The 70,502-nt window shown below is 42.9% G+C and overlaps 5 protein-coding genes across 6 annotated transcripts in view; 2 read left to right on the plus strand and 3 right to left on the minus strand.

Moving 5' to 3' along the window:
• The first annotated feature begins 9,251 nt into the window (after positions 1–9,251).
• otud4 (OTU deubiquitinase 4) lies at positions 9,252–21,744 on the plus strand. 2 transcript variants are annotated; one of them, XM_079184810.1, is made up of 21 exons: positions 9,252–9,597; positions 9,936–10,019; positions 11,664–11,714; positions 11,821–11,867; positions 12,207–12,279; positions 12,486–12,567; positions 12,676–12,838; positions 13,459–13,504; positions 13,585–13,687; positions 14,416–14,480; positions 14,564–14,661; positions 15,116–15,201; positions 15,284–15,449; positions 15,862–15,994; positions 16,255–16,323; positions 16,559–17,432; positions 17,639–18,430; positions 18,759–18,799; positions 19,275–19,935; positions 20,097–20,200; positions 20,576–21,744. In XM_079184810.1, the coding sequence occupies exons 1-21, from the start codon at positions 9,442–9,444 to the stop codon at positions 21,032–21,034; spliced, it is 4,353 nt and encodes a 1,450-aa protein (XP_079040936.1). In that variant the 5' UTR covers positions 9,252–9,441; the 3' UTR covers positions 21,035–21,744. The 2 variants fall into 2 exon arrangements, with proteins under 2 accessions (XP_079040936.1, XP_079040937.1); XM_079184811.1 differs by having other exon boundaries at positions 11,824–11,867.
• A 1,405-nt stretch (positions 21,745–23,149) lies between these two features.
• Positions 23,150–30,841, minus strand: abce1 (ATP-binding cassette, sub-family E (OABP), member 1). The gene is made up of 19 exons (XM_079184817.1): positions 30,714–30,841; positions 29,636–29,761; positions 29,437–29,522; positions 29,161–29,258; positions 28,630–28,747; positions 27,708–27,845; positions 27,468–27,537; positions 27,006–27,102; positions 26,843–26,932; positions 26,437–26,558; positions 25,809–25,933; positions 25,628–25,724; positions 25,015–25,074; positions 24,871–24,929; positions 24,471–24,581; positions 24,220–24,362; positions 23,985–24,107; positions 23,793–23,904; positions 23,150–23,577 (listed from the first exon to the last, which is right to left on the minus strand). Exons 2-19 carry the CDS (start codon positions 29,736–29,738, stop codon positions 23,530–23,532), a joined length of 1,800 nt encoding a protein of 599 aa, XP_079040943.1. The 5' UTR covers positions 29,739–29,761; positions 30,714–30,841; the 3' UTR covers positions 23,150–23,529.
• Positions 30,842–30,896: 55 nt separating this feature from the next.
• Positions 30,897–33,044, plus strand: anapc10 (anaphase promoting complex subunit 10). The gene is made up of 6 exons (XM_079184850.1): positions 30,897–31,036; positions 31,473–31,609; positions 31,689–31,779; positions 32,016–32,136; positions 32,266–32,319; positions 32,636–33,044. The coding sequence occupies exons 2-6, from the start codon at positions 31,495–31,497 to the stop codon at positions 32,813–32,815; spliced, it is 561 nt and encodes a 186-aa protein (XP_079040976.1). The 5' UTR covers positions 30,897–31,036; positions 31,473–31,494; the 3' UTR covers positions 32,816–33,044.
• Positions 33,045–36,941: 3,897 nt separating this feature from the next.
• Positions 36,942–51,258, minus strand: LOC306714707 (F-box/WD repeat-containing protein 7-like). The gene is made up of 13 exons (XM_079184818.1): positions 51,033–51,258; positions 48,760–48,842; positions 48,511–48,649; positions 47,484–47,618; positions 46,722–46,845; positions 44,596–44,732; positions 44,383–44,496; positions 41,098–41,279; positions 40,657–40,882; positions 39,732–39,798; positions 39,339–39,482; positions 38,694–38,843; positions 36,942–38,408 (listed from the first exon to the last, which is right to left on the minus strand). The coding sequence occupies exons 1-13, from the start codon at positions 51,069–51,071 to the stop codon at positions 38,269–38,271; spliced, it is 1,680 nt and encodes a 559-aa protein (XP_079040944.1). The 5' UTR covers positions 51,072–51,258; the 3' UTR covers positions 36,942–38,268.
• A 9,160-nt stretch (positions 51,259–60,418) lies between these two features.
• Positions 60,419–70,502, minus strand: part of LOC306714732 (uncharacterized protein) — a 15,962-nt gene continuing 5,878 nt past the window's right edge. Inside the window, exons 2-14 of the mRNA XM_079184852.1 lie at positions 68,603–69,033; positions 68,326–68,490; positions 68,142–68,203; positions 66,750–66,852; positions 66,524–66,609; positions 65,693–65,793; positions 64,994–65,064; positions 64,521–64,628; positions 64,319–64,389; positions 64,102–64,219; positions 63,837–64,001; positions 63,665–63,760; positions 60,419–63,590 (exon numbers count right to left, since the gene is read on the minus strand). Coding sequence (XP_079040978.1) covers positions 61,413–63,590; positions 63,665–63,760; positions 63,837–64,001; positions 64,102–64,219; positions 64,319–64,389; positions 64,521–64,628; positions 64,994–65,064; positions 65,693–65,793; positions 66,524–66,609; positions 66,750–66,852; positions 68,142–68,203; positions 68,326–68,490; positions 68,603–68,902 — 3,624 coding nt within the window. The 5' untranslated portion in view covers positions 68,903–69,033 and the 3' untranslated portion in view covers positions 60,419–61,412. The remainder of the gene's footprint in view (positions 63,591–63,664; positions 63,761–63,836; positions 64,002–64,101; positions 64,220–64,318; positions 64,390–64,520; positions 64,629–64,993; positions 65,065–65,692; positions 65,794–66,523; positions 66,610–66,749; positions 66,853–68,141; positions 68,204–68,325; positions 68,491–68,602; positions 69,034–70,502) is intronic.

Raw genomic sequence — 70,502 nt, forward strand, 5'->3', positions numbered from 1 at the left:
CCATCCAACCATCCTTCCTTTCATCCATCCAACTATCCTAACTTTCATCCATCCACCCATCCATCCAATCAGAGGAGGTTTATATACAACATGTTTAATGTCAGCTGAATAAGCGCACTGACAGATTTCCCGCCAATCACAGAGCGTCAGGAAGTGAGCAGCCATGTGGTGAGGGTCAAAGAAGAAGAAGAGCCAATGGAAGTCGACACAATGGTTGCCTCTGACCTCGTCCAGGATCGACCAATCCCAAAAGAGATACCCTCACCTTCCCTAAAGATGGCGAGCCACCACGTCCTCGGCATTAAAACAGAAGACCAGGGTCTCGGTGGAAAAAAGGTGGCGGAGCAGCTGCACCCTGGAGCCAAGATGGCGGACCAGCGTCTGCATGGCCTTAAGATAGAAGACACGTTTTACACCGGAGGCTGCCAGCCTGGATCAAAGACGGCACACGGCGTCGTCTCCGGAGCCAACACGTTACAGTTCAGGGTGAAAATGGAGGATCGTGGCGTCCCTGGAGCCAAGATGGAGGACCAGCTTCTCTTTAAAGCCAAAATTGCAGAGAGGCCTTTCTCCGCCGCCAAGATGAGCAACAAGTTCCTCTCTGGAGTCAAGATGGAAAACCAGTTTGCTTCAGGAGCCAAGATGGAGAACCAGCTTCTCTTCGGAACCAAGATGGAGAACCGGCTTCTTCCCGGGGCCGTGGTGGCGGACCGTGTTTTCTCAGGAGCGAAGGCGGAGGAGCAGCTCTTCTTCGGAGCCAAGATGGAGGACCAGTTCTCCCCCGGAGCCAAGATGGCCGACCAGTGCCTCAGAGCCGTGCTGTGGCAGGACATGTCGGTGAACCTGGCATCCACGCTGCTGCACCAGCTCTCAGGTAGAAACACGCAATACTACTGCTGTACCTGTACTCTAATGATGTACATTTACTACAGTACTGCACTACTACTGAGATTCAAACAGACACTAAATACTTCATATTTAAAATTGAAACCATGAATCTGAATTTATTTGATTCTCAATTCACCAATTTGAAATTAAAATGTGAAATTTCTTGATTTACAATTTCAAAAAGCTGAATTTCAATCTGCATAATGAGCGCTTCAGGTACCTTAAGAGTAATTTGATGCTGATTAAATACCAGAAAATTAATAAAATACACATTCATGTTACATATTTCATACATAAATAAACCAGCTGCATACAAACTTGTACTTACAAGCGTAAGATGTATAATTAAACGTTCTCCTTCCTGCAGAGAGAGTCAGTAAATCCAACAGTCGGCCGGACGAGAGGACGACTCCGCCCATCAGGAGCAGGTGACGCTTCACTTCCTGTCGTCCATCGGTGATGTCACGGGGACTCTTTGACCTCTGACCTGCTTTGTTCTGGCAAAGTGTTTATGTGTGTGTGTGATTCCCCTTTTCTACAGTCCTGTCCTGAAGGTGAATGTGGACACACTCCGCTCCTCGCCTCTCTTGAGCTCCCAAGAACCTCCTCATGGTAACACACACACACACACACACACACACACATACTCAGGGACTCAATACATCTCATGAGTGATAATAAACTTTATTGTTTTGTTCTCACAGAAACCAAAACCAGCCTCAGCAGAGATCAAACCACCGGTTGCTCTTATTTCTACAGGTGAGGAAACACACAGGTGTGTTCTGCTATACCTGTGAGGACCCTCAGTGACATACTGGACATGTCCTCACAGAGATAGAAGAACACTTTCAATACACAATATTCATATACACAATTATGTATTGTGAAATACCTTTTAAGTCTGGCTTTTATTTATTAACCTATTTAGCACATTTCAAGTGCTATACAAATAAGTTGTGATTGGTTGACTGACTGTTTCCAGTCTTTATGCTAAGCTAAGCTAACCGGCCCTACAGGTGTCACGTGTGTGGCTTCGAGATGGACGGCCGCGGCCTCTTCCAGAGTCACATGACGGACCACCGCCAATGGGAGCGCGGCTCCTTCTCGCTGCACTGCTGCCTGTGCGACCACTCGACCAATCAGGAGGCAGAGATGAGGGCTCACGCCAACACGCACATACGGGGGAGCACGGGAGCCGACGGAGAGATGAGGTGTGTGTGTGTGGGTGTGTGTGTGAGTGTGTGTGTGAGTGTGTGTGTGTGAGTGAGTGAGTGAGTGTGTGAGTGAGTGAGTGTGTGTGTGTGAGTGAGTGTGTGTGAGTGAGTGAGTGAGTGTGTGTGTGTGTGTGAGTGTGTGTGTGTGTGTGTGTGGGTGTGTGTGTGTGTGGGTGTGTGTGTGTGTGTGTGTGTGAGTGTGTGTGTGTGAGTGAGTGAGTGAGTGTGTGAGTGTGTGTGAGTGAGTGAGTGAGTGTAAGGCTGTGTGTGTGTGTGTGTGTGAGTGTGTGTGTGTGAGTGAGTGAGTGAGGCTGTGTGAGTGTGTGAGTGAGGCTGTGTGTGTGAGTGAGTGAGTGAGGGTGTGTGTGTGTGAGTGAGTGTGTGTGTGAGTGTGTGTGTGTGAGTGAGTGAGTGAGTGTGTGAGTGTGTGTGAGTGAGTGAGTGAGTGTAAGGCTGTGTGTGTGTGTGTGTGTGTGTGTGAGTGTGTGTGTGTGAGTGAGTGAGTGAGGCTGTGTGAGTGTGTGAGTGAGGCTGTGTGTGTGAGTGAGTGAGGGTGTGTGTGTGTGAGTGAGTGTGTGTGTGAGTGTGTGTGTGTGTGAGTGAGTGAGTGAGTGTGTGTGTGTGTGTGAGTGAGTGAGGCTGTGTGAGTGAGGCTGTGTGTGTGAGTGAGTGAGGGTGTGTGTGTGAGTGAGTGAGGGTGTGTGTGTGAGTGAGTGAGGCTGTGTGAGTGAGGCTGTGTGTGTGAGTGAGTGAGGGTGTGTGTGTGAGTGAGTGAGTGAGTGTGTAAGTGAGTGTGTGTGAGTGAGTGAGTGAGGGTGTGTGTGTGAGTGTAGGTGTGTGTGAGTGTAAGTATGTGTGTGTGTGAGTGAGTGAGTGAGTGTGAGTGAGTGAGGCTGTGTGTGTGTGTAGGTATGTGTGTGTGTAGGTATGTATGTGTGTGTGTGCGCATCATTGACCCCCCCCCCCCCGCCCCCCCCCCCCCCTCCCTCTCCTCCCAGGTGCCCCGTCACCTCTCCCTCCTCCTCCTCCAGCATCGCCTCCCCGTCAGTTGCCGTGGTAACCCACCAGGAGGGGGGGGGCTCCTCCTCCTCGGAGCACCGCTGCCGCATCTGCCAGAGGTCGTTTCCAGGGCAACAGGAGCTGCTGGTTCACTTCCAGGGTCATCGCCAGGGCAACCAGTACCGGTGCGACCGCTGCGGTCACCTGACCCGGACGGCCAATAAGCTGGTGGAGCACGTGCGCGTGCACACGGGAGAGCGCCCGTTCACCTGCGAGCTGTGTCCCTACAGCGCCAAGAGGAGGGACAGTCTGCGCCTCCACTGTAAGGTCAAGCACCCCGCAGACGTGCACACGCACACCTCGTACGTGCACGGAGACAATCAGCGCTCACACACACATGTCCAGAGGCTGCACACGCCCACCAACACACACACCGCTGCAGGCTCCGCCTCCTCCTCCTCCTCCTCACTTCCTCCTCTTCATCCCTCGCTCTCTGACCGGGCAGGATGGAGGGATTTGTCTCCTCTCCTCCCCATCACGACGCTCATCTCTCTGAAGCCTCGCTCTCCTTCCTCCTCCTCCTCTCCTTCCTCCTCCTCCTCTTCCTCCTCCTCCTCCTCCTCCTCGTCTTCCTCCACCAAACACTCCTTCCTCGGTTACCTTGGTCTGACATCTCCTTTGTAAATGCTTTTTTTCCTTTCTCTCATCTATTCCTCTCCTCTGCCTGTCTCTCTTCCTCCTTCTCCTCCTCTTCCCTTCTGTCCTCTCTCCACCTCTACTCTCCTTTCCTTATCTCCTCCTCCCCTACTTCCCCCTTCCCCTCTCCCTCCCTCTCCCTCCCTCTCCCCCCCTCTCTCCCCCCTCATCCTCTGGACTTCTAAAGCTATGGATGTAAAGCTCTCTACTGTATCAGACGTACTGTCCACTCCGCTCTCTACTCTCCTTTCCTTCTCTCTTCCTCCCCTCTCTTCTCCCCCCCCCCCCCCCCCCCCCTCATCCTCTGGACTTCTAAAGCTATGGATGTAAAGCTCTGTAATGTATCCTCTCCTCCTCTTTCCATCCTCTCTTCTTTTTTTACCATGTTTCTTCTTCTCTCCTCTTCAGCTCTCTTCCTCCCCTCTCTCCTTTCCTTATCTCCTCCCCCCTCATCCTCTGGACTTCTAAAGCTATGGATGTAAAGCTCTCTACTGTATGAGATTGTCAATCAGCACCGAACACTCAGATAAGGAACGTTTTGAACTAACTTTTTATCGTCCTGCTCGCTGCCTGCTGTCATAAAGTCACTGATCTATTTAACCCTGTGACATATTTACTGCCTGTCTCTCTCTCTCGTCCTCCAGAAACACTACAAACACACATTTTACTAAAAACACTCAGAGGGTCAGCGGGGATCATCCTCTGGGGAACATGAATGTCACAATTAAATCTTTAAATTGCTTTTTTTCTATATATATATATTCATTTGAATATCTTAGAAGAAAATAAGCAAATATTCACATTCGAGAAGCTGGAAACACTGAAGTTGTTGCTTATTCATTTTCTTCTTGTTGACTATTTGATAATAATCGTTTAAAGTCAGTTCCTTGTTGAATTATTTTAAATCAACACGTCATTATTAAGATGAATTAATCAATCGTTTGTCTCTCTGAGGTTTTACTTTGAAGGTTTCTGGAGGACGTGATGATATTTCTAATATTTGTGTTGTGTATTGATGTATTTGTGTTTACGCATAACAACATGGAGCTCACCAGAGTCTAGAAATGTCTTAATTTAAAGTTGCACTATAAGTAGTTTAGCTGAGTCGGAGAAAGAAAAGAAAAGAGTCATTTTAGAATATTTAAGTCTTTTTTTTCACCGGTTATTTTATCAAAAAAACGACCCTCTGATCGTCAACCGCTGTGTCAAAAATACACATTTTAATGAGTATTATTTATTATACTACACAGAATAATTAGTGTGCACAAGTCAGTAATTCATGCTCTGGATTTAATACATATTATACTTTTATTTGCGTTTTTGTTGAGGGCAGAAAACACATTGTTTGCACTTTCAATCTGCCACGAGACTAATTTAATTATTGTTTTATTAGTTTGTGTATTACTTTCTTCTAATGGCACGATACATCACCTAAAAACCTAAAAAGTGTTTTTTTTAAAGAGTTTTTGTGCTTTATTTTGAAGGGGCAGCTTTGCCTTCGACCTGTGGGATCTCGATAGTGTGAAATCTGGAGCACTAATTATTAAATTATGCACATTAATTAGATTATTTTTCATCTGTGGCATGTAAGGTGTCTTTTTTCCCAGCATTAAATGTGCATCGAACACCTCACAAGGCCGTTGCTGCCCTCTCTGGTTTTACCCCGCTTCTCTCACGGTGATGTCACAGCGTACAGGAGTACACTGTGACATCACTGCAGCCGGTTGAGGACGTTCAGCCACTAGAGGTCAGCAAAGAGGGCGTGACGTTGCTCTTTAAAAGTTTTTTTTTTTTTGTGTGTGCTTCTACCTCTGCTGCACATTCAGTAGTAGAAGAAGACAAACTGTCAATAATGGGAACATTTGCTCATTTAAATGTGATCTAATCAATATTGTATTTTTTACATTTCATTTACAGTTTTCAAAATGAAACAAAACAACACAGCGAAAATAAGTCAGATTTTTAAATATTTTTCTGTATTTATTACTCGTATTGCTTGATTTTAACTGTGATATATATATATACATATATATATATATGTATATATATAGTGATTTATTATTAGCAGCTTATTGTTAATTCTCCGCTAGCTTCCTTTGCTAGCTTCCTTGGCTAGCTTCCTTGGCTAGCTTCCTCACTAAAAAGGGTGAATTCAAACCGCCTTGTAAAACCAATTTGCACATGATAACAAATAAACGTTTGATAAAATCGTTCTTATCGTGGTCTGTTGAAGAGTTAGGGGGCGAAATCAAACGCCTTTCAAAGTAAAACTCCCACACACACAGAGAGCAGCCACCTTGTTTTATTTTGAAAATGTTTCTCTAATCAACGGTGCTGAGAGCTGATTTCTGCCTGCTCGTCATTTACATTTTTTAAAGTTTTATCTCCACACAAAGACGCATGAAATAAACAACAACAACTCCGTCATTGATCATCAGATCGTCTCACGTTCTACTTTTTACAATGTATCCTGTTACTGTTTGCTGCTGCGATGATCAATAAAGTTTGATTCAATCTGACTCACACGTCTCTACTCACATTGTGTGAGATCACGTTAAAGGTGCCAAAGAAAGACCTGACTTACTGTGAGAAGAATACTCGCAGTATTACTCACTTGTACTACCATTTAATACTATGACGTTGTACAATGATGTATAAAAACACAGAATCACAGCTTTAGATGGCGTTAGCTTCAGAAACAACCAGAGTGTCGTTTCAGAGGATGAATCCTGGATGAAGGTCAGCGAACGAGTGGGAGGATGAGTGTCAATCACCATGGGTACCACCACCCCCCCCCTCTGCTGGTTACCACGGTTACTTAGCATGTTGTAGGTCTCCATGGCGGCAAGCAGGAGGTCTGCACGTCAGCGAATCATCACGCAGCGTGAAAACACACATGCACGCCATTAAGGTCAGTATTAGATGTTTGTAAATGGTATTAGAGGAGGGAGAAGAGGAGGGAGGAGGGAAGAGGAGAGGGAGGGAGGAGGAGAGGTTTAGGTAAGAGAGAATCAGAGAGGAGGAAGTGAAAAGGAGATGAAGAGCAGGTGAAGAAGAGGAGACAATCACCTTCTTTCTTCTCCTGGTCAAAAGGTCGAGGCCTGAAGGACAACAGAGAGAAAAGACGTTCAGTTAAAGGGACAGTGAGCTGAATGTTCAATATGTTTATATATATTTATATAAACATAAATATATATATATTAGTGCTGGGCAACGATTAACATTTTTAATCCTTTTCATACAACTCGTGTGTTCTTGTGACGGTGCGTCTTGAGGCTCATTCGATCATAAGAACGTTCCTCAGACCGACATCTTCCACAACACTAAGCTGCAGTTTGTCTCCACGTCTCTGTAGCATCTGTTAGCTTGTCTCTGTAGCATCTGTTAGCTTGTCTCTGTAGCATCTGTTAGCTTGTCTCTGTAGCATCTGTTAGCTTGTCTCTGTAGCATCTGTTAGCTTGTCTTGCTTTTGTTTATCTAAACTTCTCCCACACGCTGCATCAACGTAGTCTGAAGACTTCCTCCACCGCTGCCAGTGAGCAACAGAGTAATGTTTTATAATTTTTTTAAAATGCGTTAGCGATAAAATAATTGCCCGGCACTAATATATATATATTTATATCTCCATACATGCTACGTACATGAACAAAAAAAATAATAAAATGATGAAGTTCAGATTAAATTAAAACCAATAAAACATACAGTAAACATATACGTAGACAATTTAACCTAAGCTAAACAAATACAAGGAGGAGGAAGTAAACACTTAAATGGTCATATGTTATATAGTTTGTGTACGGATTACACAAACCTTTAGAAACAGCCAGGTACCCTGCTTCTACTCCCTATGCTAAGCTAGGCTAACCAGCTGCTGGCTGTAGCATTTTAATTATCGAACAGATAGACAGCGATATATAAAACTCAACAAGATCAGCAAGAAAGCCAAAAAGTTTAGGTCTATTTCCCAAACTAGTCCTTCCAAAGATAGAGCGCTAATATGCTAATATAAGTACTGACATCAACAAGCTAACGGGCTCACAGTGACGATGCTAACATAAGTTATTTTTTCCCCAAGAGTGTTCCCCGTAGATGAAAAGTCAGAGGATCACCAAAGTCGGTAAGATTCATCCTCTGGGGAACACGAATGTCTGAACCAAATTTCATGGCAATCCATTGAATAGATATTTAATACTGGACCATCTAACAAAGCTCAGTCAGATATCTGGCGCCCCCTGCTGGTGGAGTTTTAGTTACATTAGTGTAAGCCAACACCCGATCTCTCTCTCTCTCTCTCTCTCTCTCTCTCTCTAGGACTGGAAATCAATAAGTGTTGTGTGACAGGAAGAGATGGAGGGAGGAAGGAGGGAGGAGAGTAGGAAGGAGAGGAGAGGAAGGATGGAGGAGGGAGGGAGAGGAGAGGAGAGGAAGGAGGATGGAAAGAAAAAAGGAAGCTCCAAAGAAGGATTGATGTAAGAGAAAGGAAACAAAGTAAATCTAAAAAGTGCTCGTTGCAGAAAAAAAAGAAGTTTATTTTTATATTTATGAATATTTATTTTCTTCTTCTAAAAAAGCTAAAGTTTGAGTCGGTCCAGGATGAATGATTATTTAAAATGTATTATTGGAAAACGTATTACGCATTTGATCTGATTGAATTAAATATCAAAGTATTTTTTTACAATCTCTCTTCTTCTTTTACGAGTTGCTATTTCCGGTTCCTCTAACCTCGCGCAGCTTGATGTGATGAAGCCCCTCAAGTGGGCGGAGTCCTGCGGTGTTTCCCACACTCCGATCCACCACGTGGAGTTCGGGATTTTCGCGGGATTTTTCTTTCCCTCGCACGTGATGACAGTCTGCAACCTCACCACACACACACACACACGCATACACGTATCAATCAATCGATATGAGTTCATTTTTTAAGTCTTTATTCTACTGTTCGTCTATGACGTGATACATGTTGGCAAGGCTTTTATTTTGATAGGAAAACGCCGGGGGTCTGGCGTGATTCTGACAGGGAGGGTTTTATTTTGAAAAACGTGACAGAAGAACACAAAGCTGTGTATTAAACGAAAAACGTAATTTATTTTCTTTATTATTTTAGTATTGACAGTCTTGAACAGTAATTGTATTCTATTTTGGAGGTGTTTTATTTTTACAATAAATTGTTGTATACTTAAGTACAATGTTGCTTAATAATAACTACTCTACTTTAAAATGTGTCCAGTGTTTATTCTGATGTTCATGAATCAACGTGAAAATAAAAGTTACCTGCAGCTTTTTTTATTTAAATTGTATTAAGACGTTTACTTTGTTGAACAACAGGAAGTGCTATGAAGCGCTCCGCCTAAACTTGACGCCGACGAAGAAGGAAGAGGCGTGTAGCTTGTTAGCTCGCGTGCTAACTGCGAGCTAAAGTTGACTGTCCTACTTTCACTTTCACACAGTCGGGAGCTCCTTCTTCAGGGCTTCTTCCTGGGAAACGAAACAAGACGCCGACATTTTTTCCTTCCACCCGCGTTAGACGAAGATGTCTAAATGTAATCGGCGCCGATATTAAAACTTGTAGCCGGTGACATCTAAAATATTTAGAGCTTTAAAAACAACCAGGTAGCGTCACTTCACCAGCTAACGCTAGCGGCTAGCAATGGACGGCGGCGGCGGTGGCGGCGGCGGAAGCGTGAAAAGTACCGAGGAAAAGGGGGCAGAGAGACTAATGGACGACTACCTGAAGTCGCTCGGTCTGCATCGGAAGAAGATCGCCAAAGACGGCTCGTGCTTGTTCAGAGCTGTCGCGGAGCAGGTGAAGTGTGAGAACTGGTAGAAAAACAGCTAGTTTACAACAAAACAAACGTGGGCTTGGTCCCGTTTGTTGTGCTCGTGTGAGCTAACAAGTGTGTTGTAATGTTAGCCGAATGCAAGCTAGCGTTGGTAGGAAGGCTGTCAGCTGAGCTCAAGAGATAAAAGTAAACATTTATAAACTTTAACACGCTTATTCTCTTAAATCAGCAGCTTTTTAATGGAGTTCTGAATGAAACGGTTAAAGTAGTAAAGGGACAAACTAATGATTTGAATGATACGTTTGAGGTGTTGTGTTTGGAGACTAACGGTTGATAACTGTTGGTGTGCGTTCTTGTCTAGGTGCTGCATTGCCAAAGTCTTCATACGAAAGTTAGAGCGAAGTGTGTGGAGTTCCTGAAGCAGAACCGAGAGAGTTATGAGGCTGTAAGTTCACTAAAACCTCCCCATATATCCATAAAGTATATAGAACTATATATAACTCTATATAACTATAGTTATATAGAGTTATATATGAGGCTGTACGTTCACCACTGACACCAGAACACCATGTTTAGACACTAAAACCTCCTCGTACATCAGTAAAGCAGCTTTATTTAGGATCAGAGAGGCTTGTGAGTGTTTATGTTCATGAAATAATAATAGTTTTTATTTAGTCTGGTACACGCAGTGTAACGTACCTATTCCCACATTTATAAACATACCTTCTAATAATATTTGGGTGTTTTTGTTTGGTTTTGTTTTTGCCTCACAGCCTCTGATGTGTTATGTGGCAGAGAACAAGTTAAACAAATGAAGTATTTTATGCTTTAAAAAGCTAAATGTTGATTAAATAATCAAAATAAAACGGTCCTGTAAAATATAAAACATTAAAGTAGTTTTAATTAATAGAAAATCTTTGAGTTTTACATGGTTTTAAATTTAAAGTAGTCACTCTTCAAGACCTTATTTGCACTTTTCTGACATTTTATCAAACAAATCAATAAACTGAGATGAATCTACAAAGACAATATTTAATATTTACAACCTTAAAGGTATTTTATGTACTTTTATTTCAACGTAACATCAATACTAAATGTTTTTTAAATGTCATTGTCTTGTGTTTAAACTCTTATCCACATGATTACAAACCAGATGAATGTTGAATGTTGCTCTGAGCTTTAACGGATCAGAGACGAATGTCAGAAGTTTAAATTAAGTTTAAGTGACGTGTAGCTGAGACAGTTTATCAGTTTATCTGCATTTGTTTCATAACTGAGGTTGAGAGTCAACTGAAAGTAAAAGTTTGAGTCTTTTAGTTTTATGACGGATATAAAAGCACAGAGCCTCACCTCGCCCTCCAGCAGGGCCCGACTACATCTCCCAGAATGCAGTTCAGCCAGTTTTAGAGCCGGTCTGTGAGCTTCAGTAAATCTGAGAGTGACTCACAGGCAACGAGGGTTTGTGATGTGCAATGCATTCTGGGCTTTTTACTTCCTCTCGTATTATATTAATTTCTCCTTCGTTCACTTTCACACCAAACATGGACGTTTCCGGCTAAACTTCAGAGAATTTAAATATTTTCTCTAATCATTTACATGAAAGTGTCAGCAGATAATTCTGATAAATCAGAGCAATCAATACATTAAGTAACTCAGCAGCAGGTTATTGATGGATTTTGTCTGTTACTTTATATTTTCTTACTGTTAACAAATCCCTTAAAAAGACCAAAACCTACAATGAGTTATTTCGTCTCTAAATACATTCTGACTCTTTAATTTTTGTTAAATTCTTTCCTACATTTTTTTAAACAAAAGTCATTAAAATAAGTCTAAAGAATTTCCTGAAACTGAAGTTTTTAGTAAGGATCAATTTAATCAAAACAAAACAAAAAAACATTCACAAATACAGAAATAAGTTGTATTCTGTCCAGTTCTCCATCGTTGATAAATGGAAAAGTGAAACGTGTATAAACTCTATTTTATTTGTATTTAATGTGTATTTATTTATCACTTTTTTCTTTATCGTTTGTTTGATTTAAAGTGACGTTACACATTGTTTTATTCATAATAACGTCTGTTGTGTGTTTAGTTTATTGAAGGAGACTTTGAGGATTATCTCTCCAAGCTTCAAGACCCTCAGGTAACAGAACCACAGACTTCCTCCATTAATAGACGAACTGTTTCATGAAGAACTCAGAACTCTGTTCTCGTTAACGTGACGTTAGCGCTGCGCTCTGTGTTCACAGCAGTGGGTGGGAGAGGTGGAGATCAACGCGCTGGCCGTCATGTACAAGTAAGACTCTTCTTCTTCTGTGGTGGTTTGACGTGTTTCCACGTGAAACAGGGAAGTCGACTGAACGTCGGATGTTTTACAGAATAAAGTTTAACTTCGTTCTTGGAAATGTTTTTGTTAAATGTTTCTGTACTCTGCAAACAAACAGAAGCCGGTTATTTGTAATAAAAACCTACGAGGACGTCAAAAAATGGGACGGCTGCTACTTTTAAGTGTCTAATGTTTATCTTTGTGAAGTAAAAGTGAATCTACATCGAGAGTTTGATGAAGTATCCGAGTCTTTATTCCTTCATATTTATTGAGTTTAAAGTGTTTATTTGTGTGTTTGTCGTTCTGTAGGAGAGACTTTCTGATCTTCCAGGAAGCCGGAAAACCGGCCGTCAACATCACAGACAACAACTTCAAAGACAAGGTGAGCAGCAGCAGAAGAAGAAGAAGACACACTTTAATGTTTTCTAATGTCTTATTTATACATAAGAGACGGTTTTTATTTCTTTATATTCTGTAGATAAATTAAGAGTTTGGACACTTATGGATCGACCATTTTTCATTTTTAATAAGGTGATTTAGTAAATGAACAGAAACTGAACTTTAAAGTCTTTGTTGTTTCTCTCTCAGGTGCGGTTGTGTTTCCTGAACGGGAATCACTACGACAGCGTTTATCCCGTCAGCCACATTAAAGGAGCCGCTCTCTGTCAGTGTGAGTGTTTCACTTCACGTCCACTTTCTAAAGCATCTAAAAACAAACCGTCCTTCTTCGTAAACTCCCGACATGAACCGTAAACTAACTGCGCTTCTCCTCCGTCAGCCATCTTGTACGAGCTTCTGTACGACGGCGTGTTCGGAGTGGACCGGTCCTCTCTGGGTCTGTGTCAGCGGAGCGGCCGACCGACCGACCTGCTGAGTGACGACAGCATGAACGTCTGCGTCAGCAGCGACGACTCGGACATGGACGCTGGAGAGCCGCTCTGGTAGGTTACGGATTAGTTACCAACAGGTAGTAGTGAGGATATACTTTGTGTACTTGGGTTTTTACTCCTGTTTTAGGTTTGGACCAAATTGTTGCTTTAAAAATCTTTACATTTCAATTGTAATTCATATTAATTTTGAAGGTTTCTTTCAACATTTATTATTTGAATTGATAACAATTCAGTAACTTTGTATCAATGTACTTGTTACATTTAAATGTAATTGATTTGTTACTTTGTTGCCACATGAAACTGATACAACGAACAAAATCTAAGGCATTGATATCAGATATTGGTGACAATATACTACATACATTATATACTATATACTGTTTGTTTTTTGACTATTTTATTGCTTCATTAAAAAGATGTGAGATGAAATTATAGTTCCTGTTAATTCTGAAGATGTTGTGCGACATTGTTGGTGAAAAATTTATTATTTTGATAGATAATAATTCAGTAATTTTATGTATTTATTGTTTACATTTAGTTTTACAATGATAGAAATGTTATAGATTAAGTCTACTTCTGAGGTTTTGAATGCACGACGTTTCTGTGAGTATTTCAGTGTAGTATTAGTACTTTTATCTGAATACTCATGATGTGTTTTTTTCATGGTTCAGGGTAGAAAATGGAACGAGCACGACGACTACAAGATACAACCAGAGGGTAAAACATTAAACCTAACCCTACACACACCTCTACTTCATCAACCGTATAGTGAATAACTGTCTCTCTGTCTCTCTCAGGGTCGTGGGCGTGGCCGTGTCCTGCCTGAGAGGGTGAGGCGTTCACTGAACCCCACTCTGTTCAGGAACGTTGAGTACGACGTCTGGCACAAGTCCAAGAGAGGTGACGATAACAAATTAATCGTCTTTATCGAAACTAAAAGTTTTGTTGAAATTAATTAATTAATAAGTCTATAAAATGTATCGATCCAAACTCATCTCCTCAAATATATTTAAAGACAGAGAAGATAAGAAAAACCTTTATTAACCTTTATTGATACAAAATAAATACAAAAAGAAAATAAATAAATCAAATTTAAAAGCAAGAGGGACATTCTGTGAACCATAATAATATTGACGTAATATAGTATGATATAGTTTTATATCTATGATTATTTATGTTATACTATTTAGTTAATTTATATTTGTTCATTTATTTATGTCATACTGTTTTATTACATTACTAAATTAAATATTTGTCTTATTTTACATATCTATATTTATTATGATATACTCATACTAATATTGTATAGTCTGTCATATTCCTGTACTTCACACTATATTAATAATATACTACATTTGACCTTGTATTGTATTTTTTTATATGTATATAACGTTTTTAACAATAACTGGATTGCGTTTTTAATAATAACTAGATTGCGTTTTTAACAATAACTAGATTGCGTTTTTAACAATAACTGGATTGTGTTTTTAACAATAACTGGATTGTGTTTTTAACAATAACTAGATTGCGTTTTTAACAATAACTAGATTGCGTTTTTAACAATAACTAGATTGCGTTTTTAACAATAACTAGATTGTGTTTTTAACAAGATTGCGTTTTACTTTCAGCACAACAGAAGATGGATTATTGCATCGCTGCTGGGATGCAGTTCACTGTAGGAGACCGCTGTCAGGTGAGTGGGACGAGTTCAGGGTCTCACTCTACTTGTGTACATAAATATATGTATATAAATATACATATGTGTATCACCTGTAGGTTCGTCTTGATGGGCGGAACTACAGCGCCACCATCAAGGAGGTTTCTCCCAACAACGGCCCAGTGACCGTTTATATAGAAGAACTGGGAACCAGGCAGTAAGTCACACTAACAACACATGTACTATACTGTAGTATTCAGACCCTTTACTGCAGTACAAGTACTAATACCACACTGTGGAAATACTCTGTTACAGTAAAAGTGTCAGTATAATCAGTAAAATGTAGTTAAAGTATAAACTGTGACTGTTGTACTATTATATATTCCATAATGAGATCATTTTTACTCGTGCATTAATGTAAAAGCAGGATTTTACGGTTGTAGTTTAGCTGGAGCTCATTCTGAAATATTAACTTGATTATTTTCATTATGATTAATCTGCTGATTATTTTCTCCATTAATCAATTGATTGTTTGGTTTGTAAAAATAATGAGAATACAGAAACGATGATTAACATTATGAACCAGCAAATGTCTTTACATGATAAATGACTGATTTGTAAAGTACAAGTACCTCAAATGTGTACTTAAATGCAGTACTTCCTGTCTGCAGACAGGTTCCTCTGTGGAGTCTCCGTCCTCACAACGATGAGAGCAGCTGGAGTACAGTGGTCAACAGAGACAAGAGGCTCAACGGAGGTGAGACAGGCACATATGAACTCTCTGTCTGTCTCTCACATAAACTCTTAAAGTAAACTGACTGAACTTCGTTCCCTCTCAGAGTGGGAGGAGAGGGGTAAAGGAAGAGGCAGAGGGAAGAACATCGCAGCAGCATCCTCCTCCGTTTCCCAGGCAACAGCCCCGGGCTCCAGTGGACGTATGCTAAAGCAGCACTCATGGCCCCCGCAGGCCACCGTAGAGGAGCAGGGGGGGTCCAAGGTCTCCAGGTCAGTGCGTGTGTGTGTGTGGAGAGGATTTAAGTACACCTACAGCTGGTCCAACGGAGTCTAAAGGAGGGTTCAGAACAGGAAGTGACCATATTTAGACTGAGGAGGACGTAGAGACGCCGTATACGTCTCTGGTAGAGACCTGTCAATCACCGTGTAGCCCCGCCCTAAAGCATCCCCTGCTTTATGGTCTGTTTGACTCTAAATGGACCATCATTTACTAAATGAACATCATGCTGTATTGAAGAAGACTTGAAACTAGAGATTGAGACCATAAACTCATGTTTACAATGTTTACTGAGGTAATAAATCAAGAGAGAAGTAGAGTCATTTTCTCATAGACTTCTATACAACCAGAGGAGTCGCCCCCCGGTGGACACTAGAGAGAATGCATGTGTTATTTATTTTTAAGGAAGTCTTTGAGCTCGATGGATCCTCCCTTCGGTCTGACGGACAAGCAGCGTTCGGCCAAAGTGGAGGAGGAGAGGAGCGTGGCGTTGGCGGAGATTCAGCTCAGAGACGAGAACAGCTTCCCCGCCCTCGGGGTGAGTCCACGTTTAATCCACCGTCACTCAACCTGAGGACCTACATGAAGACAGTCACCTGCTTACAACAACATATTGTGTCCTGCTGCTCTGTGGAAACAGCATCATGACTAGAAGTAGAGAGAATTAACCCTCTGAACTTTTGGGATTCAGTGGGTTAATTCCTTTATTTCTCTGTTTAACAAATGTTTGTTTTTGCAGTCTTTTGTTTTTGTCGTTTGTTCGTCTCACGTTTCTTTGTTTCGCTCCTCTTGACTCAGGGCGGGGTGCAGAGCGATGGAGGGAAGAGGAAGGGAGGAGACAAGAGACGATGCCAAGGAACCAAGGCGGTGAGTTTGTTTCCCGGTGATCAAAAGAAACTTAAATTAGATTATAATACATCATTAAAAGATTTATTTGAATCAAAGCAAGTTTTTATATAAACATGATTTAAACTGCATGTTTTCTGCAAATACCCACTAAAGATGACACTAATAAAAGTAAAAATACAACCTCTGTTATCTGTTTATTATATTATTATTATCATTTAATTCATGCAGATGAACACTAATCTGTCTTTTATAGAAAAGTCCAGTTGAAGACGTCGGAGCACCGTCTCCTTCTGCTGGAGAAAGACCCAACTCCTCCACCCCTCCTCCTGCATCCACTGCTGCTGCTACGAGTACTACTCCTAGTACTCCTAGTACTCCAAGTACTACTCTTAGTACTGCTCCTAGTACTGCTACACCTCCTAACCCCTCCCTCCCTGCAGCCAAACCTCCTGCTGCTCCGTCTGCAAACTCTGACTCTAATAATTCAGCTAAATCGAACACACAGTGTTATGCTTTAGCTCCTCCTCCTCATGCTGCTGCTTTAGCTCCTCCTCCTCCTCATGCTGCTGCTTTAGCTCCTCCTCCTCATGCTGCTGCTTTAGCTCCTCCTCTTCCTGCTGCTGTTTTAGCTCCTCCTCTTCCTGCTGCTGCTTTAGCTCCTCCTCTTCCTGCTGCTGCTTTAGCTCCTCCTCTCCCTCCTGCTGCTGCTGCTGCTTTAGCTCCTCCTCTCCCTCCTGCTGCTGCTGCTTTAGCTCCTCCTCTTCCTCCTGCTGGCCCCCCGAGCATCAAACCTCCGGTAGCGGGCGGTGCCGTGCCTCCCTCCAGCCCCTTCCTCCCCCCTGCTCTCGCTGCTGCTTCCTTCTCCTCCTCCCCTCCTCTCCTCTCGCTTCCTCCCAAGTCGTCCTCCTCCCCTCCTCCATCCTCGGCGCTGCCTCCTCCCACTTTCATCGCCCCCATCGCTCCCTCCCCCGCCGCCGCTCAGGGCTTCCTCCCTCCCTCCTCCTCCCTCCCCCGTTCCTCCCCTCCTGTCTCCTCTCTCCCCCACTCCCCCAGTCCACCCTCCTTCTCCTCATCTCTAATCCACCAGGCTGCTCAAGTCCGTGAGGCTCCGCCCCCTTCTGCACAAAGTAAGGAACCTTCTTTATTGGTGTTGAAATAGTTCATTTCAAGCATCTTTTTAAAGCAGATAGTAGAGACATGATGAAGACTAACCACCAGAGCACCTTCATGTCTCTCCTGGTCTTCATGTCTCTCCTGGTCTTCATGTCTCTCCTGGTCTTCATGTCTCTCCTGGTCTCTCCTGGTCTTCATGTCTCCTCTTCTCTCTCTTCAGATCCTCCAAACGTCGGAGCTCCTCTGACTACACCTCAGGCCTTCCAAAACCTCCCTCCGATGCCCCAAAGCCAGAACCAGATCTCAGTGACCCAGACCCGAACCCAGACCTCATCAACCCAAGCTCAGAACCAAACCGGCATCATCCAGATGCCCCAGATGCGGAGCGAAGCCCAGCAGCAGCAGCAGCACCGACCTCAGTCCCTCTCTGAAGTGGTCTCGCTGCCTCAGACCCTCTGGTCCTCCATCCCTCAGGTCCAGTACCTCCCGCAGTCCCAGTCTGAGGTGGCCCAGGTCCAGTCCTCCCATCCAGCTTCAGGATCTCCCTACCCCCCCCACACCCCTCAGGGTTCAGGTCCTTATCCTCACCTCCAGCCTCCTCACCCCTCCCAAGTCCCCCATCCTTCCCTCCCTCTCTCCACCGCTCACCCCAACACCCAGAACCAAATGGAGGGCTCGCCTCACCGCGAGTCCATGGTCTACCCCCCTCCTCCCCCCCAGCTACAGTCAGCTCCTCCCCCTCCTCCCTCCCAGCTACAGTCAGCTCCTCCCCCCCAGCTACAGTCAGCTCCTCCCCCTCCTCATCCGTCTCCTCATCCGTCTCCTCACCCGTCTCCTCACCCGTCTCCTCACCCCCCCTACCACCAGTCCGTCCCGGTAGCCGTCCCCCTGTCCCAGCTGTCCCAGCTCTACCAGGACCCCCTTTACCCCGGGTTCCCTCAGGGGGAGACGGGGGACATCGCTCCGACTCCCCTCTTCTCCTCCAGCCAATCGGGGGACGACCTGCCGCAAGGTGAGCTGGGAAAAATGACTCTTAAACTGATGATTGTTTTATTATCGACAAATCATTTTCAGTCTTCAAATGTAAAAGAATGAAAAATGAAACAATTGATGGAAATAGTTTTGGATATAAATGTAAATTAATATTTAAGATAAAGGTTCAATAATAACTGCAGATCAGACACTGAACATCACTCAAGTATCAGATCATATTTATATTCTATAAGTATAACACTGTATACTCTTCATCGCTCTCTCATCTTCTTTTGTAAAGTGAGTTTGTTAAAAAGCGCTTCCTCAATATAATGTATAATTATTATAATATTTGTTTTTCTCTGCAGATCTCAACATCCTGAAGTTTTTCTTCAACTTGGGCATCAAGGTAAGAACAGAAGTTCTCAATTGAAGTAGAAAGAATCTGATCAAATGTCAGACGTTTGTTTTTTAAAGGACATTTTACAGTTTTCCACCATGAATCATGAATAATATTAATGTTCGTGACGTATGTTGTAATGAAACATGCACTTCACCTCCATCAAGCTGCTTTTTGAGAGTTAGATTAGAAGATCGATACCTTCATGTCTGTATGAAGCCACGTAGCTTAGCTTAGCATAAAGGGGGGTCTCCTGGTCTTCATGTCTTCTCCTGGTCTTCTTGTCTTCTCCTGGTCTTCGTGTCTTCTCCTGGTCTTCGTGTCTTCTCCTGGTCTTCGTGTCTTCGTGTCTTCTCCTGGTCTTCATGTCTTCTCCTGGTCTTCGTGTCTTCTCCTGGTCTTCATGTCTTCTCCTGGTCTTCGTGTCTTCTCATGTTCTTCGTGTCCTCATGGTTTTTGACATCCTGCTCTCTCTTGTCTCCAGGCCTACTCCATGCCCATGTGCCTCCCGTACTTCTACCTGTACCCCCTCCAGCAGGCCCACACCATACAACCCAAGCTGCCCTCCCGCTCCCCCTCCCCTCCCCTCCCCCACTACCCCCCCACCAGGCACCAGGGGGCGTACCAGCCGCACCCCCCGTACCCGCCGGCTTCAGCGTCCATGTACGACCAACAACAAGCCCCGGTCTCTGAGCCCCCCCGTCCCAGTGACCCCCACTTCACCCAGGTCGGGTACCCCTTCACCCAGCCCCAACCCCCCCACAGGATTTCCTCCCCCTCGTTGTCCTGGCAGCAGCACCAGATGCCCCCCCACAGAAACGCAAGCTACCCGGTTGGGTATCCCAATGCTAGCTCGACGTATCGGGGTACCCCCCCACCCTTGTCTCAGGGCTACCACACGGGTCCAAGCCAGGGACACCCGGGGTACCCTCAGTACCCCCCCTCCTCGATGGGGTACGGGTCTGCATCGGCCCCCCCTGAAGAGCTCCAGGTGAGTCAGGCGTTGATGGAGCAGCGTCAGCCCACCAACGGGGACCCGATGCCCGGGCACGGGCCCGGCCGAGTCCCCGGTCCTCTGGAGAGTCCCGGTGCTGCTAACGTGGCTAATGCTAACAACAACCGAACAGTGGTGGTTCCTGGTTTTGGTACGTTGACAGATTTTATCATACGAGTCCTAATTAAAGTTCTCACAATAAATCAACTCACGTGTTTTTATATTTGCTGTAAATTATAAGCTGATTGCACAAAGGGCTTCTGGGTAATGAAGGCTTTACATTTCAAGCTGTTACCTTTTTGTTGCCACCAGGAGGAACCAACATGTCTTTCCCATCAGCCCTGAAGACGGAGCCGGGAGACGGTATGACCAGAGCAGTGCTGCTGGTGGACCCGCCATTCAACAACACACCCATCGTACGTATAACACACAGTTTAATGGTGTATTCATCACTGTAGTAGTGGTAGTAACATGTGTTGTAGTGGCAGTATAATAGTACCTGGTGATTCCTTTTGTAGTAGTCGTATAAAAGTACCAGTAACATATGTAGTAGTAATAGTAACCATTGTGGTAATAGTATCAGAGTACCTGTAGTAATGTGTTGTAGAAGTAACACCTGTTTTAGTAATAGTATTATTCATTGTAGTAGTAACACTTGTAGTAGTAGCATCTGTTGTAGTAGTAACATCTGTTGTAGTAGTAACACTTGTAGTAGTAACGTGTTTTAATAGTAATACTAGTGGTAGTAAAACTCTTGTGGTGTATTAATACATGAATAAATGTCCTTTCAGATCAAACTGGTTTCAAAACCTGACGTCAAAGACGTCTCCATGACGACCATGAATCCCAGAAGCTCTCCATCACCGTATGACGCCATCTCCAAGACAACCGTCTCCGCCGACAACAACAACCCCTCCCGTGGCTACCGGAGAGCACTACCGCCTAATTATCATCATCATCATCCCACCAACGCGTACGTCCAGCTGGGACCACCGGAGCCCAGCCAGGTGGGCTACCTGGAGTCCCTGTCTGTGGGCTGCAGCACGGAGGACGACTGGGACGAGGCGGCGGGATTCAAACCGACCACCTTGAACCACAGGGGGTCCAGGAAGAGCCCCCGCGGAGGGAGAGGAAGGGGAGTCTACGACCCAGTGAGGGGGGGCTACAGGAGGAGGCACGGAGGAGAGGACTCAAACTACATCCAGTTTAGCCCCTCCCACAGGGGGCGGGGCCGCGAGAGAGGATACTAGCTCTCTCAGCCAATGAGAGGAGAGGATACTGGAAGGTGATGTTTTTATTTTCTCACCGCTCTTATGCCCGGATGCTGTACATGACGCTACAGCTATTAGCCAATTAGCTTAGTTTAGCATAAAAACTCCGGTCCTTGTGCTAAGCTAAGCTAACCATCTTCTAGCGACAGCGTTACAAACACTGTGCGAACATGGAATCCCTCTTCTCATCTAACAATATTTTCCAATAAAAGTAGAACGTCTTTAATCGGACGTCAAATTTCAGATTCTCTAGCGTCCCTCGAACGCGTCGCATGTCGGTAAATCTTTAGATATTTAAACATATTTCAGCAAAAATACACTCCGAGCATTTCTGTTTGCACTGTGAGGACAGAACCGAGGTCTACGATTGTAAAATCTTAATTTGAGAACGGCGTTCTGAGGCGATAGGAGCCGTGTGGACTTTATATCTTCAGCGTTTGTTTTTTTAATGGTCTGTCTTGTTGCTGCTGGTTTCCTTTTTATGCATTTGTCTCGTTTTTTTTCTTCTTCACCGGGTTTATTTTTCGTTCTCTCGTCACGTTTAATCAACTCTAGAGATTCAGTGCCTTACGTTTGCAACCTTTTACCGTGATTGTTTTTTTTTGGGAAACACTGCTGTACAGAACTGAAGACTGTTGTCTGTGTTGAATTTTTCTATGCGATTGATTAAATAAAACTTTGGTTCAGATCGTCTGTCTTTTTGTATTTTTATCGCGTTTAAATCACAGAACTTAGCATCTTTTTGCGACACTATTAAGGATGTCGTTAGGATTTTATCAATACAAGTACTCTGATCAATTCGATTCAATTCCTTATCGGTTCTTTTTTATTTTCTGAGGAAACGAGACAATTAAGAAAAGAATCCACAAAACATTACTTTTTTAGTTACTTTTAAAAGTTACTTTTTTTAGTTACTTTTGAAGTTACTTTTTTTTAAAGTTACTTTTTCTTAAAGTTACTTTTTAAAAGCAAAAAAGTTTAAAAATTGAGTAACTTCAAGTTACTTTAAATATTAGGTTATATACGATTACTTTTTTTTACTTTTCTCGACATCCTATACTAAGATTTTTACTTCTTACGACATATATATATATATCGTAACTTTCTTATAGTTTTATGACTTGAAAGCTCGAATGCTGAGACAAAAATGGAAGACCAAGTTTAAAATACGTTGAACATAACGCCTAGATGTGTCTCATAAAGCTGACGACACAAATCCTGTAAGACAAAGAGCTACGACATGCTACACTATATATACAGTGTAGCATGAATTCACTGTCCAGCAACGTTAACGGAGGAATAGAGCTGAAACACGTGGTTTAAGAACCACAGAAAGTCCATTAATAGCACACTGATTAGTTCTTTTAGGTGACATCACTTCACACCTGAATAAACTGAATTTAAAGCTGCAGGACAATTGTTATTTATTTGACTTCATTTTGCACATTTTTTAAAAAGCTTTCAATTTTGTAATTTATTCTTTAATCCAGCTTATTTAATTAGAAACAAGAGAACATTTATTTATAATTCATCCAGTTCAATTTTAAATCTGACAATAAATAGATATTTAATTAAACTTTTATTTGATAATCAGTTGACTTCATAGACGTTATTACAACTGTTGGCTGCTTCATGTATATAAGGCACTAAATCAGAACAGGTTGTGATGTTCTGGACCTTTGTGTGAGGAAGTTCTCTCTAAATCGACCTCGTTGAACTTTAATTTACACTTTTAGAGGCAGTTCCTTAAAGTTATTAAAATAATATGAATGAAGCTTAGAAATATTTGGTACAGCCTACATCTTAAAATGTTTAAACCCGGCTGCCCGTCAGTGTATCCGACACACCGAACAGACAAAGTGGAGAAAACTGAACAGACAGTTTGTCTTTGTTTGATGTTTGTCATTAAAAAAAATGTCAAAGTCATGACACCGTGCATCAAATGAAGACTGAACTTACAATAATGTGTCACGAATAAGGAAATCATTGAGTCATGAGAGGTGTATTAGCAGTTAGTATCAGTGTAGTAGTATTCTCCATGGTTTGGTAGTACCTGTGGTACTGGGATCAGTTGTAAATGAAGAGACGCTGTGGTTGGATCAGGTAGCATCAGTTTATTATCATTGGTTGTAGATGTATGAGTGATAAAATACGCTGCTTAATGTTCTGCTGCCTTGTGAACGCAGCCCGGTAGCTTCAGGCTTCACCGACACACGATGCAAAGCACTTTGTTTCATTCAAAACGTTCCACAAACATGTTTATGGGCTATTGAATGCAGCCTGGTACATAGAAGGCTGATGGTTTCTTATCTTAAGATTCGTACGATGATGTATGTATATATATATATATATATATGTTATTTTTAAACGGATCTGCCTCGTGTTGTACTTGTTGGGTCGATGTCGCGGCCGTACTTTGAACGCAGCCCCTGAATGCGTCGCAGGAAGTCACAATCGCGCCGCGTGAAGACGTCTTAGTCGTCCAGGAAGAAGTAGTTTCCGCTCTTCTTCTGCTCCGTGTCCTGCAGACAGAGAGAGCAGCCTCTTCAAATACAACTTTATTCATAAACGGACACGTTGACAACAGCTACACTGAGGCACATTTAACGGCTGACTCTTTATTATTGTTGTAATACCGACAAACCACCAGCAGGAGTCAGTCATGAGCTCAAAGTATTAACCTCTGAACTCCGTCACATCAACGTGTATTATGTGTGTATTATGTGTGTATTAGTACCTTGATGGAATGGGACTTGTTGATGCGTGGTCTGAAGTTGTTCGGGTCTCTTCTGAACGTGATTTCCAGCAGCGCCAGGAATCTGTTCATGCCGGCTAACAGGCCCTGAGGACTGACGTAGAGACGGAGGATCACATTAATGAATCAGAATTAAAGTAGCGATTAAGAACGTCAGAGGGCGGCTGTTCTTACGTGTTCGCCGCGGTCGTCTTGGAGGGAATGCCGTCGAACACGATGACTCTGTCGGCCAGGTAGGTCGCCATGATGAAGTCGTGCTCCACCACGAACGCCGTCTTCTTGGCGTGGAGGATGTACCTGCACACAGAGAGAGAGAGGAGGAGTCAGACAGACAGACAGAGAGACAGAGAGAGAGAGAGGAGGAGGAGGAGGAGGAGGAGGAGGAGTTCAAAGATAAAGCGTCTCTGACCTCTTGATGACTCTGGCGGCCATCAGTCTCTGCTCAGAGTCCAGGTAGGCCGAGGGCTCGTCGATCAGATAAACATCAGCTGGTTTCCCCAAACACAGCGTGAGAGCGACTCTCTGCAGCTCTCCACCAGACAGGTTCTGGACCTGAGGGGGGAGGAAGGGGGGGGTGTTGGTCAGTGTGTCTCCACCAGAGACAGGAAGCGTTGTGAGAGTGTGTGTGTGTGTGTGTGTGTGTGTGTGTGTGTGTCTCACGTCCTGGTCGATGATGCTCTCTATCTGCATGGGCTTCATGACGTCGGTGATGAACTGAGGGTGAGTGTAGGCGTCTCTGATCTTCTCGTGCAGCAGAGCTCTGACGCTGCCCTGAACACACACAACACACACAAAACACACACAACACACACACACTTTACTCATCGGTCACTGTAAACACGTCCTGCTGACGGAGACGAGTGAATCATGAATTCAAAGCTTTTTGAAGGATGATTGTTTCAGAGGAAATTAAATAATGAATGAACATAAAAACAAGATATTTAACCCTTTATGTATGAAACACAAAGGAATTCACATTATTATTAATGATCCTTTGAGTGCAGAGAGAATAATAAAGCTGCTTAATAACTCATGTTAGTGAGGAGGAGACTGAACACACCTTAAACTTTGGGCTGATGGTCTGAGGCTTGTAGCTGACGCTCAGGAGAGGAACCTCACCTGAAGAGAGACGAGAGGGTGAGACAACAGGTGAGAGGGTGAGAGAGAGAGAGAGACAACAGGTGAGAGAGAGAGAGAGACTCACCTCCCCCGTCAGGTTTCAGTCCTCCAGCCAGCATCCTGATGAAGGTCGTCTTCCCCGTGCCTGCAGACGCACAAACACAAACATTCAACACAAAGAAATTCTTCCAACGTCGGTCGTTTCATCACTTCGGTCCAGAATCACACGAGAAGAGGACGAAGAGGATGAAGAGGACGAAGAGGACGAAGCCTGATAACACTCCACGGAGCTCCTCAGAGAAGACAACAAGTACTAAGCAGAAACAGAGTGTGTTATAAATAAGCTGCTGAGTTCACGGCTCCATTGAGAGAAGCCGCTCCTCCTCTTCTTTAAGGACTACAGGTCTGTAGTTCTTAGTGACTACAGGTCTGTAGTTCTTAGTGACTACAGGTCTGTAGTTCTTAGTGACTACAGGTCTGTAGTTCTTAGTGACTACAGGTCTGTAGTTCTTGGTGACTACAGGTCTGTAGTTCTTGGTGACTACAGGTCTGTAGTTCTTGGTGACTACAGGTCTGTAGTTCTTGGTGACTACAGGTCTGTAGTTCTTGGTGACTACAGGTCTGTAGTTCTTAGTGACTACAGGTCTGTAGTTCTTAGTGACTACAGGTCTGTAGTTCTTGGTGGTCGTGTGACTCACCGTTCTCTCCCAGCATCACCATGATCTCAGAGTCTGTGAACTCTCCCGCTTTGATGTCCAGGCTGAACTCGCCCATCGTCTTCGTCATCTCTGGATACTTGAGGAACAAACAGAGCGAAGGTCAGAGAGCAGCTTCACACACGTGTGTGTGTTCACGATGAAGAGGAGGAGGAGAACAGACCTGGTAGTGACGGAGCCTCTTCACCTCCTCGTCGTTGGCCGTCTCGGCCACCTTGAAGACCAGCGAGGTCTCGCGGAACCTGAGGTTCTCCGTGGGAACGTAACCGTCCAGGAAGATGTTGATACCTGAAGGAACCGAGGAGAACGTCATCAGGAGAACCGCATCGCTACAATCCAACGGGTTCTGTAGGCAACGGCGTCAGGATCTAAAGCTACCACTACACACTTCAGCTGTTCATTAGTGATCATCAGCACAAACTGATCAGTAGAATCAATATCACAATATCTAAAGAGAAGAAGATCCTTCACACACACACACACACACACACACACACACACACACACACACACACACACACACACACACACACACACACACACACACACACACACACACACACACACACACACACACACACACACACACACAGGTATATACACATGCATATCAATGTGTGTGTGAACAATATTCGTGTCAATATTTGAATAATTTCACCCTGAAGCACCTGCAGTGTGCTAGTAGTGTGTGTTATGTCTCGTTAGTGTGTTGTTGTCATGCGTTGTCGTTAGTGTGTGTTGTTTTGTTAGTGTGTGTTGTCGTTGGTGTGTGTTGTTGTGCGTTGTGTTACCCTCTCTAACACTGAAGGGCATGGTAACGACTCCGTAGGCGCTCGGGACTCCGTAGAGACAACAGATGAAGTCAGAGAGGTAGTCCAACACACTGAGGTCATGCTCCACCACGATGATGTACCTGAGACACACACACACACACACACACACACACACACACACACACACACACACACACACACACACACACACACACACACACACACACACACACACACACACACACACACACACACACACACACACACAAGTTTAGTCCAAACCTAAAAACTATTAGTATTAATACATTATTATTAACTTCATTGTGTATAAACTGTTGAGTTTAATCTACATATTCTATAGTATAAGTACAACAGCCTCACACGTGTCCTGATACCTCGCGGCGTACTCGGAGTGTCTCGTTACCTGTCGGGTGTGATGAGCGAGCGGATGGTCATGGCGGCCTTCAGCCTCTGCTTCACGTCCAGGTAACTCGACGGCTCGTCGAACATGAAACTGAAGCAGAAAGGAAACGTCGGTCCGAGCGCTCGAGTCAAAGTTAACAACGTACGAGCGTCCGTCTGCTCACATGTCGGCTCTCTGGATGCAGACGACTGCGCAGGCGAACCTCTGCAGCTCTCCTCCCGACAGATCCTCCACGTTCCGTTCTCGCAGGTGAGTCAGATCTGCCCGGCGACAACGCGGGAAAAACAGCCAATCGCAACACAGAAGGGTGAATATATATGTTAACGATCACGCTGGTCACATTGTTACAATATCTGAGAGGAACGCATCACGCTCCGTTACTTTGTGTCACATTCTAACATATGTAAATGAACGAATTATTAATCCTGATTTTACTTGTTTTGATATCAAATGTTTGAAAATAGAGAAAGTTTAAACAGTTTAAAGCCAAAATGTTCTAATATTGATTATTCTTGTTGTTACACGTTTTACACGTTCATTGATTTACTGTCACATGTTGCAACGTGTTGTTTATCTATTGGACGGTGTGTGTGTGTGTGTGTGTGTGTGTGTGTGTGTGTGTTACCTAGCTGTTTACAGACGATGGTCTGTGTTTCTGTGTCGTCCTTCCTGCTCAGGATGGACCCGACTGACCCCTGCAGGCAGACGAGAGGAATTCATTAATTATACAAACATACACATATATATGTATATATATATGCAGAAGAAGAACAAACACTCAGGTTTTGGTTATTATATAAACTAGAAAGAGTAAACTCTAAATGAGATCCAACATAGAAGTACCACGCGGTGGACTGTGGGGTACCTTGACGGTCTTGGGGATCTGGTCCACGTACTGAGGCTTCACGATGGCCCGCAGGTCGTCCTCCAGGATTTTGGTGAAGTAGTTCTGCAGCTCGGAGCCTCTGAAGTAGGTCAGGATCTCCTGCCAGTCCGGAGGGTTCTGGAGCAACAAACGGCTTATTAGCGACCAGAAAACCACATTCTGACCCCGAACCGACCAATAGAACCGACCGAGAGCACGAGCCAATCAGAGGCAGAGGGGGGCGGGACTTCCTGGAGGATTCGTTATTTAGTTTGTTCTGGTTATATTCTTTAGGAATCATTTTATTCATTTTGTAATAGACTATACATAAAATAAATAAATAATATATATATATATAAATAATTTATTATATATAATAAATAAAATATATATTATATTTAATATAAATGTATATATATATTTAAATATTATATATATATATATATAAAAATGTATATTAAATATAATATATAAATATTTTATATCATATAAAAACATTTAATTTAAATATAATTTTTAAAAATGTCACAATCCAATAAGAACATTTAAAAATTGTGATTTAATCCATAAAAAGGGAAATAAGCTTCTGTATAAATATAGAATTACATGTGATTCTCCTCTCTGAGAAGAGTTTTTAACAGGAACTGTGTGTGTGTGTGTGTGTGTGTGTGTGTGTGTGTGTGTGTGTGTGTGTGTGTGTGTGTGTGTCGTTGATCTCTCACGATGATCCAGACGATTCATTTGTGATCTCGTCTGTTTTTGTTTGTGTGTGTGTGATCACGGCTCCGTCTTTCACCGTCACAGGAGAAGAGAAGCGTTTATCACAGACGTGGCGTCTGGAGGCTTTGAACAGACCGGCCGTGAGCGGCGACACCCAAAAACCGTTATCTGGTGAGAGCAGCAGCTCCTCAGCAACACTCACATCGAACCGGCCCAGGTTGGGCTTCTGTTTCCCGGCCAGGATCTTCAGGGCCGTGGACTTGCCGATACCGTTGGTCCCGACAAGACCCAGAACCTCACCGGGCCGCGGGATCGGCAGTCTGCGCACACACATACACACACACACACACACTATATCAAACCACAGCAGCATTCGGGTCTCAGTGAGCTTCAGACTCAGATCTTTCACTTCTTTAAAAAGTACTATTATGACGATTTAAACACTCTGTAACAAGTACGAGTCCTGCATTTAAAATACTACTTCAACAGAAGTAAAAGTACTCGTTAATACTGATGTTTTATCTGCTTCATACACAGTTTAGCTCAAAGGGTCACCGGATAAATGAGAGAAGAAGAAGAAACTAAGTTGATTTGATTTATTATAATAATAATAATAATAATAATAATAATAATAATAATAATAATAATAATAATAACAGTTTAATCTTTTGTCTCTTCTGTGGAACTGAAGTCAGCGTGACATCACTGTGGGGGAAGAGTTAAAGCAGCGCACCGGTGCAGTTTGAAGGAGTTGGCGCAGTATCTGTGTGTGGTTTCCTTCTCCAGGTTGCTCGGCAGGTTGACGATCGACAAAGCGCCGAACGGACATTTCTACAACGACGAGAAGAAAAGAGTTCAAAACATTTACATTTACTGCGAGTTTCTATTCTTCTGATGAACAGACGCGGGCGACTCGTCCTCCGATCGCAGCGTGAAAACACTCGATCAAAGAGCAGCGGTCAGTTTCTGAACGTGATGAAGCGTGAAATGAGGCGCCGGGCGTCGTTACCTTGATGCAGATGCCGCAGCCGATACACAGAGACTCTGAGATCCAGGCGATCTTACTCTGTGGAGTCACCTCGATACACAGCTTACCTGCACACACACACACACACACACACACACACACACACACACACACAGACTGAGTCTACTTCAGGAAACAGGAGTCTGTCTGAATGAGGAGACCAGCTGGAGGAACCACTCACCCATGCGGACCACCGGGCAGCTCTTCTTGCACTCCTGACGACATTTCTTAGGTTTGCATTTGTCGTGGTTGACGATGGCGATCCTGGTGTTTTTATCCGCCATGACGGACGCTCGCACCCGAGGAGCTGGAGGAGGAGACGGAGGAGGAGACGGAGGAGGAGGAGACGGTGATTCATGTGAGCAGAGAGGGAGAGCTTCAACCACACACACATGTAGACACATGTCTACATGCAGGCGATCTGACCACAGAGGCTCGTGTTCAGGCTGCACAATCAGCAACACATTCAACCCTGAACAAAACCTGCAGAGCCTTCAACAATGGGGCTGCCACAGATCCACCACCTGGGCCCTGGACCAGGATCCACCTGATCCTGGTCCACCTACAGTTAGTGCTGCTCATCCTTAGAGCAGATCGTGGGCACCATGTTGTCAGGACGGTGAGTCACACCAGACATTTAAAAAAAGTATTTTTGTATTTATCGCCTCGCACGTGACGTACAAACCCTATTCAGTAGCGCGTGCATGACTACGACATGAGTGAGATGATTCTCTGAACGAAGCGGTCGCGAGCACCAACGTGTGGTTTGTCCTTAAATAACCTCATGATACGTCACTCATTCGTCAGCCCAATTCATAACCCGACCACAGCTTATAATAATAATAATTAAAATAAACACACTATCGTCAGCGTGCTCGAGTTTATTCATGTTTAAGAGCATTACAACGTTTAATTGGTGTATTATTGAACCTAATTTGGAGAAACCGTTATCGGTTCTCGTGGGGCCCTTCTGCTACAAACAGCTGCGCGTTTAACAAACACTTTAAATCTCTTAATCACCTATGACATACCTGTACACTCAGGTGTGTTCATTCGCGGTTAAAATGTGTAAACTAGAAGCTGTAACGCCCCGTTTAAGTACGAACATTAACCAAGCTAACAAGCTAACAAGCTAGCTGCTAGCTTAACTACGACGTTAGCAATGGAGGCCCCGCACTCTGACAGCTGCCCGTTTAAATGGCGATAAAAAAAAACGATAATAAAGGCCCATCGCCCGGGTGGATACATCAGGAACTCACCGCTCTTCTGCTCCCGTTGACCGGTCCGAGTGAAGAAACCCCGGGAAACAACGCGCAGACGCGAACAGTTGGGAGTTAAACTTCCACAAGCAACGTGTTCTCTCCTGGAAGCCGGCTGGGAGAAAAAAAAAAAGATGGCGGCAGTGACGGGATCAGAACGCGGGCGATGACGTCAGTTAAAAGCGACCCGGGACGGAGCCACCAAAGTGGTAGATTTCGAAGTGAATGCAGCAGAAAACAAAGCGGATTTTAAACTGTTTCCACTTTATCCGCCTGTAGACTAACATGTGATGCTTCAACACGACAGATCGGAGACACTTGCTGTAAGTTTGACTCATATTTATGTCGTCAGCTTTAGTTTGAGTTGCTTTAGTGGAGGAATAAGAGATACGAGGTGCTAACAGTTAGCCAGAGATCCACAACAAACTCCGTTAAAACGTGTTTTCTCTCATATTGACTTTGAATGCGTTTCAGGAAATAACGACGAATTATTCCGCTTATAAATTCAGTTTAATGAATCTATTGTTTGATGTTCACTGAGCTTCCTGTCTTCAAATACCTGCGATTACATCACCTGCTCATGTAAATAACGTTCATGATGATGTCATCGTTTCTAATATTTGAATATGCAGGTAAACGTCAACATGCTGGAAATGTAAAGAGAGTTCAGACAGACAGTTCCTTTATTAATCCTGCAGCAGTAATAATAATATGAACTAAACAGTGAACTCGTGTTGTTGGTCTCGTCTCCCCGGTCAGGGTTAAAGGTTAAAGGTTAAAGATGGCCACCCCGAGTAAGACCCCACCCGGCGCCGACCCGAAGCAGCTGGAGCGGACCGGGACGGTCCGGGAGATCGGGTCCCAGGCGGTGTGGTCCCTGTCCTCCTGTAAACCAGGTCAGCTCACCAACACCGGAGTTATCTGTGGATCTGAACTCTCTATGATATTTATATGTAACATATTCACTCTGCTCAGGGTTCGGAGTGGATCAGCTGAGAGACGACAACCTGGAGACCTACTGGCAGTCAGACGGGTCACAGCCTCACCTCGTCAACATCCAGTTCAGGTAACACTGGGACATCATGCACATCATGGACATCATGCACATCATGGACATCATGCACATCATGGACATCATGGACATCATGGACATCATGCACATCATGGACATCATGGACATCATGGACATCATGCACATCATGGACATCATGGACATCATGCACATCATGCACATCATGCACATCATGGACATCATGCACATTCTCTTAATAATCGTGTCTTCTCGTCTGCGTTGCTCCTCAGGAGGAGGACCACGGTGAAGATGTTGTGTATTTATGCAGATTATAAATCAGATGAGAGCTACACACCGAGTAAGATCTCAGTGAGAGTCGGAAACAACTTCCACAACCTGCAGGAGATCAGAGTAACTAACTGTTTATTATTATTAATATTATTACTGTTTATTATTATTAATATCACTGTTTACAGACCTAGAGTCATCTGCTTCATCTCACCGTCTTCCTCCTCCTCCTCTTCCTCTTCTTCTCTGCAGCAGTTGGAGATGGTGGAGCCCAGCGGATGGATTCACATTTCTCTGATGAATCAGGTACGAAACAAACGACTTTAATTATTTCTTTACTTTCTATCTCTGTCAGTATTTCTGTCCTGGTTTCCCGTCTGAAGGATCAAAAATCATCTTTTCTTATTAAATGTTTTCGTTTCACTTAAACAGTTAAAGATATAAAAGCTCGTTTTTAAAGTTGTTTGTTTGTTTAGAGAACTTTTTAATACTCAAAGTATAAAAAATGTTTCTAATCTGAACTGAACGCAGAATAAATAAAGATTAAATCTGTGTTTTTGTGACAGGAAGTAGTGGATGAAAGATATTTACCTGATTATTGTTGTTGTTGTTGTTTTCTTAGCGGACTAACGAGCCGATCAGCACCTTCATGATCCAGATCGCGGTTCTGGCGAATCACCAGAACGGCAGAGACACTCACATGAGGCAGATCAAAGTGTACACGCCCGTAGAGGAGAGCTCCATCGGCAAGTTCCCACGATGCACCACGGTGGACTTCATGATGTACCGGACCATCAGGTGATCCAGACCATCAGGTGAACCGGACCGGACCAGGACCTCCGCTGTGCTCCGGAGAAGAGGAGAAAATACAAAAAAACTGGACATATCTCATCAAGGTTTTTGTTAAATGGCGCTTTTATTTTGAAAAACCGTGTTGACGTATTGAATATAAACACGTTTTTATGGTTGTGAGGTTTGGTTTCATGTGTTTGTGGATGATTTGTTTGTTTACTTCAGCACAGACTGTTTGTGCCTCCAGACTATCGTCTGTTGTTCATTAAATGTGTTTCAAAGCAACACGGCTGACGAGAGTTTGTTAGAAGAAGACGAAGAAGAAGACGAAGACGAGGTTCAGAGAGCAGGAAACTGTTGTTTACATGTTGGACAAAATAATAAATAAAAGATAGAAATCTTTATTCTGATTGTTCAGAATACAACGAATTAAAGAGACGGTAATCAAACACACACATGAATGAATCAGAACGCTGCAGTTCAGCCGTCTGGCCGCTAGAGGGAGACACACACACACACACACATAAAGTACTTATGTCAGTAAAAGTACACTGCCACAGAGTAGAAATACTCAAGTTACAAGTAAAAGTACTTTCAAAACCTTTCTGTAGAAATGTAAAAGTATTAGTGTGATGTAGTGGAGTAGAAGTACAACGTAGCGTAACGAGGAAGTACTCAAGTACTCGACAAGTACCTCAGAATGTAGAGTACTTGAGTAAATACATGTTTTCATTGATAAAACTGTGTTTTTGTTTCTCAGTATTTTGTTCTTTTATAATAAAGTTTATTGAAATACAAATAAAGAGGGCGGGGGGGGGGCAGTTGCCGTGGTAACTGAAACTACTTCAGCCAATAAGTGCTGCTGAATGAATTACATTGATCTGTGACACACACACACACACACACACATACACACACACATTTGTTCTGGTCCACAGTGAGGCTGAATTCATTATGTATGTTGAGCCTGTAGCTCTGTGTGTGTGTGTGTGTGTGTGTGTGTTGTCAGGAAACACAGAGGACCAGTTTCATCTTCCTCTCTGCTTCCAACCACGATCAAACACACACGCGCACACAGAGTAGAGGTGGACAAAATAACATGAACGTCTGCATAATCTAATGCAATGCGACGCAAGAGCTCTGCAACAAATCCAACTCTGTTCACACACACACACACACACAGTACTGGTGTCTAAAACTGTGTGTGTGTGTGTGTGTGTGTTCTACCTGAGCCCTGAGGGAACTGTCAACTGTCAACAAGCTGCAAAGCCTCATGGGTAATAGATGAGATGTTTTCAGCTGCTGCTTACCTGCACACACACACACACACACACACTGATTTATATTTAATATTTATTTATTATTCAGATATTAATAGAATTTTCTTCTTCATGTTGATTTGTTTGTTTATTTTAAACTCGAGCAGCTGATCTGATTAATCAATGTGATTAAACACGTTTCTTCTTTATATTTCTTTAATACAACAGCGTAAAAATACTCATAACAAATAAAAAATGTATTCCTACAAACTTAAAGTTTAATGAACCAACTTTACTCTTAAACCTTGTTTTATTTTCACTTTATTCAGTGATTTCTGTTCATTTAACGAGTTCAGCAGGAAAATCAATATTGAGAAAGATTAAAGAAGCAAAGAACGGACGTTTACTTTTATACACAACTGATCAGATAATTATTACATTTAATCACTTTAATGATGAGACTTTAGTGGCAGAAATGTAATATAATATAAATAAGTGTGTTTTCTTTGGTGTATAATCACCTAAAAATGAGAATTGTTGTATTTTTGTCACCTTAGATTGAAGTTACTTTTTTAGTTACTTTACTTTTTTAGTTACTTTTTTAGTTACTTTACTTTTTTAGTTACTTTTTTAGTTACTTTACTTTTAAAGTTACTTTTTTAGTTACTTTACTTTTAAAGTTACTTTTTTAGTTACTTTACTTTTTTAGTTACTTTTAAAGTTACTTTACTTTTAAAGTTACTTTTTTAGTTACTTTACTTTTTTAGTTACTTTTTTAGTTACTTTACTTTTAAAGTTACTTTACTTTTTTAGTTACTTTTTTAGTTACTTTACTTTTAAAGTTACTTTTTTAGTTACTTTACTTTTAAAGTTACTTTTTTAGTTACTTTACTTTTTTAGTTACTTTTAAAGTTACTTTACTGTTAAAGTTACTTTTAAAGTTACTTTACTTTTTTAGTTACTTTTTTAGTTACTTTACTTTTAAAGTTACTTTTTTAGTTACTTTACTTTTAAAGTTACTTTTTTAGTTACTTTACTTTTTTAGTTACTTTTAAAGTTACTTTACTTTTAAAGTTACTTTTTTAGTTACTTTACTTTTTTAGTTACTTTTTTAGTTACTTTACTTTTTTAGTTACTTTTAAAGTTACTTTACTTTTTTAGTTACTTTACTTTTAAAGTTACTTTCTTAGTTACTTTACTTTTAAAGTTACTTTTTTAGTTACTTTACTTTTTTAGTTACTTTTTTAGTTACTTTACTTTTTTAGTTACTTTTAAAGTTACTTTACTTTTTTTGTTACTTTTTTAGTTACTTTACTTTTAAAGTTACTTTTTTAGTTACTTTACTTTTAAAGTTACTTTTTTAGTTACTTTACTTTTTTAGTTACTTTTAAAGTTACTTTACTTTTAAAGTTACTTTTTTAGTTACTTTACTTTTTTAGTTACTTTTTTAGTTACTTTACTTTTAAAGTTACTTTACTTTTTAGTTACTTTACTTTTAAAGTTACTTTTTTAGTTACTTTACTTTTTTAGTTATGTCGTGTGTCGTTATGTGACACACTGAATTGGATTTACACGATGTGGTCTATACTTGATATAGAGCAACATAATGCATGTTTGCGCGTGTTCTCTAGCGCCACATAGTGGATACAGGAACTGGTGAAATATTTGCACTACATAATTTCCAGTGTCACACAGTCCAATCATTAAAAATAAGTCTAACTTGTGGGCTCGCTGTCTGATGGTCGCAGATATTTATGGCCGCTTCTGCCGGCATCCCGCCAGTACCTCCGACGTGCGGGAGGATACGAGGGCCCGTACATCGCTGCTTGCAGCTTTAATTATTATTATATCTCCGTACAGAGTTGGTTTTCTTTATGGAGTCCGTCATGTTGCTACGGAAGCCCAGAACGGACAAACCACCGTATCTCAAAGGAGAAGTTTCAGTTCATTGCAGTCTGTAACTTCACCACTAGATGGCGCCAGAATACAACAAACACACGTATTACTTTCATGTATTATAATCATTGATGCATTCATGTGTTCATCACTTCAATGCTGGTAAAGGTACTTTTATTTATACTTTATATATTTCTGGTATTTTAATCTGTAATAATACTTATAATCATTTATTAGTATTAATTATTAGTATTAATACTGTAATAATACTAATAATCATTTATTACTAGAGTTTTGTTTATTTAATCAGAGTCTGCAACTCATTTGAACAAATAAATGTATTAAAGTACATCAAAATTGTATTTAAGTACAGTAGTATATGTACTTATTTAATTAAAGTCCTTCACAGGAAACAAAGGAAATATTTAGTAAATTACAAACCTGTAAAATAAAGCAGTTTAATCACAAACTAAATATTGTAAAAATAAATAATTTATCACAGAAAACAAAGACAATGATTAAAAGATAAATGAAACTATTAAATTAAAATATATGCATAATTAATCACTTTTACTTGAATACTTTTAGCAGTTTGACAACAAAATAAATAATTTATTTTTATTGTTTTTCTCAGAATAATAATGAATAAATATAAAGTGTGAATAATGACATTTAAAATGTTTTCATACTGTAATGACTGTAATGAAGTAGAAGTATAAAGGAGTATGCAATGGAAATACTTGGAAATAAGTGCAGTACAAGTACATCAAATGTGTACTTCAGTACAGTACTGAGTACATGAACTTAACACCACTGAACAAAAATATGACCAGAGAAGCTGAAACCGAAACTTTAATAAATGTTAAATATTAAGTTATTCTTTGTTGTTTCAGTAAAAAACTAAAACGTACAGAATAAAGTACTTTATGTATAAACAGAATAAACACGTGACTCACTGTTTATTATAAAACTCATCTTTATTCGTACACGTTCATCTTTCAACAATATTTCCTCTGATTCTTATAAAAAGCTGAATATTTACATCTTCTTTCATATTTACAGTATTTTACAACGACGGCCTCGCCGCCTCGAGCGCCGCCTGTTGCCGGGCGAAACGCCGCCCGAGACTCTCGCTTATTGGCTGGAGCTGTTGCCTAGCAACGGCAGCTTACATATATACACACATTATGGGATTAATATCTGTGGAGGGGAGTTGTTGTTTTTAAATCTTTAATAAACGTTTTCTGATGTTTCATCAGAGGAGGAACACGAGTCCAGACCGTCCTACGGAAGCTCAGAAAGGCCAAATAACACGTTGTGATATTTCTCATATTGTGAAATATAAATCATTATATCTATAAAAACAACAAACACAGATGTGTTCAAAGTGTAATATTAATGCTATAACTCTGGTATCTTAGATTTAGTGGTAATTAATTCATGTTAAAGTGTTTTAAACTCGGTTGACTATAGAATTAAACATCCTTTCTTTGTTTCCTTAATCTTTCTGAATATTGATTTTTATTTTGCTAAATTACAGTAAAAGCGTCACAGAAATCCTGAAACAAGTGATTTAATGTGTAAAGAATAAAATAAAAAGCAGGTTTAAGAGTAACGTCGGTTCATTAAATCTGCTTTTCTCTGATTTTAATTTAACTTTGAAGGAATAAAGAGTGAAATCTATGAATACGGGTCCAAAGAAGAGAATCTAAATGAGTACGGATTAGTTAATAAACGTTTAGTGTTCAGTGAAGCTTCAGTTATGACGCTACGGCTCCATAAATCACCAAAACACCAGGTTTAACGTGCCGCGAACTTTAAATTAATGCTTTTTATCTGAACTTAAAAAACGCCGAAGCGAGGTTTAGTTTGGCGGTCGCTCGGGTCCTCTTCCGGTTCCGTCGTTCCGGTTCCGTCGTTCTGGTTCTACGGTCTCACCAGAGAACTAACGGCCAGCGTTCTCCTGACACGTTACGGCAACGGAGACGGGCAACTTCACCGGCAACTGTGGTGGAAAAAAACAAAAAACAAAGAGACGGAGCGACTGCTGGGTTGCCCCGCGGCGTTGCTCGTCTCCGTCGCTCAACATTTTGGTTTGGTTTTGTTTTTAAACGGCGTCGTTGAGTTCAGGAAAAGTCAAAACCCTCGTTCCTCCGTTCGTTACATTCAAACCGTCAGAGACGTGTTGTTGTCCGTCCAGGTGTTGTTGTTGTTGTTGTTGTTGACATTCATACCCGTCTGTTGGGAGAAACTGAATCCAGCCACGACTTTGGTTCAACAGAATAAAACTTCTTCTTCTTCTTCTTCTTCACTCCGTCTCCGTCTCCGTCTGCTCGTCCTCGAGGTCGAAGTCGAGGACGAGCAGCTTCGTTTCCTCCGTTCCGTTCCGGCTGCCGGCGGCACAAACCAGCCGCGTGTCGGACGCTCTGATTCGCCAAACGACGCCGCCTGAGGAGAGCAGAGAGACGCGTGATTGGTTTAAAAAACAAGGACGACAAAATATATCAAAAATAAATAAAATGTTTATTAGACTTAATAATACGACATATATGGATATAATAAAATAATAATAAAATAATAATAAAATAATAATAAAATAATAATAAAACAATAATAAAATAATAATAAAATAATAAAATAATAATAATAATAATAAAATAATAATATTATAATAATAATAATATAATATTGCCCAAGCTGTCACTGCTTAATAATTAAGTCGGGGGTCCAGACCTGATCCCCGGCTCTGCAGGGCCACCACATCCCTCAGCCAGGCTCCGGTCTTCAGGTCCCACAGTTTGACCGTCCCGTCGTCAGAGCTGGACAGAACCAGACCTCTGCAGAACTGGAGACACGTCACCGCCGACTGGTGCTTCATGGGCCCTGAAGAGACACCAGACCAAGTCAGAAGATATATATATTATATACACATTATATCATTTATATATCTATAAACAGAATATATATATATATATATATATATATATATATATATATACACATTATATTATCCTGCATGCGTACTATAAGTTTATTTTAATGCTAATACTTGTATTTCTACTAAGTAAAGTGTTAAATGCAGTACTTGTACACTGTAGTATTAGTACTTTTACTTTCTTTAATAAACTACCTTCATTATTTCTTCTCGTCTTTGTTCGCTCGTCTCCTAAAATATACTTGAGTTCAGGTTATTTCTGCTCTTCTTCTCTCTCGTCTTTCTGTGTCGTTTCCTGTCACGTTTCCTCTCTTCCTCCCGGAGGACTGCAGAGTGCTTTAACGCCGAGTCGACAACTAAACGGAGCTCTCGTTGTTCTCATTGTTCTCACTGTTCTCATTGTTCTCCTTGTTCTCATTGTTCTCTCGTTGTCTTGTCCTCACCTTGCAGCGTGTGGAGACACTGTCCCGTCCGGACGTCCCACACTCGGACCGTGGAGTCGGCGTTCCCGGACACCAGGATGTTGTCACGCAGCTCCATGCCGCTGGTCAGCGATTGGTGGCCCGTCAGCGTGTGGACACACCCACCTGGAGAGGACGGGAATGAGTGGTTTAACTTCTAACAACAACAACAACAACAACAACAACAACAACAACGTGATGATGCATTTATGAGAAGTTCAACTTAACGACTTTGGACTTCTGTTGTTGTAATTTAAACTTCAAACCATCGTTACTCTATTACACTGTAAGTTTCATATTATTACTGTTAATAATTATTATTATTTTGTGTATTTTTGAGTGTAAAGTAAATAACTTCAGTAAACGTGTCTCTACCCGTCTCTGCGTCCCAGACTCTGATAGACGTGTCCAACGAGCCGCTGACCACGAACACACCGTCAAACTGCAGACAAGACACATACGAATGAATGAATGAATAAGAGAAGATAAATATATATGAATGAATGAATGAATAAGAGAATATAAATATATATGAATGAATGAATGAATAAAACAGAATATAAATATATATGAATGAATGAATGAATAAAACAGAATATAAATATGAATGAATGAATAAGAGATTAACATCATGCCTAATGTATATAGTGTGTTTATATTTTATATTGTAGTTTATTTTATTTGCACAATTTAAAAACAACAATTAAACGTAGATAAACATACTGAGCTTATTACAAGTTGTAGTTTAGAGTATTGTAATACTTTATATTGTGTATTCTTTAGATGTATATTTACAGCTGTGAGAGTAGAATCAGAGCCTCATCACAGTATCCGTGCACTCGTATTTATACGACCGTCTATTCTCGTCCTGACATCTGCACTTCATACGTAGGAAACCGATACCTCAGCGTGTAAATACGGACGCTGAGCTTCTTCTTCCTCGGTGCTCGTACTCGCTGATCTCCTCTGACTTTAATGGTTTCAATGTAATCCGTCACATTTACACTTCTAAATATCTTACAAACTCCTTTTAATTCAGTAGAATAATTTAGGGCTTTTAAATACACTATTAACTGGCGCCTACATTACCCACAATGCATCCCAACCATTGACAGCTTGTGTTACGCTCGTAGCAGCGATCACTTCTTTCTAAACTCCACCTTTAGTTTGTATTTTGTAAACTCGCCGTCTTTAACCGACTCACGTGACATCACTCGAGGTGATGACGTCGTGTGTGTGTACCTGCAGCGTGTGTGTGTGTGTGTGTGTACCTGCAGCGTGTGTGTGTGTGTGTGTGTACCTGCAGCGAGTACACCCGGTTGGTGTGTCCCTGCAGCGTGTGCAGACACGCCTCCGTCTCGGGGTCCCACACCTTCACCATGTAGTCGTAGCCTCCCGACACCACGCGGCGCCCGTCGTACTGCACGCAGCGCACCGCGGCCACGTGTCCCGTCAGCACGTGCTCACAGCGGCCCGTCGACACGTCCCACACGCGCAGCGTCGTGTCCCGAGAGCCCGATACCACCCTGAGAGAGAGGGGGGGGGGAGGGGCATTACTGCTGCGTCAGCCAATCAGCGGAGCTAGAGGTCGTCTTATTGGTATGAGAGTGAAGGCTGTGTGTGTGTGTGTGTGTGTGTGTGTGTGTGTGTGTGTGTGTGTGTGTGTGTGTGTGTGTGTGTGTGTGTGTGTGTGTGTGTGTGTGTGTGTGTGTGTGTGTGTGTGTGTGTGTGTGTGTGTTACCTGTTCCCGTGCAGGCCCATGCAGCGGACGGTGGATGTGTGTCCGTACAGCGTGTGAACACACTCTCCTCTCTCGGCGTCCCACACGCGCAGCGTCCGGTCGGTCGAGCCGCTGATCACCGTGGCGTCGGCCATCTGACTGCACCACACGCCGCCGGTGTGACCCGTCAGCGTCCGCAGGCACTGAGAGAGACGGGAGACATTAACCAGGGGTCACTGTGATGTCATCCGTGTGGTGTGGTGGTGATGATGTCACAGCGATGTCATCGGGGCTGTCTCACCGAGCTTTTGTTTTCTTTTTAAGACAAAATCTGTGTTAAAAACTGACCCGGAGTTAGAAACAAGTTGGTGTTTCCAGAGAAGAGAGGGTCTAAAGAAAGACAGGTGCATTCTGGGAAACGTAGGATTTGAACCCCTCAAGCTTTGTGGACATTTATGGACTTTATCACACACTCAATCGCTGCTAATGTTTACGTATAAATACAATTAACGAATTAAATAAATCCTAAATAATAATAATATTTCTAAACCAGTGAATGATAATGAGATTTCATTTTATTTGGTCGTTTTTTAAATTAGATTTGATTTTAAAAAAAACTGAATTAATTATAAAATAAATAAATACAATTTAAAAAGTATGAGAAAAAACCAGAAAGCCATGTTCTAAAAGTAATAAATTCACTCATGTATTCATAATGAGCAATTTCACCTAAAATACCCATTACATCATCAATCACATGAAGTGAAGGTGTGTATGTCCTCTGAATGTCTGTGTATAAGTGTGTGTGTGTGTGTGTGTGTGTGAATATTCAATACACTCTTGAAGACAGAATTCAGTTTCACCTTGAAGGTGTTGTAGTGCTGGTTGCTGCGCAACAGAGGGAACCTCTTTATTTTGTCTTGGCAACTGCTGCGCAGACATGAGGGTGTGTGTGTGTGTGTGTGTGTGTGTGTGTGTGTGTGGGGGGGGGGGGTGTACTGCAGTACTCCCTGAAACTCGCTGTTACTACTGTGATCATCACGGTCGGATAATCCAGGTGATGCATTCAAGAGCGGACGAGCGGAAACACGTCCCGTCATCCCTCCAGGCTACAGATGTGTGTGTGTGTGTGTTTTTCTTTCTGCAGGGCGCACACACACACACACACACACACACACACACACACACACTAGCAAACATACAATAAAGGGCAGGTCTAGACGGAGGAGGGAGCAGGTGTGTCCGGTTAGAGAATGTTCAACCGAAACTGGACAGACAGAAGTATTCAGATCCTTTTACTGCAGTAAAGGTACTAATACCACACTGTGAAAACACTCCTCTACAAGTAAAGGTACTAATACCACACTGTGAAAACACTCCTCTACAAGTAAAGGTACTAATACCACACTGTGAAAACACTCCTCTACAAGTAACAGTCCTGCTAAATAAACGTACAGCAGACTCCGTTGACAAAAACAGTGATTTTACCTCACAGAACACAGGTGTTGCTGGTCTACCTGTACCTATATCAGGTAGTTTGTGTTGTTGTGTGACTCTGGTACTTTAAAGGGTTCGTTCAGATTCAACAACACAAACAAACTACCCGATTGAGTCGGCGGTACACCAGCAGCTCCTGTGTTCTGCAAGTTAAAAATCCCTGTTTTTGTCAATGGAGTCTGGTGACTTTGAAGGGATTAATTTAACATGTCTGGTGGTACATCAGCTGTTTCCAGACGGCAGCAGAGTTTACCAGGCTGTGGCTCGGGTGGGTTTTGTCTTGTAATATTATTTGAGCTCTTCGCGGGCACCTCTTGTCACCAATATTGCTAATAGTTGGTAAATAGGTTTCAATCAGCTGCTATAGAGCCCTCCTGTCCTGGTGCACACGTCTGTAATGCTTCCAGTCAGGAAAATGCACTATATTAAAACACCTGAACTGATGTTTGGTTTCCTCTGCTCCCGTGTTGGTACTCCGGTCTGTTTCTCCATCTACGGTACTACTGAGAAGTACTTTATATAACCCTACTTCAAACATACGGAGGAGAGTAAACACATATATGCTTAAAAAGAGAGAGAGAGAGAGAGAGAGAGCTTCTTCACCTTTAACACACATGAAGATGCAAACAGAGCCTCAGGCTGTCAGTGTATAGAGTGTGTTGTTAAATGTCTCTACGACACACCCTGACTAACACAACTGGTCTGCCTAAAACTAATCTACTGCTTTCAGTTCTATCCACATAAGCTTTATAGTTTATATTCTAATATTCTGTTGACCTACATTAAAAAGCCTCTACTCTAATTCATGGAGCACGGTGACTTTTAAACACTCAGCGCGGCTCATATTTGGGATTAAACAATTCATTCCTGCCTCTCTGGTCTCGTTCCAACACATGAACCGTGTTTAACTGGATTCATTAACGTTAGTCTGACTCTGATTCATCAACCGAGAATGTACAAAGCGTTGTGTACAAAGTCGTGTTTGACAGGTTGGACCTTTCACGACGGGAATCATTGTTTCACAACCTGGAAACAATACAAAGCACAAGTACTGACAGCGGTTGTAGAAATACTACTCTGAACGAATACAAAATAAAAGCACGATTATGTTCAAAGTCAATTCAAAGGCAAAAGATTCTTATGACGTCCTCACGTTTGTCAATCACAAATGGAGGAAATAATTATTGTATTTGTGAAAACCTTTCATCGATAACCATTTTAACCATTTTTTGTCTGTATAAACAATAACATTTGCTGTCGTATTTACGCCAATATGACGTTATTTTTAGTGTCGATGGAGCTGCTACAATGTTAGCATAGCCTAGCGCTGATCGATCCAAACTCCATTCAGAAAACAAGCATTTTAAAAGTGATTTGCTTGTCGTCTTGCGGAGAGAAAACTAACAAAACATGAATTCAGACTTTTTACAAATCAACGTCGTCATAAAGTCACTTTTGACTCGTTTACTGCAATTAAACCAATGCTAAAATCAGTTTATTTAGGCTTCATAGCGTCTTAAACAGATTTATTCAGGCGCGCAAAATAACACAAATAAACTATTTAAAATAAATAATGTTTACTTTTGCACATTCTTAGACAAACCGTACAGCTCCTCCAATTTAAAAATGTCCATTGTAAGCGTGTTTTTTTACTATTTGTCTTTCGTTTATTGTTACGCACCAAATCAAATTCATGAAACTGTGATTCCTAAAGTACACTGACCAGTAAAATAATACGACACTGTTTGCTATAAAATCCTGATTTCCATAATCAATACATCTCGTCTCTGCCGACGCACTGCGTCCTACCTTTCCGGTGACGGCGGACCAGACTTTGAGCGTGTTGTCGTCGGATCCGCTGACGATGAGGTCGCCGCTGAACTGCAGACAGGTGATCACGTGATCGTCGTGACCTTTCAGCACCTGCAAAGAGAGTAAAAACAACAGATTTAATGACACTCGGTTGATGTGTTTAAATATCAAACGCTTGGCGTGTTCAGCTGAATCGGTGCGACGGTGTACCATGGGTTCTCCCGTGTCCCCTTTCCTCCAGTTGTTCTCTATGCGGTGCTGTCGAATGTAGGCCGATTTCCACGGACTTGCCGCCACACCCGGCCGCGAACACTTCCTGCGACGACACGACGCATACTCTGACACACCTGCGGAGAGGGGGACAGACGGTGAGGAAAAATGGCGAAAATTCACTGTTTACATCTTCACAAAAGTGACTTCGTTCTGTTTTTTCCTCAGCGTGTATTCAGATATTTCAAAATCTGGGGCTACGCAATCGACCCTTCTATCCAAAACAACTAGGCTAATAAAGATAAGCTAATCAAGTTCCCTGATGCATCATCGGAAGAGAGCGGACGCAGCTAGTTAGCCAGGTAGCTAGTCCTTCTCCGGACCCAGCTCTGCTGCTGGTGACCAGCCGGCTGTTTGGATCATTTTCTGTAACCGCTGTAGCATTTAAGCATGGTGGAATTAGCAAGCTAGCCAACTAGCCAGCTGTCTGCTAGTTAGCTGGCTAGCATATCCTTCTCCAGAGCGGCGGGGAGTGAGGAGTAGGGACCGTTAGACCCAGCTCTGCCACTGACCACCAGCCTGCTTTAGAATTAGCAAGCTAGCTTTTTAGCTAGCTTGCTAATTCCACCATGCTTTAATGCTACACTGGTTACAGAAAACCAGTGTAGCACAAACATGTCACTCATATGTTAACAGCAATGTGACAACAGTGTGTGGATGAAGCATTCATTATTGTGCATTTTGCGGCTGGCTAGTAAGCTAGCTAGCTTGCTAATGCCACCATGCTTTAATGCTACACTGGTTACCGAAAATGTGAGCTTAAAAAATGTTGTCTACTTTCTGGCGATAGCAATGTGCTTTCGTACGGCGTGACAAGTGTGTGTGGATGAAGCATTAAATTGTAAAATTGTACTTATTTAGCGTCAGGCTAGTTAGCTTGCTAATGCCACCATGCTTTAATGCTACACTGATACAGAAAATGTGCCAAACAAAGTTGTCACTCATTTGGCAATAACAATGGGCTTTCCTACGCTGTGAAAGAGTGTGTGAATGAAGCATTAAGTTGTTAAAATTCTACTTATTTAGCATCTGGCTGGTTAGCTAGTTAGCAAGTTAATCCCACCATGCTTTAGCGTTGATTTTATTTCCTTTTTTATATCCATGGCTACTGCATTAACAAACATTGCAACAGGAAACACAGGGATCCATTCAGAATGTTCTCAAAAAGGTCTATAAGATCAAATATAATCTTTTGACTAAAGACAACTAAATAAAGATAACTGCTTTGTTACAAACTCAACACCACCAGTTTACTTAGTGCGAGCTAGCTTTCATTAGTATGTAACTGGCACTCTGCTAATGCAGGTTTAGTTGAATTCATATTCTCACCGAGTGCTGGCTCATGCCAGCGGCGGTCCCACCGGTGTGACAGCGGAGCAACAGCGTAAATACAAATCAGGATTATTTTAAGAAGCCGGCTTCATTAGTATGGCTGTGGCGTGGTGCTAACGCTAGGTAGGCTCATTGGTATGGCTGCCGAGTGCTGGCAGTGAATCTCGGCTGACTGGCAGAATGCCCGGGGAGAGAAAGACACACACACACACACACACACACACACACACTCACACAGAGAGCCACTGCATTGCGCTGAATGAAGGAGTGACTGACTGGCTGTGTGTAGCTGTATTTGCATGTTACACTCCGGTCAGAAAGAACTGTACATCCAGTAAGCTCCTTCTGTTTGCATTTCCCCTCAGGTGGGAACAAAACGACACGCCAACAGAGTCCCTGTTCTCTGTCTTCCAGGTCACAACAGGAAATACAACAGCTTCAACAAACGAGCCACATTATACTGAGACTTTTCTGCAAAGTTCTCCACACATAAATCGTCTGCAATGTCTGTGTGTTCATAAAAAGGTCAACGTTTCATGGTGATATCTATCAGTTCATTTTTTTGACCCTATTCACCTGTAGAGTCTGTAATTTAACTAAACATCTCTTTAAAGGATGTTTTCTCTAACGGAGTTTGTTCTCAGAAATCTCCACTTCAGTAGCTCTCACATACACCAAACTTTACACTTTCATTCCTCTCCATAGTAGTTCTGCGTTCAGTGTGTTTTGTTTACCTTCCTCGCGGCACTTCTCCCTCCACAGCAGGTTGTCCTCAGCCAGGATCCTCCAGTACCTGCAGGTCTGAGCGGCCTGCAGCAGGTCTCTGGGAGCCAGGAAGGTCAGCACGTACAGAGCCAGCTGATAACATGATAACACACATGTTATATTAAAAGACTAGTTTAGATGATAACACACATGTTATATTAAAGACTAGTTCAGATGATAACACACATGTTATATTAAAGACTAGTTTAGATGATAACACACATGTTATATTAAAGACTAGTTCAGATGATAACACACATGTTATATTAAAGACTAGTTTAGATGATAACACACATGTTATATTAAAGACTAGTTTAGATGATAACACACATGTTATATTAAAGACTAGTTCAGATGATAACACACATGTTATATTAAAGACTAGTTTAGATGATAACACACATGTTATATTAAAGACTAGTTCAGATGATAACATGATAACACACATGTTATATTAAAGACTAGTTCAGATGATAACATGATAACACACATGTTATATTAAAGACTAGTTCAGATGATAACATGATAACACACATGTTATATTAAAGACTAGTTCAGATGATAACATGATAACACACATGTTATATTAAAGACTAGTTTAGATGATAACACACATGTTATATTAAAGACTAGTTTAGATGATAACACACATGTTATATTAAAGACTAGTTTAGATGATAACACACATGTTATATAAATAAAGTTATACGACTGTAGTCTACGTGTCGTACCTCTTTGGGCAGCAGGGAGATGAAGTCCCTCTGGAACTGAGGCTCGATCACCTGCATCATGTGCTTCACCTGGCTGGTCTCACACCTGTCGATGAGGTCGTCCAGAGCCAGTAACCTCTCAGGACCACTCCAGGCCTGCAGGAGGACGAGGAGGAAGAGGAGGACATTATAACTTCATCCCCCGAGCTACAGAAGAGTTTGTGCAGTCTGTGTGTCCTCGTATGTTTTTATTATTAGTGTTATATAAGAACAGCTGGGAGGCAGCACTCCTCTAACGCGCCGTGTTTACGTGCAGCGAGCGGAAGATATTCACATACACACTTTTATTGAGTGTGTTTAATTCTATCCGAGTGTAGTTTGTTCCAAACCCATCAAGTTTAACTCGTATCTGATATGACACAAGCTGTATAATGTGGGATGATTAGTTTAAAATATGTACCGTGATTTACATTTCATCAAAGCCCCCGCTCCCTTTAGGTTACTGTTTACGTGATTAATATATTCTACGACGATAACGACAGATTTACCATTAAAAATTCATAGAAATTCTTTCAAACAATCAGACAGAAGTAGACAAAAAGCAGCGTCTTATTGACAGCTCAATGACAGCTGTTGATGTAGCTAGAAAAAGATCGTGAAATACTGATGGAATAACTATGGAAGTGTTGTTACTGAAGAACAGAAGCTACGTGAAAAATAAATCAATATTAACTTCCTGTTCCACGTGGGGAGCGAACAGCGGTCTCCTGGGTCTAAGACACACGTTCGTTGGACCAATCCACTCTGTGAGCTTTTGCGGAATCTATACTTCCTAGTTCATGATCACGTAGTTAACATACGGAATCATTTCGTGGGATATTTACAAAGTACGCCGCATTATTTTTTTTGTAGCTACCGCTTTGACTGAGAATGTAGGAGAAGCTATAGGTTGTTAGCTAGTTAGCTGGGAATGCTAACAACACACTGACGGTTACTAAGCTGTGATTGGACGATCTCCGTTCAGGGGGGAGGGGTTTAAAGAACTGACCTGGAAGGTGTGAAGCCAGTCCTGGAGGCCGGAGGGAGGCGGGCCCGAGGTGACACGCCGCCGCTGAGCAGAGTGCCCATTGGCCAACCGGAGGTCACCGAACGTGGTCGGTGTGGTGGACTGAACCAGACTGGCAGGACTGTGGGAGGGAGGGGGAGGGACGTTAGCATCTGCAGCAGTTAGCATCTCAAAGTAGGTTTAAAGGTTTAAAGTCGTTGTTGGTTGTATAATATTTAAACATGGCGTTACCTGAGGTATCCTTTTCCTTTGCAGCGCTTCTTCCCTGAAGGGAACGGACGGCCGTCTGGACCGTGATCCAACTTCCTCTTCATCTAACGGTGGAAAGACAAAGAAACGGTGAGACAGTGTGGTAGAAATATATCTGAATGTATTTAACTTGTATCTGGATCGGATTCATTGTGTCGTATCTATTTATAAACCCTATATTCACAAGATAATGTCAATTTCTAAAGTATATATTTTTGTAGACGGACAAGCACCCGATACTGAAGTTTAGACTGATTTTAAATCTTTCTTCAGTTTTAAACACCAAATATGAAGTTTACAGCAGCGGAACAGTGAAATATCCCTTTTACTTGTGTTCTCACTGTAAAAGGAAGCCAAAAAGTAAATTTCTAAGGTTTTATTTGTGTATTTTAAAGCTGTGTAGGAAAACAAGCATCAGATACTGAAGTTTCGTCTGATTAAAAAATTTATTTGTGCTGTTTTATACATCATATTTGACCGCAAATGCAATTTAAAGCAGCTAAACAGTGAAATATCCCTTTTACTTGTGTTCTCACAACGTAAAGACACATTTAGAATGTTTTAATCTTGCGGTATGAAGCTATAAAGATGACAGTTATGAAAAGTAAAATCCCTCGCATGTGAAACGCTGACTGGCAATAAACCATCTGAGACACGTTGAAGAGACACGTCGACACGTGTTGAGGAAACACCAGAGACGCTCCTGAGCCACAAATGTTTGTGCGAAGTCAGCGTTAACGAGGAGATACTCGACGCTGACAACACCTACGCTGGTGGAGGCACTCGAACGCAACCATCCAGAGGTCTGAATCAGCTCCTCTCTCACTGAATGAACGCAGGAATGCAGAAAATCACAGGAATGTCGCCGGTGCAGCAGCGGTTTAAAATAGAGCAGCACGCGCTAACGGGCAGCTACACACACACGCACACACACACACACACAGAAAGGATGCACAGGACAGCATGTGTGCGTCCTCCTTCCTCTCGGCATCACAACTGGCTGCATAATCTGTGTTGGCTTTTCAAAATTTTCTAAATTTTCATTCTGTAATATCTCCACCGAGGACGGAATCGAACCCGCGACCTCCGACCATCGTCCACGACATGCGGTCGTAGTGACGTCTGTGTTTTTAAGTGAAAATCTCCATAATAGTACAGGTTCACACTAATATACGTGTGTTTACGTTGTCCTCACAGTCGTGATAGAGACTTTAATATAATGAGGTATGATGATGAGAGGCTGAACTGTGACCTATGAGTGATAATATGCTTCTATAATCTGTATTTACACAGTGAAGGGAAGTGAAACATTGCATTTATTAAGGTGTGAGTCTTGTGGTTTGTAGCTGTGAGGTTGAACGAGTATTGATTTTAAATCATTTTCATAGATTTGTGCTATTCTACAGCCCATATTTACCCCAAAATGCAGTTCCCAGCAGCTGTAATGTGAAATATTCCTCTTTTACTTGTGTTTTCATGGTGTAAGAAAGCAAAAAGATACAATTTATAAGGTTTGAATGTTGCGGTTTGAATCTGTAAAGATAAATTAGCATTGAATACTAAACCTTTAGTGGATTTAAATAGATCTTTACACTATTTTTTACTCCAAAATATGAGTTTACGGCAGCCTGTAGTATCCACGTTTACTTGTGTTTTCACTGTGAGGAAGCATAACATTTAGATTTATCAGGTTTTAATCTCGTGGTTTGTAGCTGTGAGGATGAACAAGTATTAGACACCAAAGTTTAGTCTGATTTTAAATCATTTTGCTATTTTTTACACCATATTTACCCCAAAATACGCAGTTTTTAAGAGGCTTTAAGGTTTCATTTAGCATTAGATACTCAGGTTCTACTTGATTTAATTCATAGATATTAGCTCACTCATTCATCTGTAATTAACCACATTTTAACAGGGATTCAAACCCTCCACGCTGCCTTGCTCATTGGTTCAGTGTACAGACAGCTGATCAATAATCAGAGACATGGAGTCTCTCTCTCTCTCTCTCTCTCTCTCTCTCTCGGTTCCGCAGTGGTCCACACGCGCACACCGACGCGCGCACGCGCCGCCGAGGCATTCCGCTGTCACAGGGAGAAACGCCTCGTCATCCCGGTGCTGCGCGAGCCTGACAAACCCTGAAACACCGCGCGACGCAGCCTTTCAACGGAATGAAAAATATAAAAATATAAAAATATTTTAAAAGAAAAGGGACAGAGATGAAACCGCAGCTGCTGACGTCACTGATCGATACTCACTTTGTAGAAGATGAGCTTCAAGGTGCCGTAGAAACCCATGGCTGCCCTCGAGACCGAGCAATATATAAAAATATATGTGTAGAACTCCTAAAATATGTAAATGAGGAGAGATTTAATCCAAGAGCACAGTGTCCGACAGTCAACGATCCATCCGGTCCATCGATTAGTAGAAACCGATCAGTTTAGGAACGGAACCAGTCCGTGTGGCGCTCGTGCTGCTGCTTCAGGATCCGCTGAAGAGGACTGACTCACACCCTCCCTCCCTCTCTCTCTCTCTCTCCCTCTCTCTAACTCCCTCTCTCTCTAACTCTACCTCTCTCTCTGTGTTCAGAGAGTAGAGCGACCTCCACGAGAACACGTAGGGACATGCCTCTCTATGGGAGGGAGGGGGGGGGGCCGAGAGAGAGATAAAGGCAGAGAGAGAGAGAGAGAAAGAGAGAGACAGACAGACATAAAAAGAGAGACAGAGAGACATAAAAAGAGAGACAGACAGACATAAAAAGAGAGACAGAGAGACATAAAAAGAGAGAGAGAGAGAGAAAGAGACAGACATAAAGAGAGAGAGAGAGAGAGACCCTCCCATACACTGTATATAAGAAGTGGACGTGGTCGTCGTGACATCACTCGTCAGTTTGTGGACTGATATTTTGAAACCTTGAGTTCTCAGTGTTGGCCGACGCCATCTTGGATTTTTTGCAACCAGCGAACAGGAAGTGACCATCTTTGGACTGAGGAGGAGTGACGCAGACGCCGTAAACTGTAAAATTTAACGTGTTAGCATGCTAACATCCGCTGAGTTAGCGTGCTAACACAAAGAGCGGCTGAGGCTAGGTCTGCAGGTCACGAAGTATCGGACACGATACTTGATTACCGTTGCTGCTGTTGTAACGATGCATCCTCAGGGGAACACGAACGCCTGAACTCAAAATGTAACAGTTTGATTTCAATTCAAACCGGATGAGTTTGTAGTTTAGAGGCTGCGATGAGTGGCCATTAAAATAGAAACACGTGTAGAGTCCAGAGCAGCAGCCAATCAGAAGGCTTGATGTTTGTGACGAGTCGTCGTGCATCAGACCGACAGGTGTTCGTGATTTGTTGTTCCACACGCATGTAAACTGTGTATTAGAAACACGTTCAGGTTCCACACATGCCGGTTCTCACACGTCACCACCAAACCAACTCACACACCAAGTCCAGAGTCTCTACTCATTTAAAAACGAAAAACAGGAAGTTTTACATCAAACGTTTGCATGTGGAAATGAGAAGTATTCACTTCAGGTAAAACGTTCCTAAAACCAGCTGTCAATCAGCCGGCCCCTCAGGCCCCGCCCCCCCCCATCCATCAGCCGACCCCTCAGGGCCCAGAAGACCTCTAGACCTGTTAATCTGTCAATCTCATATCAGTTGCATCAGTCCTTTAATCATCACTTATTTCCTTTGCTTCAAACCTTTCCTCCCTCCCTCCCTCCTTCTCTCCTTTCCTTTCCGTCTGTTACTAATTCCTCTCTCCTCGCTCCTCCATATTGTCATAAATCTGAATTTTCCCTTTTTCTGCTTCCAATTTACATCGTTCGCTTCTCTGGGTTTTTTTCTCACGATTCAGTAAAAATGTGCAGAATAAAAATAAAACAGATGCTTTTATTTTCTATTTTTAGATCAAACAATGAACATTTGGAAGATATTAAATTAAATCACGGAGGAAATAGAGTGCGGCTGCTGCTCTGCACTGTTCAACTGAAGTACTCTGATCCTTTACTCAGGTGAAAGTACTACACCACAGTGTACAAATACTCCAGAATTCAAGCTGTTACTTTAACTTTCAACTAGTTAATATGACGCCTCTCAGTAAATCCCTGCTGCAGTAAAATGTGCTTTTTTAAAGGGACCCTGGAGCTCAGATGCAGTACCACTTTAGCCCACAAGGGGCGCCAGAGCAACAGAGTCAAAATGTCTTTTAGCTTTTAAGTATTAACATATTGTACTTAAAAGTACCAAAAGTAACAGTACTTATGAAGCAGAATGGCTCATTTTAGAATACTATATATTATAATTATTAATCTATTCATGTGTTCATCACTTTAGTTTTACTGCTGGGTAGTTTAATCTATAATAATACATCATAATTTGAATTAATAATCAGAAAATACAAAGTAACTAAAGCTGTTTGACAAATGTACTGAAGGTAAAAGTACAATATCTGTCTGAGACGAAGCAAAGTACAAAAACTATACCTCAAAACTAAAATAAAGTACTTGAGTTAATGTGTTTAGCTACTTGATGTGTATTTAAGATATATTATTTATAAAAATACTAACAAGAAAACAAGTGTTTCTGTTTTCCTTTTGTCTCTTAAAACTCTCTTTTTCTTCTTCTTCTGTGGTATGCAGCCCCACTGAGTCCCCCCCCCTCCCACGGTCCTTGTAAAACCTGAGACTGGAGTGTGTGTTCTGCATTAAAACAGCTGACTCGTTCCCACACTCCACTCTGTGTGTGTGTGTGTGTGTGTGTGTGTGTGTGTGTGTGTGTGTGTGTGTGATACTTGGAGCTAACTACTGTCAGACTGGAAACAGAGGAAACCACTTCAAAGGCTCAGGCCTCTGTTTGTAGTCTGTGTGTGTGTGTGTGTGTGTGTGTGTGTGTGTCTGTGTGTGTGTGTGTGTCTGTGTGTGTGTGTGTGTGTGTGTGTGTAGCATGAGCTAGCTGGATTAGCCTACAAGTGTGTGAAGAATCAATAAAGAGCGAGAGGATCAGAGGAATGTGTGACGGATTGATCTGAGTAGAGCTCAGTAGAAACCACTGAAGTGTTCGTTAGCCTCTGAAACGATATAAACGAGAGACTGAGTAGACAAAGGACTACATCATATATTTGAGAGCTACATTCACGATATAACCTTTATTATGACGGAGTATTGTGAATAAATAGGCCGTTAAAATGGAGGGAAACGCTCACCTGAAGGACAAACAATATCAATATAATGTTTTTTAGGTGTAACAATGTTTAACGTTAGCTTTATTATCTACTATAAATCTAAATGATCCCGCTGTGGCCTTGATCCATACACTAGATATCATAAATGAATGCTAACTAATAAATAGGCCGTTTGTTTGCTAACGCGTTAAGCTAGCTAACGTTATTAGCTTCTTACCTCGGCGCAAACAAAGTGTTTTTTTAAGCTAAATTAATGTTTAACGTTAGCTTTATTACGTAATATAAATATAAATGATCCCGCTGTGGCCTTGATCCATACGCTCGATATCATAAATTAATGCTAACTAATATGCTAAACTCTTTGTTTGCTAACGCGTGAAGCTAGCTAACGTTATTAGCTTGTTACCTCGGAGCAAACAGTGTTTTTTTTCTTGATCTTTGATGGATTCACAGTTTAAATCCATATGCTCAATACTCGTCTTCTTAAGACTGTAGTATTTCTACTTTTACTTCACTAAAAGACAGAAAACTTCTTCCACGACTGCAGAAATCACATCTTCATCATCTCATAAATAAAAACCACAACGATGCTGCAGCTCTTCTGCACATTCAGACTATTTAAAAACACGTAAAACATTGTGTAATACTACGAGAACACATCTCAGTATCTGAACCGGTGAAGACTTTCATCACTGAAACAGGATCCAAACAGAAGCTGCCGTGTTTCCAGTGGGAAACATTACAGAGGTGCAATGCAGCAAACAACAGGTGTGTGTGTGTGTGTGTGTGTGTGTGTGTGTGTGTGTGTGTGTGTGTGTGTGTCCATCAATAATGAATGCAGGGATGTCAGAGACTTAGTGCTCATGTATATTTTAATGAGTCGCGGTGCGTCGACGCTGCCGGCGTCCTCAGGGGAGAAATCAGAGGCTCAACAGTTAGAGGAAGAGGAGGAAGAGGAGGAAGAGGAAGAGGGAATCCGGTTCAACAATAACAAGAGACTCTTTCACATGTTTTACCAATTTTATGTGAAAGACCAAATAGCACACGTTCCACTAAGTGAGTTGTTTAAATGCATTTTGTTTCCTCTTGACTGAGGTGGAAAAGTTCAATGAAAGACGACGTACATGGAGAGCGTGACTTTAATACAGGAAGCAAACAAACGTCATATTCACACGTTCTCTACGTGGCTTTACATCGTTCTACGGGGTAAATATTGAGATATTCACATTATTACAGCCTCCTCTCCTCTCCTCTCCTCTCTCCTCTCCTCTCCTCTCTCCTCTCCTCTCTCCTCTCCTCTCCTCCTCATCTCATCTCCTCTCCTCATCTCCTCTCATCTCCTCTCCCCTCTCCTCTCTCTCCTCTCCTCCTCTCATCTCTCCTCTTCCCTCCCATCCCTCTCTCCTCCTCTCCTCCTCTCCTCTCTTCCTGTAGTTCAGTCAGAGTCTCCTCTCTTGTGGTCACATGACTGTTGGTCTCAGATGAATCAATCATGACTTCATAGTTTCACAGTTTAATGTTTTTACACCATCGTGTTGAAGTGAACTCTTCATTATATCACATATAATCGTCTTAATGACAACAAGACATCACTTCAACGGCTCGATGAAGCGTCAATGTCCCGTAGACACATGTGTGTACATATACATATATACACATATATATATATATATATTTATATATATATATACATATATATATGTGTGTTTATCTCTCACGTGTGAAAAATAAAAGAGCGGGATGTGAGGATGAGGATGAGAACTCAGGAGGAAGACAAAGCGGGGGGGGGGGGGGGGGGGGGGGGGGGGAGAAAACAACCGAACGGTTTTACTGACATTCTTCAAGTGTCGCCTTTCAAACTGTAAAACACAATGAGGAACAGGTGCTCTCACACACACACACACACACACACACACACACACACACACACACACACACACACACACACACACACACACACACACACACACACACACACTTTTTGAAGTTCTACTCATCGAACGTTACTTTTTCAGTCGGCCGTTCTATTATTTGTCCGTTTTATTTGAGCGTCTTTAAACATTTATTCCGTATTGTCAGTAGACGACAGGAAGCCTCCATGGAGAGCATTGATGTGTTAGTTTATCTCGTAACACGAGGATCTGAACGCTTCGCAGCGCTCGCCGTCGTCCTGAGGAAGCTCTGCTGCGTTCTACCAGCGTGGCTTCATGACGGACGAGGCTTCATTCTGCAAAACACTTCAATGAAAACAAACTACGAGGGGACGACGACAGGAAGTGGCAACGGCCAATCAGAGCCAATCACAGTGTTTTGAGTCTAACTCATTTGACAAAAACACACAAAACATCAAATAGTTTGTCTAATATTCTATTTTATTGTACATATTGTGCATTTTTATATTTAATATTTGTTGTTATTTTTATTTATTATCTCCTCGTGTGATTAATAAAACATAAAGTGGTAGATTTGATCATTTCCGCTGGTTTCTGTAGAATGATGTTGTGCGTCTGTCTCGTGAGAATTAAATGTAGAAACGTCACCTGAACGACGATTTAAAAACAGGAAACGTTCCTCTGAATTAACCGGCTCGGTTTGGTGGAAACGTGACGGACGAAGAAGAGCAACTCATTCAATTTAAAGACCGCAAAAAAAAAAAAAAAAAAAGAGACTCGACTGTAACCGGAAGGTCGCAGGTTCAAACCCCCGTCCTGCTGACGAGCACAAGACTCCAGGAATGCTGCCGCAGCGCCAGGAGTGTGTGTGTGTGTGTGTGTGTGTGTGTGTGTGTGTGTGTGTGTGCTGACTCGGCGGTATCGGCGTGGAGGACCTGACTGTCTGGAATGTGACCTCGTGCACACGATGAATCTGTGGACGTGAGCTTACTGTGAAATATCAGGACGGACGGCCTCCAACACACCACGAGACGTTTGAACTCATCATTATGACGGAGATGAGACTTCCTGTGACGGATGAAACACTTCGTTGTGTGCGTCTCCGGGGCTTTTATTGTGAAAGGTGAGAACAGACGGAGGGGATCTGGTCTCTGCTGCCTTTGTCAAGGTTGAAATGGACAATAAAGTTGTTTTAATTGTCTGTTCCTCACGTTGTGATTGGTCGAGGACTTTATTAACGGTGAGAATGTCATCAAAGGAAAAGTATTGGAAATGAGGGTTCATCCTCTGGGGACCAGGAATGTCTGAACGGACTCGTGTTCCCGGGCTCATAGATTGATTCTGAGCTCATGAATGAGGCGGTTTTGTATTGTGTCTCTCTCTGGACCGAGTCAAAGGACGAGAAAATCAAACCCGTTAAACACGAACTCCTCACGACAGGAAGTGAACCGCGAACTCTCCGGTTCATCGTCCAGGACGCTGAACGAGGAGAGACGCGTTTATAATCTCCTTCATGAGGAGTAATCTAAGAAAAACGCTCTTTAGATTACACAGCAGGTCTCAGGATTAGTGCCCCAGTTTAACCAATCTGACACGCACAGTGTGTGTGTGTGTGTGTGTGTGTGTGTGTGTGCGCATCATAAGCTAACAGTTCCCATGAGAGGAGACTTCATATCCCATGATCCCAATGGAGGAATCTGAGGAATGTTCACTGCTGCACATTCCTGAACACACACCTAGAGTGTGTGTGTGTGGGTGTGTGTGTGTGTGTGTTTAGTACTTATTAATAATAACGTAGTTCAGTAATAGAATTATTATTCATTTTCTTTATGTTTTCTTCATTTTAGTTGGACATTAACTGTAAATAAAAATCATAAATATCTAATTATTAGATATTAAATTGCCTCTATAATATATATGTATTTGAATTATTAAGAGTAAGAGGACACACACACACACACACATCCCACAATGCATCACAGAGAGCCAGGTGTGTGTGTGTGTGTGTGTGTGTGTGTGTGTGTGTGTGTGTGTGTGTGTGTGTGTGTGTGTGTGTGTGTGTGTGTGTGTGTGTGTGTGTGTGTGTGTGTGTGTGTGTGTTCATTCACAGTGAGGAGATAAAGAGTGCAGCGTCGCCGCCTGCTGGCTGCTTCCAGACATATGAGCCCAAAACCCTCATTACAGGAGTGAGAATACATGTTTACTGTGTGGTTTGTTCGTGTACTGCTGCTACATTCATTCATTCATTCATTCATTCATTCATTCATTTCTCTCGGGGATATTTTGGGAAATATTACGTAGAATTCACGTCTTAACAAGAGAGCTGCATAAGAAAACACATGTGCAGCGGATGCAGTACCGCCTTCATCCTCTAGGCGGAGACAAACACTTTAAAACCACAGGTTTGATCCTTAAGTTCACCAGCGGTTTACTGTGATACCTGATGCTTACGCTGCATTCATGTGTGTGGAGTACAAAGTACAATATGTACCTCTGAGATGTAGTACAAAGTACAATATGTACCTCTGATCAAAATGAAAATACTCAAAGTACAAGTACCTCAGTTTGTTCTTACCTGGCTCAGCAGGAGAAGCGATGGTGACGTCCCCTCGGCGTTCTCCTCCTCTTCCTCCTCTCTTTCATCACTGTTTGCCTCTTCCTCCTCCTCCTCCTCCTTTTCATCCTCTTTCTCTTCCTTCTCCTCTTCATCTCCTTCCCTCTCAACTTCCTCCTTTTCGTCTCCTTCGCTGTAACTTCGTTCTATCCGATCGGTCGTTTCCTGGTGGGAGTCGATGCCGAACGGCTCCGACGGACACGACTCGTCCTCGATGGTCACGATGGCGACCCTTACCTCGTCTTCCTCGCCTCCTCCTCCTCCTCCTCCTCGGCACAGTGAGGAGGAGAGGAAAGGAAAGGAGGGGAAGGAGGAGGAGGCGGAGATCGGAGTGTGTCCACCGGTCACTTTGTCTTTGGCGCCTGCCTTCATCACCTCTGTCTCCTCCTCCTCCTCCTCCTCCTCCTCTCTCCTCGCTGATAGAGTGCTTCCTGTTTCCTTCTCCTCTTCTCTCCTTCCTTGACGCTCCATCTTTTGTTCGTCACGCGGCAAAATCACGAAGACGCATCCTTAAAAAGACACAAAGATCAACGTCAACACATTAATAATAACTTTATTTATAGAACCTTTAAAGTGCTTCGACAGACAAACACATCATTCTATAGATGTTCATTTATTCATTGTGTATATAATGAAGAATTGTATCATTTAATTACATTTAGACTGAAGATGTGAATATTGGACTAGAAGAGAGAAGTCTTTAGTGTTGAGATGTTTTCATGGGAACTAAAGTAAAAATCATGCATTCAACACCTGACTGAAGTACAATATGTCAGTATTATCAGCTCAATGTACTCACAGTAGAAGTATTAAATAATCATTAAAATATTAAACTATTACATCTGAAGTTTCTGGATTAATATCACTGCTGCAGTATTGTGTATTTTATATATATATATATATATATATATATATATATATATATATATATATATATATATACACATATATGTACGAAAGTGTTGCTGTGTTTCTAAACTACAGATAACAGAATTAAACACATTTCTAATAAACGACTCACCTTTAAAAACATGTTGTGCTCCAGAGGACTTTAAATTTTAAACCCCGTTACTTCTTCTTCTTCTTCTTCTTTTATTTCTTCCTCGTCTCTTTTTTTAAATGTAGCTTTAAAGTTTCAGCTTAAAATCCCACACAGAAATCTTCTTAACGTTGAGTCCCTCTTCTGATTTGTGTTTTTTAAATATATTTCTTCTTCATAACAAACTAAAGGAGGCTGAACTCTTCGCGGCTTCTTCTTCGCTCTGGCACATGGAGCTTTGTTTGGCGCGCTTTGATGACGTCACACGGCTTGGTTTAAGCGCGCGCCCCTTTCTGATTTTTAAACGAATATTCTTTTATTTTTTTTTTAATTGTTTGTTTCTTTTTAGAGGATAACCTTTCAATAGCGGTTTTATTTTTATACCATTCTTTTTTGAAACATTTTTATAATTTATTTATTTAATTGTTTAAGTTTCTTTTTAGAGCAGAACTTTTTAAAAACGGTATGACAGGATATTAAATCATTAAACTGTTAATATTATTATGAACAGAAACGAAAATCACATTTTAGTCGAAATCAATATAATAAAAGTATATAAAAACAACAGTTGCCTACTTTATACACAAATAATAGTAAAAGTACAGCAAAGTCAGTAGTGAAAGGTAAAAGTACATTTACTTTAATTCAGTATTTTCATTTTCAGAGCTATTCTGTCTTCAAGACACATTTAAAAGTACTGACGTGTAAATATATGCAGCTGTAATATATGAAAAGATTCTACAGCCATAAAACACACATTTTTTTTTTTTTTGTACTATAATAATATATTTAATATAAACATAAAAAGAGTTCTGACTGTTTATTCAAGGCGCTAAATATAATTTAAAACAGCAGAAGAAGAAAACAAAGCATGTGTGTTGGAGGAATAACATTTTATTATTTAGTAGATAGTATATATTTATACATATATCAAATATTGACATCATACGTACATAAATAGAGAAACAAATATCCTCTGATGAACACACTTGGCACTGCAGAGACGCTTCAGAATATCTCGTCTCTAAACTTCATGATTCTGTGAATTATCTTCTGGATTCAAACACGACGACGTACTTCACACCTTAATCAGGCCGCACGCAGAGACGCCTCGTGAGTTAACGTTAACGGTAACTTAAGACGTAAAATAAAGTTGTTTTCTGTTTAAATCGGGAGATTCAGAAACGCGTTAATAAGATGCAGACATTTATTTCCTTCTTTCATCTTTTATTGAAAACTTCATGTTCTGATGCAAAATAGTCATTTATTGGGAGTCAATGCGTGATTTTTAAGGACCGGAGGCGTCTTAAAATATAAAAATACATAAACAGTGACGTCGTCTGGAGTAGCTTTACTGCACCGCTGCTGTTCTTAGTGAAGTTTCATCAAACTGAGAATGAAGCTTTGCGGCTTCAAAAGAAAGAATCTCTTAATTTTTACTTCCAGGAGGAAAGTGCGCTCAGTTCACTGCATTGTTCTGACGGTTTAAACATGTCGGAGTGCAAATAAGTCAAAACACACGGAAACGAGCGACTGACCGGTTTAATCGCTTCTGTGGAGTGTGTTTCATTTGGCAAAGCGAGAACGTCCTTCGTCCTTTGGAGGGATAGTTTGTGAAGTTCAGAAGCTCTTCCACCAGACTCCACCTCTGCGAGTGGACATAATGTAGTGATTCTAAATGGAATGCATCCTTCTCCCCCCAGCATGAGTTTGAATGCGTCAGAGATTAATCTCAACCTGGACAGCGTCTGTGCTTCATGTTGGTCTGTAACCTCCAGCAGAACTTCCTTCCTTTCCTACATTAACAGGAGTCTTTTCTTCATATTGGAATGTGTCCTTTACCTCCACTACCGAAGGAAAGAGTTGCTTAGACTTCGTGTTGGAATGCAGCCTCAGATTCCTCCTGTTATCTCCAGCTGGGCCGGGCGGACTTGCCCGAGTCCCTGGAGTGGGAGGACTTGTCGGAGAAGGTGCCGCTGTCGATCCGCCGGTGGCCTTTAGGGGGAACCGGCGGGTCGTGGAGCGGCGAACGGGGAGGCGCCCTGATGCTCTGAGACCTCCTCAACGCGGAGGAGGGCGGTTTGAGGAGGTCGGAGGACGTTGGGGTGGAGGAGACTCTCAGCGAGCCGGTTCGGGTGAAAGGCGAGATGGTGCCGGAAGGAGCGTCAGAGGAGGACGTGAGGGAGGATTTAAAGAAGGATTTAAGGGAGGAGACTGAGCCAGAGTGGGGCGAATGAGGAGGAGGAGGAGGAGGAGTGATCGGGGTCAGGGTTCGTCTGAAAGAAGAAGAAGCAGTGCTTCGGGCGAAACCAGGAAGCGGCGATGACGAAGGGGTACCGGCGTTGTGCGAAGGAGTAACAGGAGCACTGAAACTTCCTCCGCTAGCTTGAGAGAGCGACCGCAGCGTGGAGCGACACATCTTCTCCTCCGGCGGCGGTCTGGGTTTGGGTCTGGGTTTCGCCGACGGCTTCCGGACGGACGGCCTCCTTTGCACGTCCTGGTTCTGCTCTCGAGTAGCCGGAACCTTCTGGTCTTTAGAGTTCTTGGGGTCCGGCGTCTTGTGGACGCTGGAGCGGCGGGACGACGGAGCGGTCGACGACTTCTCTCCTCGTCGGAGGGAGGCGCCGCCGTTGAGGTTGTTGGCGGTGGGACCGGCGGTTGCTGCTGCGGCGCCGGAGGATCCCTGCTGGTGGCCGGGAGGCTTCTCGGGATGTTTGCCCGGAGTCGGCGCGCCTCTGCCGGTCCTGGAGATGGGCAGGACGCGCCTCATGCTCTGGTTCTCGGTGTCGGTGAGGGTGCGGACGGGCTTGCTTTTGACGGCGGCGGACGCGGCGATGACGGGTTTCGTCCCGGCGGGTCGAGTTTTAGAGGTAGGGAGGTTCTTGGTGGACGATTTGGACGAATTTGACGATTCGGCTTTTCCTTTAGTGGAAGAAGCTGCTTCCGTGCGACAGGAAGCGGTTTTGTTTCTGCTCCCGTCACCCGTCGGGACGATCTCCACATCTCTCTTCTCATTGGTGGAGCCCTCTGCTCCTCCTCTTTGATTGGCTGTTCCTTTAGCTTCCCTTGCGCCGACAGCGGACGACGCAGGCTCCGCCGGGCGCCACATGGGCGAAGAGGCGGGATGCGACGGATCGTCGTCACGGCGGGGGACAGGCACCGGTTGGCTGCTGATGGGTTCAGGCACTGGCTTCTCATTGGCCGGCTGAGGTTCTGAAGGCGTGCGATTGGCCGGGGCAGAGGAAGCTTGCTGGCTCCCTCCCCGATCGTCGCTCCTACGCTGGTCCCGCTCAGTTCGCGCGTCGCCGGCGTGCGCGAGCTCGTCGCCGGCCTCGCACACGCCCGTCACGCACCACACCACCACCTTTTCCTCTCCTCCCTCCTCTTCCTCTTTTGTTTCAGCGTTCCCAATCTGGGAGTCGTCCCGCACCTTCTCGGCCGGTCGCTCCTCTTCATCTCGGCGACAATGCCGAGCGGCGTGAGGCCCCTTGTGGCGGCCGGCGACCTCGCCGAACACTTTCAGCTCAGGCACCAATGTGCATTTCTCTACAACCATGTTTACTCTGCAGAGTTCCGACTTCGAACCGCATTTAGGGTCCGAAAGCGCCCCGACGCCGAGTCGATCTTTGCCGTTGTTGTTGTTGTGGTCCGATTGCTGGTTGGGTTCAGAGGTAGTTTTGACCGTATTCGCCGGATCGATGCCGTTTTTAGCGTCGTCGCTGAGGTAGGTGGCGGTTGTATGGTTTAGTCGCGGTGCCGTCTGGCCCGCTTGAGGCTGCTGGTTTTGGGGGAAGCTGCACGTCGTGACCGTCGGACTTTGCGGTCGAGTCTTAGCGGAGAGAAAAGCCGTCCTCGCCTCTTTGCGGTCGGGGGTCGCCGACCCCAGGAGCGTGCTCAGTTCGCGGTCGGCGACGACGACCGACGGCGAGTTCCTGGACCGCCGCGAGCTCCCCGAGCGTCGCAGAGAGTTGAAGAGCGAGCGCGTGCCGAACTTCGGGGACAGGAGCTCCACCAGCAGCCGGGCGTCGCCGTGTGCCGACACGTCCGCCTCGCTGCGCCACCGCGACCCGACCGCTCCGTCCACCTAAAAGCAGAAACACACGTCAGTCACTCGTCGAGCCGTTTTGTGTGTTTTTAAAAGTTGCCGTGACCTCTTACCTCCTCGCTGCCGGCCCACGAGTGCCTCTTCTGCTCCTCCAGCTCCTGTAACCTCTGGCGCCGGGCCGCCTCCTTGGCCTCCCGCTCCCTGTTCTCCTTCAGAGGGACGAGTTCTAACGTCATTTCTTAACTTCTACCTCTCTGTTTGAGCAGCAGGTGGCAGCAGACGTACCTTGACCGCGGCGGTGAACCTGGAGCAGAAGCTGTTGAAGATGCTGAAGCAGTCGTCCAGCCTGAACGTCTCTCTGTCTTCACAGAAGAAGTCGATCAGCTCGCTGCCTTCCTTCTTCAGATGCTGCCGAGTGTCGCGCAGCGAGCACAGAGACGAGGTGGCCGACTGAGGCGCAAAGAAACGCACATGAATATACACACACACACACAGAGAGAGTAGTAGTACACGTAGAGTACTAGCTGACCGCAGTATTTGTGTGTTCTACCTGCAGGAAGCCGTCCAGCTGCTGCAGCAGCTCCGTGTCTCTCTGGACGTTCTCCTCTACTGAGCGCGTGCGAGACGTCTGCCACTGAAGTTCAGCGTCCAGCGTCTCCAGAGAAATCCTACGAAAAACAAAAATATAAATTTAGGTGTCGATCGTCATCCTCCTCCGGGGGGGGGGGGGGGGGGGGGGGGCTGATGGGAAATGTAGTCCGTCTGACCTGGAGGCAGGCTGGACGTGATTCAGCTTCAGTGGGAACTCCAGCAGCTTTGTGTCTTTTTTCTGTGCTTCCTGAAGGAGAAAAGAAGGAGAAGCACAATATGAGAGGATTCTTCCACCTGGAGGATCCTAAACATAAAAGCACAACACACACACACACACACACACACACGCACACGCACACACGCACACAGGTTACTGACCAGAGCGACAAAGTGCAGCAGGTTCATGCCCGGTTTGTTGGCCTTGGTGTCGGCCAGAGACAGAAGGGACGACAGCTTGAAACCCACTGCGTTTCCTGCATAACCTCCCTGAAAATACACACAACACACACACACACACACACACACACACACACACACACACACACACAACACACAACACAGTGATTAGACACAAACACAACATGCTACTGGTACTGACTTTTAACATTTGTTCTTGGAAAGTGAGTCAAATGACCACAAAGACATAAAAAACTGTAAAGAAACATGAAGTAACCAGAAAAGGATGCAAAACGACTACAAAGATGCAAAACGACCACAAAAACACACAAAACAACAACACAAAGACACAAAACAACAACACAAAGATGCAGAACGACCACAAAGAGACACAAAACGACGATATGACCGTGTTTTCCAGCTGTAATCGTTCATTCATGCAGTGCTTCACTCACAGCGTTGAGGAGGTTTCCGGCCTGCAGCACCAGGTGGAGAACAGCATGAAGCTCCTCACAACACATTAACTCTGGAGGACAAAGAAGTCGTTATTTGCATCAGAGCACAAACAAACAAACAAACAAACAAACAAACAAACAAACAAACAGTTCCCGCTTTCAAAAGCATCACGTGGGAAAAAAGATTAAAGAACAGAAAGAGGCAGCGAGGAAGAAACAAAGATCATAATCCTGAAACCCCTGTTTGCACCCGAGGGTGAGAGTGTGTGTGTGAATGTGTGTGTGAGAGTGTGTGTGTGTGAATGTGTGTGTGAGTGTGTGTGTGTGTGTGTGTCACCGACAGCATACGGAGGGTTATTTAACAATTCAGGCAGTTATCAAGTTCACACACACACTGCTAAAAATATACAAGGTGTTAGTTCATATTGTGAGTGGGTGTGAGTGTGTGAGAGTGTGTGAGTGTGTGTGTGTGTGTGTGTGTGTGTGTGTGTGTGTGTGTGTGTGAGACGGTTTGATTAACTGCAGGTTTTATGCCGCTGGAGAAACTGTGAAACCTTTAGTATGAGTCTGGTGTTATTCCACATTCTTCTCTCTCATACTTCGTGAAGAATAAACGCCCCAAAAAACGCTTTAAAGTGTAAATAAATGGAAGAAACGAGACGTGAAGAACATCGTGTGTCCTCAGAGTTAAACCGTTACCTTTGGCGGCTGAGCGGAGGACGCTGGTGTGTTGTTTTATGAGCTCACACGCTGCGGGGAACTCCTCCTTCAGCAGCATGGACTCGATGCGGACGGAGTAACTGAAGAGAGACGGAAATAAACCGTAATCCAGCATCTTATCTGAGTTTAAGGCAGTTAGGACTCACGAGGAGGAGACGAGGAGGAGACGACAAGACATCTTATTGCTGATTGTTCGTTTCTCACTAATGTTTCTCTAAATAAACATAAAAACTCCCATCAGCCTCGCTGCTTCACGTCCCATCAGGCTTTGCACCATCTGCTGAGACCAGAAGCTCCGTTTGTTAGAGTTTTATTCTCTGTTTTATAAAACGCTTTACACAAAGAGATGCATTGTTGTGCTCCAGAGATCCACATAAAAACTATTAGAAATAAAATCACATCTCAGAGGACGATATCAGTGTGAGCGTTAAAACAATACAGTATTGGTCATAAAATAATGTAAAATACCCAAAATAACTATAACTATGACTTTATTTAAACTAAATAACAACCATGTAGAATGACCCACACACACAATTAAAAAAATATAAATAAAATATAAATAAAAATAATAAATAAATAAAATAAAATAATGTGAAAAGCCCTCCCAAACACAAAAATAAATAAAATAAAATAAATGTAATGTCCCTTCACACACAACAAATATTTAAAAATATAATAATAATGAAAAAATAACAGAAAAATACTGTAAAAAAAGAAGAAATTGGACATACAAGAACATCAATCATTGCACAGTGAAGTGTATTGTTGACGGGCGACGCAGCGCTCTGTTGGAGCTCGTCCTCTCACCTGGGGAGCTGAACCAACAGGTACACGAAGGAATCGGCCAATGAGAGCTTAGAGACGTCTCCGCGGTACGACTTCAGCTTCTTCACCTTCAGGAGAGGAAACACGTGAAGAAGAGGAAGATACCAACACGATGACGTTAACGTGTGTGTGTGTGTAGGTGTGTGTGTGTGTGTGTAGGTGTGTAGGTGTGTGTGTGTGTGTGTGTGTGTGTGTGTGTGTGTGTTACCTCCTCTTTCTCCGGCAGCATCTTCAGCAGCTCCCTCAGAGGCTCCGCCCCATACGACTCACTGTTGCCACGGTGAATATCGTCTACTATCGTCTGATTGGACCTGGAGGAGGAGGAGGAGGGGTCACACATTTTATCATCATTAGTAAGAATAAAGTCATTTATCAATCACAGATGTTTGTTAAACGTGTGAGTTCTTCGGTTTGTAAAATGATGATATTTGAGTTTGAGACTACGTTTAAGTGAATCTCCTTCTACATTCACGTTTGTGATAATAAAACTCATGTTAAACGTTGTAGCAGCTTGAGAACACTGAGGCTGATGTTACACACTGTGTGTCTACAGGAGGCCTCTATGCCTCTATGTGTGCGTCGACACAACATCAACACATTCAGGACACGCTGTGACTCCCTCCTGTTACCAAACCAAACACCTGAAAGCGTAAAAGAAATCAGAGGAACGCATTTTAAAAATGATCTACGGCCTCAATGTTTGACAGTGATGTCATGATCTGATCTCCATGTTGTTGTGGAAGTTTTCTGTTTGTCTTTTTATTTTAATTCATAAACGACGACATAAACGCTCAATTCCTCGTAGCGTTGTGATGTCACGGAGGACGAATTATATTAGAACAAGCCGTGTTTGTGGTCGCTTTGTTTCTCTTTGTGGTCGCTTGAATATGATGATGTCACATTAAATGTAATATCTTTACCCCCGAGGGGTCAGAGGGTCACAGGATGACGTCATCCATAGACGTCCTCTAATGTGACTTGGAAACAGTCGCATGTTAATGAACTTCTCCGTCTGCTTCGTTCCATAACATGCCGGCATCACCACACGTGTTTACCCACAACACCCTGCGATGAGGGCGAGGAGACGCATCACGCCATCACGCCATCACGCCATCACACACACACACACACACACACACACACACACACACACACACACACACACACACAGTCAGCTGTTACCGGGTCACAGAGGAGATATTCAGGTCTAGAGGAGTCTTCATGTAAACTCATCTATAACTGACCTGTACCGTTGGGAATCAAACCTGTGACCGTTACCATACGAGCTTGACTGTTTTTCATCCATTTAATCCTCTATTGTCTCTTCCTATTCATCTAATATTTTGAGATACTTGTATTTACATATATACACTTATACTTTACTTTATTTCAGAGATGAATATTGTACGTTTTACTACATTTATGACCGCTTTAGTCTCTATTTTCAGGTGAATATTTAACATAAAAACACATTTGCTTATAAAATAAAACAGATTAAAAAGTATTTGGTGGTATTGGTACTTCTACTACAGTACATGTACTTGTACACAGTTTGTTTCCTTTCTGACATAATTGAGCTTCAGGTAACGAGGAGATTTACCTCTTAAACTGTTTGAGGAAAATCCCGATGTTCATCCCTCGTTTAGAGTCGAGAACGGAGACCTGGTGGAGGGAGGGGGGGGGGGGGGACAGGGGTCAGTTTGAGGTCAGAGCCCAGGTGGAAACGGTCCCCACACACACACACACACACACACACACACACACACACACACACACACACACACCTCCTCTTTGGCCTCTCTGAACGAGCTCCTGGTGGTCCCTCCTCTTGTGGGCGTGGCCTTCGATTGACGGTCGTTCTGACCAAACAGCTCCTCGATTGTCTGGACGTCGATCTGGTACTGCTGCTGCACACGGCCCTGAGTCCACAGGTTGGCCCGCCCCTTCACCTGCGACACACACACACACAGTATATATGTATATAACAAATATATACAATATATGTCGATACAACGCTTTAACAATTAACATGTGATCCACTGGGACGAGCTGTGACCTCACCTGATGCTCTGGTATCGTTTTCCAAAAGAAACTCCTCACCCTCCTCTTCTTCTTCAGGCCTCCTACAGGGTTCGCTAGCCCTGGAAGCAGGGGAGGAGGAGGAGGTGGTGGTGGTGGAGGTGGTGGTGGGGGTGGAGGAGGAGGAGGAGGAGGACCCAGTCTCATCCGGTTGCCTTCAACATCAGAAGATCCCGACGGAGGACGAGCGGGAGACGGCGGCTCGGCGAAGGCCACGCCCTCCGCCTGGAGGAAGAAACCCTGCCTCTCATTGGCCGGGGAGACGCTGCCCATCACGTGCATCCCCGCGTTCGATTGGACGGGAGCAAAGAGGGCGAGGCGGGAGGGGGGGCAGGGGGGGGGGCTTTCTGGCAGGCAGGCAGGTCACCTCGGTGATGGGGGACCATGGCGACGACGGCGAAGGTGGGTCATCGCTTTAGGAACATCGGAGAGGTCAAAGGTCAAAGAGGACGAGAGGGACATTTAGAGAAAACCAAGCGAGAAAAACGGAACAGAACGACATTTGGTGAAATACGCTGATACAAAAGATACAGTCAGCAGCCAGTTAGCTTAGCTTAGCATAACGGCTGGAAACAGCTAGCCTGGCTCGGTGCAAAGATTTACAATATTTAACTACCGGCATCTGGTGGAACATCAGCTGCTGCAGAAACAAACAAACATCCAACAAAAGCTGTTTCTGAGCTTCTATAACATGCAGAGAGTGGATCATTACTAAACATCACTTTCTTCATCATCGTCCTCCTCACACACACACACACACACTTCATTCTCACCTGCTGCTCAAACATGAAACCTGCTGATCAAAGGTGTTTATATAATAAACAATAGAAGTGTTTCTATTGTCTGTTTTCTGCACTGCAACACTCAACATCGAGTTACTTGTTGTGTTCGACTAACGGAGCAAAAACCAGCAAATCAAACAACCAGAAAACCGTGTTTTTAAAATCCACGTTGTTGTTGTTTGGACGGTATATCTGCTACCGTTAACTGTCAGGAAGTCACTTCTGTTATTGAATTAGTCGTACTGATTCTACTTGTTTTAAGTCTCTTTTAATCAGATAATATTCACAACAATAAGAACATGTACTCTACAGTTATGTTGCTTTGTTTGCTCCTCTGTACGGGAAAACACTTGTACCAGGAAGTCCATTTATGGCTCACATACTTGGACTAAATTCCTGCACTGCTAAATTATTTAACACACACACACACACACACACACACACACACACACACACACACACACCAGAGTCCCCGTGTGAAGCTCTGGATACATGTCGACAAAGATGTACACGTCCTGCTGATGAATTAAAGATGACTGTGTGTGTGTGTGTGTGTGTGTGTGTGTGTGTGTGTGTGTGTGTGTGTGTGTGTGTGTGTTACATAACTTACTCTCACATCTGTTTGATCGCATGATTTCTTCCATCGAACTTCCAACTGAATCGTGTGTGTGTGTGTGTGTGTGTGCGTGCGTGCGCGTGTGCGTGTGCGTGTGTGTGCGCGCGCTTTAGATGCCATTTGCTAACGTGGTTACAAACAATGGCAGTTTGTTTACTTGGCAAATGACAGAATCGGGGTCAGAGTTTGTGTTTGAACGGTTTCCCTCTCATCCCTCCATCTTCAACCGCTCATTAACAAAAGATCACTCACTCACTCACTCACTCACTCACTCACTCACTCACTCGACAGTGACATCATTGACATCGTCCAATCACGCGACTCGGAATGTAAAACCAGACTGACCCGGTTCACACGGAGGGTTCCGGTTGGTTGACGAGGTCGTGGGGCTTTGTTACCATTAGTATTGTAGTACTATTAGCATTACTATTAGTACTACTTCTACCACTGGTATTATTAGCATTCCTGCCGCTAGTCGTATTAC

The sequence above is a fragment of the Pholis gunnellus genome, assembly GCF_910591455.1.
Source record: "Pholis gunnellus genome assembly, chromosome: 23".
Taxonomy (NCBI): Eukaryota; Metazoa; Chordata; class Actinopteri; order Perciformes; family Pholidae; genus Pholis; species Pholis gunnellus.

Bases quoted from the DNA above. Each gene is read 5' to 3' on its own strand.
- abce1 (XM_079184817.1), bottom strand. From the start codon at position 29,738: ATGGCGGATAAAAACACCAGGATCGCCATCGTCAACCACGACAAATGC. The intron at 28,748-29,160 runs GTGCGCTGCTTT...GTGTGTGCGCAG, and splicing joins AACTCCTTCAAACTGCACCG to ACTGCCGATCCCGCGGCCCG. The intron at 27,538-27,707 runs GTACCCCACAGT...GTCTGCCTGCAG, and splicing joins AGATCCCCAAGACCGTCAAG to GGGTCAGTCGGGTCCATCCT.
- LOC306714707 (XM_079184818.1), bottom strand. From the start codon at position 51,071: ATGGGTTTCTACGGCACCTTGAAGCTCATCTTCTACAAA. The intron at 48,843-51,032 runs GTGAGTATCGAT...TTCCACCGTTAG, and splicing joins TGAAGCTCATCTTCTACAAA to ATGAAGAGGAAGTTGGATCA. The intron at 41,280-44,382 runs GTAGGACGCAGT...CGTCTCTCTCAG, and splicing joins GGTCCGCCGTCACCGGAAAG to TGCCTGCGGACGCTGACGGG.
- anapc10 (XM_079184850.1), top strand. From the start codon at position 31,495: ATGGCCACCCCGAGTAAGACCCCACCCGGCGCCGACCCGAAGCAGCTG. The intron at 31,780-32,015 runs GTAACACTGGGA...GTTGCTCCTCAG, and splicing joins CTCGTCAACATCCAGTTCAG to GAGGAGGACCACGGTGAAGA. The intron at 32,320-32,635 runs GTACGAAACAAA...TTGTTTTCTTAG, and splicing joins ACATTTCTCTGATGAATCAG to CGGACTAACGAGCCGATCAG.
- otud4 (XM_079184810.1), top strand. From the start codon at position 9,442: ATGGACGGCGGCGGCGGTGGCGGCGGCGGAAGCGTGAAAAGTACCGAG. The intron at 13,688-14,415 runs GTGACGATAACA...TTTTACTTTCAG, and splicing joins CTGGCACAAGTCCAAGAGAG to CACAACAGAAGATGGATTAT. The intron at 14,662-15,115 runs GTAAGTCACACT...TCCTGTCTGCAG, and splicing joins GAAGAACTGGGAACCAGGCA to ACAGGTTCCTCTGTGGAGTC.